The sequence below is a fragment of the Apium graveolens genome, chromosome 7, assembly GCF_009905375.1.
Source record: "Apium graveolens cultivar Ventura chromosome 7, ASM990537v1, whole genome shotgun sequence".
NCBI classification, from domain to species: domain Eukaryota; kingdom Viridiplantae; phylum Streptophyta; class Magnoliopsida; order Apiales; family Apiaceae; genus Apium; species Apium graveolens.
The window spans coordinates 253,328,574-253,400,662 of record NC_133653.1 but is presented as its reverse complement, the minus strand read 5'-3'; the positions used below and the strand labels follow the sequence as shown (position 1 = coordinate 253,400,662).

At 34.9% G+C, this 72,089-nt stretch overlaps 2 protein-coding genes, 1 long non-coding RNA gene and 1 other non-coding gene across 6 annotated transcripts; 2 read left to right on the top strand and 2 right to left on the bottom strand.

Moving 5' to 3' along the window:
• The first annotated feature begins 1,811 nt into the window (after window positions 1-1,811).
• On the top strand, window positions 1,812-2,722 carry LOC141674669 (uncharacterized). Its single transcript, XM_074481375.1, has 2 exons — window positions 1,812-2,289; window positions 2,373-2,722. The coding sequence occupies exons 1-2, from the start codon at window positions 1,812-1,814 to the stop codon at window positions 2,720-2,722; spliced, it is 828 nt and encodes a 275-aa protein (XP_074337476.1).
• Window positions 2,723-25,208: 22,486 nt separating this feature from the next.
• LOC141672925 (uncharacterized) lies at window positions 25,209-27,070 on the bottom strand. The gene is made up of 3 exons (XR_012555740.1): window positions 26,865-27,070; window positions 26,250-26,654; window positions 25,209-25,420 (listed from the first exon to the last, which is right to left on the bottom strand). It is a non-coding gene; the product is annotated as an uncharacterized LOC141672925 (long non-coding RNA).
• A 4,101-nt stretch (window positions 27,071-31,171) lies between these two features.
• On the bottom strand, window positions 31,172-31,278 carry LOC141675645 (small nucleolar RNA R71). The gene has a single exon (XR_012556288.1). It is a non-coding gene; the product is annotated as a small nucleolar RNA R71 (small nucleolar RNA).
• A 14,407-nt stretch (window positions 31,279-45,685) lies between these two features.
• Window positions 45,686-53,498, top strand: LOC141670735 (uncharacterized). Of its 3 annotated transcripts, none has more exons than XM_074476722.1 (15): window positions 45,686-45,756; window positions 45,919-46,364; window positions 46,511-46,827; window positions 46,925-47,469; window positions 47,577-48,584; window positions 48,875-48,966; window positions 49,124-49,529; window positions 49,604-49,711; window positions 50,023-50,111; window positions 50,273-51,419; window positions 51,719-51,810; window positions 51,979-52,384; window positions 52,461-52,583; window positions 52,880-52,968; window positions 53,124-53,498. In XM_074476722.1, exons 1-15 carry the CDS (start codon window positions 45,705-45,707, stop codon window positions 53,265-53,267), a joined length of 5,064 nt encoding a protein of 1,687 aa, XP_074332823.1. In that variant the 5' UTR covers window positions 45,686-45,704; the 3' UTR covers window positions 53,268-53,498. The 3 variants fall into 3 exon arrangements, with proteins under 3 accessions (XP_074332823.1, XP_074332822.1, XP_074332821.1); XM_074476721.1 differs by having other exon boundaries at window positions 49,604-49,726; window positions 52,461-52,568; XM_074476720.1 differs by having other exon boundaries at window positions 49,604-49,726.
• The last annotated feature ends 18,591 nt before the right edge of the window (window positions 53,499-72,089 follow it).

Genomic DNA, 72,089 nt, shown 5'->3' with positions numbered 1-72,089 from the left:
ATAATATTCTAACAGCTTAATACATATTATGTTTTATCAATCTGAATGATGCAAATGTACCAACCTTCAACAGTGCCAGTGGGCGGTACATTATCAAAATTGGGGGTGCCAAATGAACAAAGCCTCTATAGTTTTTTAGGGTGCGTGCCTGTATAAAATAAAAAAGTACTATAACTATGGGAGATTATATAAAACTAAAGTAACATTCAAATATTTGAATCTATAAATTTGTACATACAGCGTTCCGATTGAATTCTTATGAAGCTATCCAGATTAAGATGGTTATAGTTGTCCTGATCAAAGAAGAAGAAAATAATAAACAAAAAAAGACAAATCTGATTCTGCAAAGATATCGTATCTACAAAAAAGGGAAAGGTAATACCTCTTTCATCCTAGTAAATGGAGCAAAGCAATGAGTCCAAAATGGGGAGATCGGAACTAAAGCAACTGATGGAGAGAGAAGGAGTAGAATTCGTATAGAATTTAATTTTGAAATTTCTTGTAAAACTCAGTGTACAAACTTGTATGCATTGTTAAAATTGAGTACAAAAGCAACCTTGGCCGTATGAAGGTATTAACTCGTATGCATATATGAGAAAGTGAAACACACGAGTACATATGGGTCACAACTGTTATTGGGTGATTTACACGCACAAATTGCATATAGTGTAAAGATGGGGTCCAGAAATAACTTTATTTACTTTAAACCAACATCACGTGGAAATGCAGCACTCTCAGGGGTAATTCGATGACATTTATTATAAATATGTGGGAAGTCCATGTGCAATGGATGTAAATTATATACCATTTCAAGGATGCAGGATTTATTATATTTATAGATGTTGCACCACCGTCTGATACACCTGTATCTGATATCTCCATTACAAAGGAATCAAACGTATTTATTATTTATCACTACTACTAACGCATCAGGTATGTTACTATAAAACCAGAGTACTGTAAGAAGTTTTCTTCTTGCTGAAACAAATCTTTTCTTGACTTTTACATGTCATTTTTGCTAATATAAATATCAGGAGAATATTGAACTTGCTCCGATACTTCGTATAAGAGCATCTCCAAGGGTAGTAGCTAAAATGGTTAGCTAAAATAATATATAATAACTGTTAGGTAAAATTTGCTGAATCTGTAAGGGGTTGTGCTCTAATGGTGTTAGCTATAATGGTTAGCTATAATTCAAATATAGTATTTTAGTATTATTTCAAATTCCAACAGCTATATTTGCAACGGCTATATTTCAACGGCTATATTTGCAACGACTATATTCCAACGGCTATATTTCAACGACTATATTTTATAACGGTCATATTTTAGATGTTATAAATAGATAACAAAACTGAAAGTTAGCCAGAACATAATTTCCAGACACAACACAAATTTAATCCCACTTCTAAACCATTCATTTGTAAATGGACAACACCGCACGAATGATTCTTGACATTATGTAGACCGAAGAAGAAGAACATGAAGCAAGAATGAGAATGAGTGCTGCTTACCTTCATTATCGACGACAAAGATCGAATTCTGTCTCGCATCAAGGTGGTTCCACTATGAATCATCGTGTACTTGATCGAAATAGAGAAGAAGGTCATGATAGACTATATCGTGATTATTTTTCTACTACACCTACATACACAGAAACACAGTTTCGTCGACGATTTCAGATGCGATGATCACTATTTTTTCGAATTGAAGAAGCAGTTACAGCTCACGATAATTATTTTACGCAATGAGTTGATGTTATGGGAGTTCGTGGATTATCATCTCTTTAAAAAGTGACAGCTGCACTAAGGATGCTTGCATACAGAACCGCAGCTGATGCTATCGATGATTACGTTCGAATTGGTGAGAGTACAACAATAGAGATTCTAAGAAGATTTGTTAAAGCAATCATTGAAGTGTTTGGAGATGAATATTTGAGAAGACCAAATCCTGAAGATGTGTCTCGAATATTAAATGAAAATGAACGACGAGGTTTTCCTGGGATGCTTGGTAGTATTGATCGTATGCACTGGAAGTGGAAAAATTGTCCAACTGCTTGGCAAGGTATGTATACAAGTCATGTTCATGAACCAACTATTATATTAGAGGCAATAGCTTCAAAAGATTTATGGATTTGGCATGCTTTTTTTGGACTACCGGGATCGTTAAATGATATTAATGTGTTAGATAGATCTCATCTGTTTGAAGATTTGGCAGAAGGTCGTGGACCAGAAGTGAGGTATACCATCAATGGTCATGAATATAATATGGGATATTATCTTGCTGATGGTATATATCCTTCTTGGCCAACATTTGTCAAAACTATTTCAAAACCTCTAGGTAACAAAAAAAATATTTTACAACCGCGCAAGAATCTGTAAGAAAAGATGTTGAGCGAGCATTTGGAGTTTTGCAATCTCGGTTTGCAATGGTACGTGGACCATCACAATTTTGGGATGTGCACACAATGAAATATATTATGACTGCTTGTATCATCTTGCACAACATGATCATTGAAGATGAAAGGGAATTATATATGGAGGAAGAACACTTTGATACAGATGTTGCAATACCAATTATTACTCCAAATTGTAGTCGTTCAAGTACCCTCAGGGAATTCATACAAGTGCATAAACAAATTCGAGACAAACAAATCCATTTTCAGTTACAGAATGACCTTGTAGAACTTCTTTGGCAGATGCATGGCAGTGACAGGAACTAAATATTTATTTGTTATGTAATTTATTTTATGTAATTTCTGTTTAACTGTTTTATGTAATTTCTATTTAAATTTTTAATGTAATGCATTTTTAAATTTTTATGGATCTCCCCCATTTGCAAAAAAGAGTCAAAATAAGTATAACACATAAACTTCACATATAAAACAAATTAAAGTTTAATACATAACAGTTACATATAAAACAAATTAAAGTTTAATACATAACAGTTACAAAATAGAGTCAAGTACACATAATTATTATAATATGTTTCTCATGATCCTAGCTTTGAGCGCATCGTAATATTTTACTTGATATGGTAGCATCTTACTAGTGTCTACTGTCATGATAGATGCTTCGTAAACCTGTCTTTCTCGTTCCTCTTTCTGTCTTTCCCTCTCCTCCTTCGCTAAGCGGAGCTGTAACTTTTCTTTCTACAACTGCATAATTTCCTTTTTCCTTTCTTGCTCCTCCTTCTGTAACTGCATCATCTCCTGTTGCAACTGCAAGCTCCTGTTAACCGATTCACTCCTTGAAGAAGCAATGGCCAGTGCATCTTTTTGCATTATTTTGAGAAGTTCCAAGCTCTCCTCGTCCGTTGCTTCATTTCCTGCTCTTTTTAACTTTTTTGCAGCTTTCCTTCCTATTGGACGTTCCATCATTTCATCGGATTCTAGACTGTCAACAGATTGTGAAGAAGCATCTTTGTCCTTAGCTGACTTATTTTTCTTTTTGAAACAAGATTGAAATTTTGGAGCAAATCGCAGTACATTCCAGTGACACATGAACATAAATTTTTCAGTCATTACACTCTCGTAATGCTCCAATGCTTGGTCTATCTGCATTACACATATGGAAGTCAGTGAGTTATACTACTACAGATACCAAAATAATTGTTATGTATATGTTGTGTACTTGATGATTTCATGAACAAAACACCTTAGTAGATTTTACTTAGTGAAATAATGTAGCACTCGACGGATAAGATTTATAGTCCCGACGGATGACTCATTATAGTCCCGACGGATGATAATTTATTATCCATCGAGTGAGTAGCTTATGTAACAATAAGTCTGTAGCACATTTCTGCATTCATCATTGTATAGATTCTGTAAGTAGTATTCAAGTCATGTTGACTTTAACTAGATATGTAGAATAGGTTGATTAATTGTACATAAATGATGTCTTGTAATTCTGTATAAATGAAATGAAGTCAAGTTCCAGTTTGCTACCCGACGGATAACCTACAATGAAGTTGACGGATGATCAAATAGACAACCCGACGGATGATCAATAACTCGACGGATGATCATGAACCTGACGGATAAAGAATTCAAATATCTGTTGACAGTGACAACACAGTCACATGCGTCGAGTGGATGCAAATGGAATGTGGTAGCCTATTAAACTGGGTTTTCGAGAACAAAGAAGCATTGCCATTTTCATGCTATTATGAAGATATTCAAAGATGCTGGAATAGAGTAATGAAGTAGCATTGTAATAGACTAGATAGTTTTTGTTTTATTATCTTGTCTTATTACTTTGTAATCTCGGTGATATATAAACCAAGTAGTAGCAACTAAGACACTATCGATCTAAGCAAGAAAGCAGAGAAATATTTGTAAGCAGGATTCTTAGCATTTCTCTGAAGTCTTAGAAGTTCAATTGTTGTAAGCAGCTGTGAGCATTTCTGCACACAGGGTTCTCTCGATATATAATATATATCTCTGGTGGAATCATTCAAATCCACCAGAAAGTTTTTAAAGACTCTTGTTTTTAATTACTTGTGTTTTGATTCACTTAAGTTTTTATTCCGCATTGTGCTAATCAATACACTTATATTTATATTTGAGTTAGAACATTTTATTTCAAGAAAAAGTTTCAAGAATTCCATTCAACCCCCCTTCTGTAATTCTTGTCATATTGTCAAGGGACTAACAATTGGTATCAGAGCAAGCTCTTAACTTACAAAGAGTTTAAAGATCAAAAAAATACATCAAGATGAACAAGAAGGATGTGGGAGTCAAGATCCCTTTTCTGGATAAAGATAATTACCATCATTGGAAGGTAAAGATGCATATTTATTTGCTTTCTCAAGATGAGGCCTATGTTGACTGCGTAGAAAGAGGCCCTCATGTTCCAATGAGAGCAGCAACAGGAAACGAGCCATCAGTCCCCAAGCCAAGGCATGAATGGTCTGATCCTGACATTGAACAAGTCAGGAAGGATAAAAAGGCCATGAACATCCTATTTAATGGAGTTGATGGAGATATGTTTGACAACATTATCAACTGCAAAACTGCCAAGGATGTTTGGGATACAATACAGATAATCTGTGATGGCACTGAGCAAGTTAGAGAAAACAAGATGCAGCTCTTGATTCAGCAATATGAGCATTTTTACAATGAAGAAAGTGAGTCTCTCACTGACATTTTTAGCAGGTTTCAGAAAATACTAAATGCTCTAAAGTTGCATGGAAGGATCTATCAGACAAAAGACTCCAATCTGAAATTCCTTAGATCTCTTCCAAAGGAATGGAAACCAATGACAGTCTCATTAAGAAACTCACAAGATAATAAGGAGTTTACTTTGGAGAGACTGTATGGCATCCTGAAAACCTATGAGCTTGAAATAGAGCAGGATGAAAGGATGGAGAGAGGAAAGAAGAAAGGAGGATCCATTGCACTAGTTGCTGAGTTGGAAAAGGAGAAGGAAGTGAAGATGGAAGTTGTTGAATCAACTTCAAGGGTCTGTGAGAACAAGGGCAAGGGGTTTACAGTAGAAAGTGAAGATTCTTTGAGCCAAGATGACATGGAAGACATTGATGAACACCTAGCATTTCTTTCCAGGAGATTTGCCAAGCTCAAGTTCAAGAAGAACTTTGGAGCAGCCAAGCCAAATAGAAACATGGTGGATAAATCAAAATTCAAATGTTTCAAATGTGGCTTGGCAGGGCATTTTGCCAGTGAGTGTAGGAAGTCAGATTCCAGTAAGAAAAAGTTTGAGCCAGTGGATTATAAGCAAAAATACTTTGAGCTGCTCAAACAAAAGGAAAGGGCTTTCATAATACAAGAAAATGACTGGGCAACAGATGGTCTGGATGAAGATGAAGATGTCAGCTATGTCAATCTAGCCCTAATGGCCAAGTCTGATGAGACAAAAACAAGTTCTTCAAGTAATCAGGTAATTACTACAAACCTTGCACATTTATCTAAAGCTGAGTGTAATGATGCCATAAATGACATGTCTATAGAGTTATATCATTTGCGTGTTACACTTAAGTCTCTTACTAAAGAAAATGCTAAAATCAAAGAAAACAATTTGTTTTTGAGTGAGAGAAATAATGTGCTTGAGTCTCAGTTTATTGATTTTGAAAAATTAAGAATTGAGTGTAAAATTGCCAAGAAAGAATTAACTGAGTCCTCGAAGAAAGAGGAAATTTTAAAGAAGCAGCTCAAGCGTGAACAAGAGGTGATTAAAGTATGGAAAACATCCAGGGATGTCCATGCTCAAATCACCAAAGTTTAAGGAATTGAGTCTTTCTGTGATGCAGCCTGGAAAAAGAACAAAGAGAATCTAGAACCAAATTTGGAAGATGGAGTGCTTACAGATGTAGACTCGATGGATGATGAGGATCATCCGTCGGATAACAAAAAGGGTTATCCGTCGAATGATGAAAATCCTCATCCGTCGGCTGTGAGCAAGCCTATCAATAAAGCCAAACTTGTTAAGCTGAATGAGAAGTATGGGTCTGTTTCCAAGAACTTTGTTTCAGGAGAATCGAGTCAAGTTAAGAAAGGGAAAAAGGCTAATGTTGGTCACATGACTATCAAACAGTTAAGTGACAGACTTGAAAAGATTGAGGTAAAAACAAAGACCAAAAAGAAAAACAATAGAAATGGTAAAGTAGGGATTAACAAACACAATAACTACACACCTGATAAATATGCTCCTAGAAAAATATGTGTCAAGTGTGGTAGTGTAAATCATTTGTCTGTTAATTGCAAATCTGCCATGCCTACTTCCATGTTTGTGCCACCTCAATTTCCTAACATGAATGCCATGCCTCCCATGCCTGTTAATGTTATGTCTACACAGAACATGAATGCACAGTTTGTTAATATGCCATTTGCACCTAATCCTTATTATGTTGCATATAGTATGCCACAAATGCCATTTAGCATGCCTTACTGGAATAACATGTTTACACATAGCATGCCATTTTATGTTAGTCATAATATGCATGATAATTCTGTTGCAATGAATGGTTTCAAAGGCCCAACTCAAATGACAAAGGATGAATCTGAAATTCCTAAGTCAAATGAGATAAAGCCTAAGAAACAGAAAAAGAAAGCTAACAAGGCAGGACCCAAGGAAATTTGGGTACCAAAATCAACTTGATTTGATTTTGATGTGTGCAGGGAAACAGAAAGAATCTTTGGTACTTGGATAGTGGTTGTTCAAGACACATGATTGGTGATTCTACCCTGCTCACAAAGTTTAAGGAGAGAGCTGGCCCAAGTATTACTTTTGGAGATGACAACAAGGGTTATACTGTGGGATATGGCTTGATTTCAAAGGACAATGTCATTATTGAGGAGGTTGCCTTAGTGGATGGTCTCAAACACAACTGTTGAGTATCAGCCAGCTTTGTGATAAAGGCAACTCAGTATCCTTCAATTCAGAAGCCTGTGTTGTAACTAATAAAAGAAGCAACAAAGTGGTTCTCACTGGTGTGAGAAAAGGAAATGTATACCTAGCTGATTTCAACTCATCTAATGCAGAATCTGTAACTTATCTTCTCAGTAAAGCAAGTCAGGATGAAAGTTGGCTATGACACAAGAAGATATCCCACTTAAACTTCAAGACCATGAATGAGCTAGTAAAGAAAGAACTGGTCAGAGGCATTCCTCTAGTGGAGTTTTCTAAGGATGAACTGTGTGATGCCTGCCAAAAGGGGAAGCAGATTAAAGCATCATTCAGGAAGAAACTTGATTTAACAATTGAAAAGCCTTTGCAACTGCTTCACATGGATTTGTTTGGACCAGTCAATGTGTTGTCCATCTCAAGGAAAAGATTTTGCCTAGTAATTGTAGATGATTTCTCAAAGTTCTCTTGGACATATTTCCTAAATTCTAAAGATGAGGCTAGTGAAATCATCATCAATCACATAAGGCAAGTCAATAATCATCCTGATTTCAAGGTTAGAAGAATCAGGAGTGACAATGGAACTAAGTTTAAGAATTCTATCATGAGAGCATTTTGTGAGGAAAATAGGATTCTGCATGAGTTTTCAGCAGCAAGGACTCCACAACAGAATGGAGTAGTGGAAAGGAAGAACATATCACTTATTGAAGCTGCAAGGATAATGCTTGAAGAATCTAAACTGCCAACATACTTCTGGGCTGAAGTTGTAAATACTGCATGCTACACTCAGAATATTTCTCTGGTTAATCAAGCTAGATGCATGACTCCCTATCAATTGTTCAAGAACAAGAAGCCAACTCTAAATTTTCTTCATGTTTTTGGCTGTAAGTGCTATATTCTGAGAAATCAAACTGATCAAAATGGGAAGTTTGATGCTAAAACAGATGAAGGAATTTTTGTTGGGTATGCTATTGGTAAAGCATATAGAGTCTACAATCTAAGAACCAACTTTGTTGTGGAATCAATACATGTTGTGTTTGACGATAAAAAGATTAAAGGACTGAAAGATGGAGATTACCATGAGAGCCTCAAATTCGACAATGTGGAGATGGTTAGTGATGACAGCGATGATGAAATTGATCAAGAAATAGTATCTAAAGATAATATAGATAAATATACTACCAATGAAGCATAACACTCAACACCTGTCGAGTTGCATAATGCTTCATCCGTCGGGAGGCAATCTGTGTTATCCGTCGGGAGACAACCAGCTTCATCCGTCAGTACTCAAAATTCACCATCCGTCGGGTTATCAAAAGGAGCAGGAAGTCAAGATAGATCACATATAGAAAGTTCCCCTTTCTCAAATCAAAGATCAACAAACTCAGGGGGAGTTTCTAACAATCAAAACTCAATCACACATCAAGACAACAAGGAGGTTTCTTCATCTAGAGGTTATCTACCTCAACAAAGGAAATGGACAAAAGATCACCCCTTTGAGCTTATCATTGGTGATGTTTCTTCTAGAGTTCAAACAAGAAGAGCAACTTAGGAAGAATGTCTATACAGCAGCTTTCTTTCCAAGGAAGAACCAAAGAAGGTAGAAGAAGCTTTGTTGGATTCTGATTGGATTTTAGCTATGCAGGAGGAGCTAAACCAATTTGAAAGGAATAATGTATGGAAGCTGGTGCCCAAGCCTAAAGGAAAGAATCTAATAGATACTAAATGGGTATTCAGAAACAAGATGGATGAAAATGGAATAGTAGTCAGGAACAAAGCTAGATTGGTTGCTAAGGGCTATTGTCAGCAAGAAGGAATAGATTTTGATGAAACATTTGCTCCTGTTGCAAGATTTGAAGACATCAGAATCTTCTTAGCCTATGCAGCCCATGCCAATTTTAAGGTCTATCAAATGGATGTCAAAATTGCCTTTCTGAATGGAGATTTGGTGGAAGAAGTCTATGTCAGTCAACCTCCTGGCTTTGAAGATCCAAATTTTCCAGAACATGTCTATTATCTTTTGAAAGCACTTTATGGACTGAAGCAAGCACCTAGAGACTGATATGACACTTTATCAAAGTTCCTTTTGGAAAATTACTTCACAAGAGGTACTGTAGATAAAACTTTATTTTTCAGAAATGTTAATGGCTCTAGTATACTTGTTCAGAATTTATGTAGATGATATAATCTTTGGCTCTACAGATGAGAAACTTTGTAAAAAGTTTGCCAAATTGATGCAAAGTAAGTATGAAATGAGTATGATGGGAGAACTAACTTACTTTCTTGGCTTACAAGTTAAGCAAGTTAGTGATGGAATATTCATTAGTCAAACTAAATATATTTTTGATCTTTTAAAGAAGTTTGATATAATGGATTGCACATCTGCAAAAACTCCCATGGCCACTGCAACTAAGCTTGAATTAAACACTATTGAAAAGACTGTGGATATTTCAAGTTATAGAGGCATGGCTGGCTCACTTCTGTACTTAACAACTAGTAGGCCAGATATAATGTTTGCTACATGTTTATGTGCTAGATTTCAGGCTGATCCTAGAGAATCTCACTTAATAGCTATTAAGAGAATTTTCAGATATCTCAAGGGAACACCAAATCTTGGCATTTGGTACCCTAGAGATTCTGGTTTTGATCTAACCGGTTATTCAGATGCAGATTATGCAGGTTGTAGAATTGATAGAAAAAGTACAACAAGAACCTGTCAATTTCTAGGAAACAAGCTTGTGTCCTGGTTTAGTAAAAAGCAAAATTCAGTTTCTACTTCTACAGCTGAAGCTGAATATATTGCTGCTGGTAGTTGCTGTGCACAGATGTTATGGATGAAAAATCAATTGCTAGACTATGGTTTGCAAGTTGAAAGGATTCCTATTTTCTGTGATAACACAAGTGCAATTGCCATCACTGAAAATCCAGTACAACATTCAAGGACAAAGCACATAGATATCAAGTACCATTTCATAAGGGAACATGCAATGAATGGTACTGTGGAACTATATTTTATTCCAAGTGAAAAGCAGCTTGCAAATATCTTTACCAAGCCACTGGATGAATCCACCTTTTCAAGGTTGGTAAGTGAGTTAGGTATGCTTAATTACTCTTAAATCTATATGAGTTAATTTGCAAGTTGAAATGCAGCCAGAAATTTAATTGATTTTTCAGTCATAGATGAGATTTTGGCTAAGTCAAAATTTACATCTCGACGGATGATCTTTATCCATCAAGTTTGATCATCCGTCGATATATTATCTGCTAACAATAATCAATTATGTTTCTGGAATATTTTATGTCTCGACGGATAACAGTTTATCCTCATCCATCGAATTGTCTTAATCTCAGCCATTAATTCCCTGTACATTATCCATCGAGTATACTTACAGTTTGTAAGCATAACATGACGGATAATGGATGGAATTTTTACAGCTTATTTTTAAACGGCTATTTTAGGCAATTTCTATTGGTTACTTTATTTTACTTTATTATTTTTATCAGTTATTTTTGAGATAGTATAAAAGGTTATTTCATTGCAATTGCTTTTCTTTTATCATTCTCAATTCAACTGCTCTAATTCATTCTCTCTCAAAGCACTTACTCTCTTTCTCTTCAAGCTCTTATTCTCTAACAATGGCACCTGTTGTAAAGATTATGTCTCAAACTGGGTTCATTTATGAGAAGAACAATTTCACCGCACTAGTGAACAAGGGTATTCAGCAATCTGGAGACTATCACAAGATTATGGATTTTGTGAAGAGTTACAAGCTCAACTATGCCATGCTGGAATCACCCACAATCCTCTGTGAAGTTGTTGAAGAGATTTGGACCACTGCTACCTACAACTCTACAGATAAAACTATCACTCTAACCATTAAAGGTAAAGAATTATGTATCAATAGTGATGTGATAAAAGCATGTTTCAAAATTCCTGATAACAATGTGACTTCACCACACACTGACACTGATATAATCAATATGCTTAATTCCATGCACTATACACTTCCTACTTCTAAACTGAGTGATATTAGGAGAATGGGTTTTAGGAAAGAGTGGAGTTTCTTGTGTGATGTAGTTACAAAAGTTTTCTCTGGAAAGGTCAGTAATTTTGATTCAGTGAATATTTCCATGCTTAACATGCTCTACATGCTAGTTACAGATAAATTCTACAATTTTTGTGACCTTGTCTTGTTTGAGTTGGGTTTTAAATTAGGAGAGTTAAATAAAAGAGGTAAGAATGTGTATTATGCTAGATTTCTTATGTTATTAGCTAACCACCTCTGTGAAGAGATTGTGCTTGAGAACCCTAACAACAAACTAGATTGTTGGGTTCAAGAGAGAAGGCTCATTGCAGATTTTAACAGGGTCAATCATCATAAGAATGTGCCAATGTTCTATTTTCCTGTAATGCAAGCACCTCAGGTAAGTGAGGTAAGTTCACCTATCCCTACAACTATTCCAACCTCCACAATTTCTTTGAGTTCAAGTGTGGCTATGACAACTGTGTCAATGACCAAACAGTTGCCTACCAAAGCTGCCAAACCTACAATTATTTCAAAATCCAAATCAAAGAAAGCCCCCTCTGGTATCTCCCAAAAGATGCCAGTTGAAAAATCCACTAAAGCCAAAGAGGGGAGTGTAAAGGAGGGTAAGTTAGGTGAGGGAAGGGGTGAACATAAAAAAAACCCCAAGAATAAGGTTTGAGAGTTGAGTGAATCCCAGCCTAGCCACACTGCAGTTTCCCAACAAACTGCAGTGCTTAAAAATGACAAAAGCTCATTTCTAGCTGCATCCTCCCAAAATGATGTAGCTATTGAACAAAGATCTCAACCAAGAGCACATGCCAAGAGGGTTAGGGACACAAGCTCACCCCAAACATATGCCAGAAAGAAGAAATCTAAAACCTTTGGGGATGCACAGGGTACACACACTGTGCAAACTGGTGCTAAAGACACAGTCACTGCACCTTCACAAATTCAGTTTGATGTGGCTCCAATAAATATGGAGTCACAGCCAAAATTTCTAGTTATAGAAGCACCTCTAACTCCAAACTCACCAACAAATTCTCTGGATGTGGATATGATAAACACATCAATTCCTGATTCCCCTTCTGTAACTCTGTTGGGGAAGCCAAAATCTAGTGCAAGTGAGCATCATCTTTTAGATGATTTGTTGGCTCACTTGCCAATTCTTTCAGGAACTGTTGTGTCATCTGTGCCTAAAATATCTTCAATCAGCACAGAGTCAACAATAGTTTCTATTCCCATCTCATTCATTTCTACTCTCTCGACGGATATTGCTCATATGTCGAGTAGTGATTGTATCCCGACGGATAAGCCTAACAGCAGTTATCCGTCGGATAGCTAAACCACTCACTCGATGGATATTACTCATCCATCGAGTATCTCTGCACAACTTCAAACTTCAATTATTTCAAGTGCAGAAGATTTAGTGGTTGTATAGTCACTCTTAGGATTGAGAGAGAAGAGTGTTTTGAGTGAGATTCTGGGTTGCTCCCAGGAAAAAGGAGAGGAAATGAGTGAAAATCTGGAATCCATTTCTTCAAGATTGGCAAAAAAGAGTGAGAGGAGTCCCACCTTAGTAGGTGAAGGTGAGGGTGTGAGGGTGGGGAGCCAGGGTGAGACCCTGATGCAACAAAAGAGAGAAAATGAGAGAAATACAGGTACTGGAGCAATAAGGATGGATGTCATTACTAGTGAGTCAATGAATGTCCAGGATGCAGACAGGGAAGGACTATCTCAGCATCCTAAAGCTGTTATAGATTCCACTTCCCTTGATGCTGAGGCATTTACTCACCCTGTTCCAGCTTATCAACTTCTAGCTGAACAGGGCAATGACAATGCAGAAAGGATGCTGAATTTGGTGCATACCACACAGTCTATAATGAGAGCTAAGGATGCCATCACAACTTTGCCTTCTACAGCTGGTGATGTGGACTATGAGACTGGTGGTTCAGCTGATTTCTTTGGAGATGGGAGTGGGGATAGTGAAGATGAAGCAATGGACATAGGGGGAGAAGTAGGCTCAAGTTCAAGGTCAGGTATGCCATCATGGGCATTCTCAAAGCACTGTGATGAGCATTACTTCAAGATAACCCTGATCCAGTTAATCAATCAGACAAATACTGCTCTTCAAACCACTACCAAAGCCAGCACCAAGAAGCTCCTTCAGGCACATCTAGCCTCCCTGCAACTTCAACAAATCCAAGGCTTCCAGCATGCTAGGGATGTGAACACCATGAAGGGTGATATTGAGGAGATGAAGAAGGCACTTTCAGACAGGATAGATTCCAAACTTCCAGAAGCTACAATGCTTGACATCAAGAGGCAATTAAGGAAAAATTTTGATCTGTCAACCAAGATAGATGCCTTGGACACAAGAATGTCAGCCATGGAAGTATCTTTAACTGCCATTCATCTCCATCAAGCCCAACAGACTGATCTACTTCAAAAAATGGTGGCTGCTCAAACTCCCTCCTCTACTCAACTTGATGATAACAAAAAGGGGGAGAAAGGATCAAGTGAGGGGGAGAGGCTTCAAATTTAAATCAGTAAAGTAATTGTACCTTCAATTACTATCTCAAAGCCATCAGTTACAGATAGCATAGATCTGATCAATGTAGCAGCAGCCAACTTAAGAGCAGCTGATAAGGAAAAGTTGAGTTTAGTCAACTGGGAGAAGATTGATGAGGAAATACAGAAGAAGTTTGAACTTGTCAAGGAGCCAGTTAAGTCAGCCATCCATCACTCTCAAGTCAAGCAAATTAGTGTAAATGAGATGAGCATAAACTATCTGGAAAGAGGACAATCTTCCTGCATCAAATCCCCAAAGGCTGAAATAATTATTAAACCAAGGGCAAACTACTCAAAATCATCATTGAAGAACCCTTTGGACACTGTGTCTGAGACACCTAAGCCTGATGAGAAGAATCTTCTGTCAAGGTCAATTGCTTTATACAAAGATCCAGCTGATTTAGCTTCCAAAAGGAGAATTGCCAAGATTTTCAAAAATGAGAAACAAATTTGTGTGGTGGCTGGACATCCTCAATTTGCTCAAGCAAAGAGAGAAGAAAAGGCTAGATTGAAGAAGGAAAAAAAGCAAGTTGCTCTAGATGCTAAAAAGACTAAACAAAAGAAAGAGCAGATTGCTATCTTGGCCAAGCTACATGCTGTAAATGAAGGGTTTTTAGCACATAAACGCAGCGAAAACGTAAATTTAAATCTTAAAAAAACCGAAACCCTCCGCAGGATCCATGCGAAAAATAATATTTAATTCGTAGTTCAGTATGTTTACCTTAAGAAGCTTTACGTTAATGGAAAGATGGAGGTCTTTAATGGCGATCCAAAAATGATGAACGGAGATCCTTAGCAGCTGCTCCTTAAGTGTGAAGCACTCCACTGATATCCACCAAGAAAACGATGTAATGAAGGAGGAGGAGGAGATGGAGAGAATTAGGGTTTTGTAAATCTTTTTGGTTGAGGCAAAAATAGGGTCTATAATAGTATATTTATAGGCAAAATTTTCAGCTGAAAAGTTTCCCATAAAATATTATTATTATTAACCCTTTATTATTCTCATTAATAATTAAAACACCTTTTAATTATTAATCCTTTTTCTAAACACTTTAGAAATAATTCTCTCTCTTGATTTAATTTCCAAAAATTAAATTCTTAATTAATAATATTAAGAACCTTTTCTTAATTAATTTATAATCAATTAAATCTCATTTAATCAATTATTAAATTTTCCAATTAATTATTTATTTCATAAATAAATAATTATCAACCATTATTAATTAATTCACCCACCATTAAATCATTCTCTTTTATGGTGTGACCCTGTAGGTTCAATATTAAGCCGGTAGTAGAAATAAATAATAATAAAACTATTTTATCATTATTTATATAAATTCTCTAATTCATTAAATATGATTAATTAATTAATCATATTTATTCTTCATCGTGAGGGATACTTCTCAGCATATCGCGACTATCCGGATAATACGAATTCACTGCTTAGAATACCAAGAACCTATTTAGTGAGAAGTTACCGTAAAATTAATTCCTTCTACCCTGCACTGTCACGATTAAATATAAGGCATGAAACTTGTGTAAAGCCTATCTTATTTAATCACTTGCTTTTCCATTCACTATGCTAAGTTCTATTTAATGTAAATTAGAAACTCCTTTCTAATTTCATTCACTCTGGCCGGAGATTCCTGAACTAACATAAGTGGATCAGCATTGAACATTCTCTTCCTACACTGGAAGGAGTAGATCCTTTATTGATCATACACTATCTTCGTGTACAAATTCCTAAACCCACTAGAGCCCTTATAATTGTCCCTTGAGACTAAGAACTAAACCAAAGCATAGTTCAGTGTACACAAGATGATGATGACCTCAAGTCTAAAGATACTTGTACAACTATCACTATGTGAACAACTGCTGACACGTGAGTGAACTCCATCAGTTATTCAACCGTGTGAGTCATGTTCAGTGAACTTATTCTATAATAAGCACCTACATACTAGCTATAGTGTCACCACACAAATGTCTATGAGAACAGACATCCTTCATAATGAAGCAAGCATAGTATGTACCGATCTTTACGGATTATTAATTACCAGTTAGTAATCCTACGACCAGGAACTATTTAAATTTAGAGTTATCATCTTTTAGGTCTCATTATTATGATCTCATCACAATCCATAAAAAGCTTTACTCTAAACTGTGGTATATCTTATTTAAACATTTAAATAGATAGAGCCCGCAATAAAAAACAAACAAGTCTTTTATTAATATCAATGAAATCAAAACAGATTACATAAAAGTTATTCCTAAATCCTCATACATGATTGGACTTAGGACATATCTCTTTCAATCTCCCACTTGTACTAAAGCCAATCACTCTGGTATCTAATACCCATCTTGTCTTTATGACGATCAAAGTGACTCTGAGAAAGTGGCTTTGTGAGTGGGTCTGCTACGTTGTTATGTGTGTCAACTCTCTCGACGTTGACATCTCCTCTATTTTCAACTCAAATTCACCACCAAGAACAAGAAAAATGTCCTGAGTCCTTCGCAAGTACTTAAGGATGTTTTTCACTGCTTTCCAGTGGTCTTCACCTGGATTGGACTGATATCTGCTCGTCACACTAATTGAATAAGCAACATCAGGCCTTGTACACAACATCGCGTACATGATTGATCCTATTGCTGAAGCATAAGGAATCTTACTCATACGCTCTCTTTCCTCAAGTGTCTTAGGAGACATTTTTTCGGAAAGGGACACTCCATGGCTCATCGGTATGAGACCTCTTTTGGAGTTTTCCATACTAAACCTTTTAAGCACTTTCTGGATGTATGTACCCTGGGTAAGACCTATCATTCTTCTAGATCTATCTCTATAGATCTTCATACCGAGAATGTAGGATGCTTCTCTTAAGTCCTTCATGGTGAAGTTCTTTGATAGTCATACTTTGACTGATTGTAGCATCGGTATATCATTTCCTATAAGATGTATGTCATCCACATACAATATAAGAAATGTTACCGCACTCCCACTAACCTTCTTGTAGACACATGGTTCATCTATGTTTTTGATAAAACCAAACTCTTTGATTGTCTCATCAAAATGGATGTTCCGTCTACGAGAAGCTTTCCTTAAACCATATATGGTTCGCAACAGCTTATACACTAGGTATTGATTTCTCTTGGAAATAAAACCCTCTGGCTGTGTCATATACACTTCCTCCTCAAGTTCCCATTGAGGAAGGCTGTTTTCACATCCATTTTCCAGATCTCATAGTCGTAGTAAGCATCAATCGCAAGCAAAATCCGAATTGATTTTAACAGGGCTACAGGAAAAAAAAATTCATCAAAGTCAATCCCTTGCCTTTGTTTGAATCTTTTTGCCACGAGCCTGGCCTTATATGTCTCCACCTGGCCATCTGCTCCAATCTTTTTTTTGTATACCCACTTGCACCCAATAGGCTTAACACCTTCAGGCGCCTCAACCAGAGTCCATACTTGGTTGGTATACATAGATTCCATTTCGGATTTCATGGCACTATGCTATTTCTCTGAGTCAACACTACTCATAGCCTCGTTATAGGTCACAGGATCGTCATCATCAATGATTGACAACTCATTTCCATTCTCAATGAAAAGGCTATAATACCTCTCAGGTTGGTGAGACACTCTCCCTGTCCTACGAATGGGTTGTTCCACAGAAGGTTGTTCAGCCTGAACAGGTGTTTCCACTTGATCCGTAGTAGTTTGTGCTTCTTGAACTTCATCAAGTTCAATTTTGCTCCCACTGTTTCCTTCAAGGATAAACTCCTTTTCCAAGAAGGCAGCATGTCTGGAGACAAACACCCGATGATCGGTGTAAAAGTAATACCCCAAAGTCTCTTTAGGATATCCCACAAAATTATATTTTACGGATCGAGATTCCAGCTTATCTGGGTCAACTTTCTTGACATAAGCTGGACATCCCCAAATCTTAACGTCTTTAAGACTCAGTTTCCTTTCTTTCCATATCTCATATGGTGTTTAAGGAACAGATTTGGAAGGCACCTTATTCAGTAAATATGCTGAGGTTTCCAATGCATAACCCCATAGGAATACTGGAAGATTCGCATAGCTCATCATGGACCGAACCATGTCTAACAAAGTTCGATTTCTCCTTTCAGATACCCCATTTAACTGTGGAGTATATGGAGGAGTCCACTGGGAGACTATACCATTTTCTTTGAGATAATCTAGAAACTCTCCATTCAAGTATTCACCACCTCGATCTGATCGAAGAGTTATAATACTGTGTTTGGTTTGTTTCTCCACTTCATGTTTATATTCTTTGAACTTTTCAAAGGCTTCAGACTTGTGTTTCATCAAATACACATATCCGAATCTAGATCTATCATCTATGAAAGTAATGAAGTACGAAAATCCACCCATGGCTTGCGTAGACATTGGTCCACATACATCTGTGTGTACCAATCCTAGCAAATATGCAGCCCTCTCTCCATGTCCACTAAATGGAGATTTGGTCATTTTACCCAATAGACAAGACTCGCATGTAGGATATGATTCAAAATCAAAGGGGTCAAGTAACCCTTCCTTATGCAATATCCGCAGTCTATTTTCACTAATATGACCTAGCCTACAGTGCCATAAATATGTCAGATTTTCATCATCTCGTTTTCTTTTATTAGTTTGTTCAATCTGAAGTAAATCATGCTCTACGTCACATACATACAGACCATTATTTATAATACCACGTCCATAAAGAACATTATCTCTAAGGATAGAACATTCATTATTCTTAATAATAAATGAAAAACCATCCAAATCCAATATAGGGATAGAAACACTATTCCTCACAATAGAGGGAACGTAATAACAATTATTCTGAATAATAGTCTTTCCCGTAGGCATATATAAACTAAATGATCCTACAGATATGGCCGCAACCCTTGCTCCATTGCCCATACGTAGAATCACCTCATCTTTTTCAAGAGTCCTACTTCCCTTTAGTCCTTGCAACGAATTGCAAATATGAGAACCACATGTGGTATTTAATACCCAAGTAGAAATTTGACCTAGTGACATATTAACTTCGATCATGAACATGCCTGAATCAGAAGCGGTAGTCTCACTACCCTCCTTCTTTAATTCTGCAAGGTAAACCTTGCAGTTCCTCTTCCAGTGCCCCAACTTGTTACAGTGAAAACAAATAGCTAAATTAGGACCAGTCAACTTGTGAGCATCTAGTATGCTCCGGAGTGACAGTGCAGAAGACATGACGAATATAGTAAATCTGTAAATGATAAACACATAACAACACTTAGAAAATATTCAATTTCATTTCAAAACACTATATGAATCGGGTCTTTATTCATAAGTGTCTCCCCCTAGTTTATCTAATTTATTCAACCCCCTAAGTGAAAATTAAGCATTCATAATGCTAGTGGGAATAGGGATCCTACATTCCATCACACAACCTCGGCTGTAGCTCGAAACATCATGTGATGTTCAATAGGCAGACAACTCTTGTCAATTACATCTTATGTTATTCCCTAATATAACTTTAGCCTCTTTAATAATTGAGTCACGGCTGTGGTACGAAAAACTCAATATTCTAAGTCAAGTCTAACCCAATATTTTGTACAATTGAATCAGTCTCCAACGGCCCACGGCTATAGCACGTACCGACCTTTAGATTGTAATTCAATGTACACATCTCTATGTAATAGACAAGTATTTTTTATTTCGAAATCAAAGCCCTCGGCTGTAGCACAAAACGACAATGATTTAAAAATAAGAACCACTTTCTACCATGTTGGAAGGCTATGACCGACACAAGCCCGTTGTGTCATTGGCCAATTACTACTTGATATTATTTAATTTTAGAGGGATTATATTATGTTACAATAATAATCATATTATAAAGAGATTCTTCCTTTTAAATTAAATATTTCAAATCAATAATCGATAATCAGATGATTCCCAAATCAGGTGGAGCATTGTCAAGAGGCGTCACTTAATAACCCTTTCTTACAGATAGAAATCTGTTGTTGACAAAATCATCCTTTCTCTCAATATTGAAAATTCATATTCAATTACGTGTTTCATAAACACAAGAATCTCATGATCGTATTCATAATATTTATTGTTAAGGCAAGAAATAATTTATATTCTAGATTTTCTAGAGCACGCCTTATATTGATTTAAGTTCACCTAAATCTATCATCGCATGGTAAACATAGGCATATATCTCATATATAAAATTAAATAAACAAGTAAATGTAAAGTGCAATAAAGTAAATGTGTTTGGTTATGGCCCCATCCTATGTGATCTTTATCAAGCTCATGATAAAGATCAAGGTCAATCTAATATGGTGATGGAAATAAATACAACTACTTATTACATAAGTCTTCTTGTATGCCTCGTCTTCTTCTTTGTATCACCTCCATTGGATAGCCTTCTTGAGTCTTCAATTATATTACATGATTGAAAGTAAAACTAATCTAATGAAATTACAAGAATAACTCGAGTTACATTCGAGATTTATGATTACAAAGATTGACGACATGTAGGTCGTATTTAAAACCAAAACCAAAACCATTGCACTAAGGTCGAAAGGCCATAACCACCCACCATGCTCATAGAACACATAAAAGCATGTTAAAACACATAATCTGATCTTAACATATCATATTATCCATGATCTAATCATAAAAAGAAAATATGACAAAAATCAGAAAAATCAGAATCAAATCAGAAAAACAAGAATCACTGTTTACGGGCAGTAAACGACGTCAAACGCCTTACAAACGAGTCGTTGATAGTTTTACTATCAGTTTTGTTTAGACGCTCGTTTATCTATGGAATAGGGTATTCGTTTGCGTAAATCGGACACCAGACCCAGATTTAAGCAAATCTGCAGCAGCCAATTCAGAATCCCTATCTAATATGATTCTCATAATTAGAATAAATATAAATCATGTATATATCAGTATATATACAGATTACATAATCATCTTATGATTATACAACTCACATGAATATCATATATTCAAAACCATACATATATAAGCATATTATATCAACATCAAATCATGGCGAATCACGTACATGCTCATATATCGAAAATAGTTAAACACATAACAAATTAAAAACTTTTCGCAAGTAGCTCTGATGCCATTGAAGGGTTTTAGCACATAAACGCAGCGAAAACGTAAATTTAAATCTTAAAAAAACCGAAACCCTCCGCAGGATGCGAAAAATAATATTTAATTCGTAGTTCAGTATGTTTACCTTAAGAAGCTTTACGTTAATGGAAAGATGGAGGTCTTTAATGGCGATCCAAAAATGATGAACGGAGATCCTTAGCAGCTGCTCCTCAAGTGTGAAGCACTCCACCGGTATCCACCAAGAAAATGATGTAATGAAGGAGGAGGAGGAGATGGAGAGAATTAGGGTTTTGTAAATCTTTTTGGTTGAGGCAAAAATAGGGTCTATAATAGTATATTTATAGGCAAAATTTTCAGCTGAAATTTTTTCCATAAAATATTATTATTATTATTAACCCTTTATTATTCTCATTAATAATTAAAATACCTTTTAATTATTAACCCTTTTTCTAAACACTTTAGAAATAATTCTCTCTCTTGATTTAATTTCCAAAAATTAAATTCTTAATTAATAATATTAAGAACCTTTTCTTAATTAATTTATAATCAATTAAATCTCATTTAATCAATTATTAAATTTACCAATTAATTAATTATTTCATAAATAAATAATTATCAGCCATTATTAATTAATTCCTCCACTATTAAATCATTCTCTTTTATGGTGTGACCCTGTAGGTTCAATATTAAGCCGGTAGTAGAAATAAATAATAATAAAACTATTTTATCATTATTTATATAAATTCTCTAATTCATTAAATATGATTAATTAATTAATCATATTTATTCTACATCGTGAGGGATACTTCTCAGCATATCGCGACTATCCGGATAATACGAATTCACTGCTTGGAATACCAAGAACCTATTCAGTGAGTAGTTACCGTACAATTAATTCCTTCTACCCTGCAATGTCATGATTAAATACAAGGCATGGAACTTGTGTCAAGCCTATCTTATTTAATCACTTGCTTTCCCATTCACTATGCTAAGTTCTATTTAATGTAAATTAGAAACTCCTTTCTAATTTCATTCACTCTGGCCATAGATTCCTGAACTAACATAAGTGGATCAGCATTGAACATTCTCTTCCTACACTGGAAGGGGTAGATCCTTTATTGATCATACACTATCTTCGTGTACAAATTCCTATATCCAGTAGAGCCATTATAATTATCCCTTGAGACTAAGAACTAAACCAAAGCATAGTTCAGTGTACACAAGATGACTATGATGACCTCAAGTCTAAGGATACTTGTACAACTATCACTATGTGAACAACTGCTGACACGTGAGTGAACTCCATCAGTTGTTCAACTGTGTGAGTCATGTTCAGTGAACTTATTCTATAATAAGCACCTACATACTAGCTATAGTGTCACCACACAAATGTCTATGAGAACAGACATCCTTCATAATGAAGCAAGCATAGTATGTACCGATCTTTGCGGATTATTAATTACCAGTTAGTAATCCTACGACCAGGAACTATTTAAGTTTAGAGTTATCATCTTTTAGGTCTCATTATTATGATCTCATCACAATCCATAAAAAGCTTTACTCTAAACTGTGGTATATCTTATTTAAACATTTAAATAGATAGAGCCCGCAATATAAAACAAACAAGTCTTTTATTAATATCAATGAAATCAAAACATATTACATAAAAGTTATTTCTAAATCCTCATACATGATTGGACTTATGACATATTTCTTTCAGTAAATTCATCACAACATATTCCTTCTCAACCATCTGAAGCTATTGAATCAAAGAAGCAAGTTGAACAACAGAAGAAATCTCCAAGAAAGAAGGAATTGGCTAAAAGAACTAAAAGGAAACTGGATATTGTTGACAAGGAATTGGAAGATCAATTTCCTAAGGAATCCACACCATCTACAACTCAAGCATCAAAGCCCTCTGTGGTATTTGAAGATATCAGGGTGGTGGATCCCTACAGAAATATTCATGGTGAACCTATTATGCCCAAGGATGAGCCAATAGAATGGGAGAACATACCAATTCCTGACTTCAATCTACCAATCCTTAGCAATCCAAAAAGAACAAAGTCAAGAGCAGTCAAGAAAGTGAAGCTGTCACCTCTCAAATCCAAGTCTCAAGTCAAAGCTCAATCTAAAGTCAGTAAGGGAGACTATCTGTACTTGTGTGACATCAAAGAATTTTCTGATCTAAACCTTTATCTGGATGAACTAGATGAAGTGAGAGGAATTGATGCATACAGAAACCTACCTGAAAGGTTAGTGTTCAAGTACAAAGGAGGAAAGGAGATTCAGTGGCCTCTTCACGGGATCCTTCAAGAAAGCCAAGCTGTACTGATTAAAGTTTATTCATCCTTCAAGAAGAACTTTGGGTTCAACATTACTGCAAGAAGATTGGTAAAATTGAAAAACTAAGGAGTGTTAGAGCTAAAGATGCCCTCCCAAAGACTCTAATCATCCCTTACACAGGGAGAATAGTGCATCTAAGGCCCTACTGGATAATGGAGTTCATAGATGACAATGGTGTGAGAAGATTCATCAGATTAAGACCAATTGAGCATCTCTAGCAATGAGACTCTTTTGGAAATACAAGGAAAGCTAAATCTCTCAGAGTCTGATGAACTAGAATTCCACAGGCAGCTCCAAAATCAGATTGAGGAAAACAACAGAAAGCTTGGAAAGAGATCCAGACCTTCAAGAAACTAGACAAATCTGCTCAGGCTAGAGGAGCATCTTGAAAAATGACTGTGAGCAAAACTTTGTACATTTCTGTTAATTGAAGCACTTTTCAGTAATATCTACTTTCTCTTAAAGTCATATGTTTAGGGTGTTTTGTTATCATCAAGTATCTCTTAATTTATGGCTACAATTCCAGTAGACATAAATTGGGGGAGATTGTAGTGTATATGTTGTGTACTTGATGATTTCATGAACACAACACCTTAGTAGATTTTACTTAGTGAAATAATGTAGCACTCGACGGATAAGATTTATAGTCCTGACGGATGACTCATTATAGTCCCGATGGATGATGATTTATTATCCATCGAGTGAGTAGCTTATGTAACAATAAGTTTGTAGCACATTTCTGCATTCACCATTGTATAGATTCTGTAAGTAGTATTCAAGTCATGTTGACTTTAACTAGATATGCAGAATAGGTTGATTAATTGTACATAAATGATGTCTTGTAATTCTGCATAAATAAAATGAAGTCAAGTGCCAGTTTGCTACCCGACGGATAACCTACAATGAAGTCGACGGATGATCAAATAGACAACCCGACGGATGATCAATAACTCGACGGATGATCATGAACCCGAAGGATAAAGAATTCAAATATCTGTTGACAGTGATAACACAGTCACATGCGTCGAGTGGATGCAAATGGAATGTGGTAGCCTATCCAACTGGGTTTTCGAGAACAAAGAAGCATTGTCATTTACATGCTATTATGAAGATATTCAAAGATGCCGGAATAAAGTAATGAAGTAGCATTGTAATAGACTAGATAGTTTTTGTTTTATTATCTTGTCTTATTACTTTATAATCTCGGTGATATATAAACCAAGTAGTAGCAACTAAGACACTATCGATCTAAGCAAAAAAGCAGAGAAACATTTGTAAGCAGGATTCTTAGCATTTCTCTGAAGTCTTAGACGTTCAATTGTTGTAAGCAGTTGTGAGCATTTCTGCACATAGGGTTCTCTCGATATATAATATATATCTCTGGTGGAATCATTCAAATCCACCAGAAAGTTTTTAAAGACTCTTGTTTTTAATTACTTGTGTTTTGATTCACTTAAGTTTTTATTCCGCATTGTGCTAATCAATATACTTATATTTATATTTGAGTTAGAACATTTTATTTCAAGAAAAAGTTTCAAGAATTCCATTCAACCCCTCTCATGTAATTCTTGTCATATTGTCAAGGGACTAACAATAATGAACACAGGGGAATAGTGCTGCTGCTACTTCTCATTTCTCTGTTCATTTTCAGGATGTTGTGTTAACAAAAAATTCATCAAACTATATGAAAAGTAGAAGCAGTAGGGAAGCATTGTTATAATTCTAAGAACTGCTCTATGAAAAAAGGAAGAAATACCAATTATTAAAAAAATTCATCACAGGTTGCAGAAATTTGTAAGACAGGCACAAATATACAATTCTGTAGATAAATTTACTTAGCCAACTGTCAAAGGTCATCTTTAAAAATGAGTCTATTCAAAGAAACATGGTGCGGCGGCTGTAGACTATTAACTAAAGAGCTGAACTTAATTGTGCAACCAGTTAAATGAATAACTTCTTTAGTCGGAAAGCAACTGTACCTATGAACTAGAAAACAAAGAAAGGGTCAGAGTTGCACAAAAAGATTAAAGGGGCATAAACCATCTGGTATCTTAATTTTATCTCGAGCAAATACCATTATTAATTGGAAAATCGTTAATGCTGAAAGCTGCAGGTTAATCTATCACGTTATTCTGATCTATATTTAAGTTCATGTCATTGATTATTTTCTTCTGTTGCAACTTCCATTATACGGCAGAAATTGGTATTGCAAATTCTTTCAAAGCTAAGACTAACACACTCAGAACTCAGCAGGAAAGTAAAAGATAGAGTCTAAGCAACAACAAATAGCAGACAATGGTGCAATAATCATATAGGCAACAACATATATTAGAGACGAAAATGCAAAAAAAAACACTATCATACATATTTCAAAGTACTAGTCTGCTACACTTTCTTTCCACCACTACACAAAATTACTTATGTACTACTATTTCATACTCTCTGTTGTTCTTTGTACACTAATTTAAAAACTAACACAAAAACTATATGCCTACCAAAGATATGCCATATGAATCTGGAGAGGATTTCCTTACACAGCATCAAGTACACAAATTTCGGAGTCAAAAGAATGATCAGAATCTGCTTTTCACACAAACATGATAGACTAACAAGAAGAGACAGAGCAGTAAATCTATTGAAATTATATGCCTAACTAAGTAGAGTTTAATAGCATATAACCCGCATAAACTACAAACAAACAAGTACCCTCGAGTACAATCAACCCAAATAATTCCACCGATACATTTCAGAGGCACATACATCATTCATCACATAATTCATTAAAGTAAAACATAAATCAAATTAAACACAATACCTTATTTTGCTCAGTTAAGCCACTTTGATTTTTTGAAAGAACCTGATTATAGAAATCAATAAATTTGGCCACTTTTCATTGATTGTACACCAGCGATTACACAACGAATTTGTCGTCCGATTACTTGAAAGTCCTGCTTTATTTTCATTATAATAGTTCCAAATCCTATCCCAATAACATGAATGAGTTTGATTATTGCCTTGAATCGGATCCATACTAATATTTAACCAAGCAGAAATCAGCAACATATCTTCTTCAATCAAGAAATTCTTCGATCTCCTTCCCTTTTTTTAATTTTGCAGTTTCTTGTTGGTTTTGGCTTTGAGTTTGTGGGGGTGGCTGAGGAAATATGAATTCTTCAAATGAACCATCATTCAATAAGGATGTGAATGAACCTTCCATATTCTATCAATAAAACACAAGATGCTGAAGAACTGTAAATTTGCTAAAAAATCCCCAAATTTCTAAGAACTAGAACCCTAATTATATATGTGTGTGTGTTCTATCAATGACAAATATTTGAAAATTAACATATAATGATAAAATCAAATGGAATAGATTAGAAATCAGTAACCCTAATTGAACCAAAATTAACAAATTAGATTTTAGACATACCTCTGCAGGAGAAAATAGAGTGGCGGGAGAAAAAGATGAAGATGCGGGAGATGAGGTGGATGCATATAGAGAATGGATAGATAATCAATTGATATAGAAGAAGACTAGAGAATCTGTATAATTTTAGCTACTAAGAAAACAGCGTTGGAGTTGATAAAATTGTAGAGAATAGGTAAAAAACTGCCACATCAGCAATTATAGCTAAGAGCTCTCCCGCGTTGGAGATGCTCTAAGAGCAGTAGAATTTATAAAATTGAGGATTACGATGTACGTGGTGTATCACGACTATATGTTATACAATTAATTTATTTTAGGGAATTTATCAAAAATACTATTTTTTATAAAATTATTTGTGATTTTACTAATTTTTGATTTTTTTTGTAAAAATACTATTTTATTTTGAAATTATTTGTCAAAATACGATGTTGCATATAGGTTGCATTTAAGTTTAATTGTGCAACTGTTTTATATTGCATTTCGGATTGCATTATATGTAAATTACAAATTATGTTGCAAATATGGTTACAAATTTACATAACGTATTTTCACAAATATTAAAATTCAAGTTGTAAATGTGGCCCGCAAAGGTTGGCTCAGTTGGTTAAAGAGGGGATAACTATCCTCTTGGTCACATGTTCGATCCCACGGGAGGAGAATTTATGATTATACCTCCTGAGCTAGAGCATGTCGCTTAAATACGGTTTACCTTAGTTGACGTGGTTTGTAGGCTATTGCGTGAGCCTGTGGGGTTTACCAAGTGCGCACCCAAATGGTAGCGGCTGCGGGTTCCCTACGATAAAAAAAGTTGTAAATGTGGTTGAGAAATGGTTCCAAAGTTGCAGAACGTATATTTGCAATTATGGTACAAATATGGTTATAAATTTGCAGAACCTATTTTCGTAAATATTTTTTAAAATTCAAGTTGCAAATGTGGTTAAAAAATGGTTCCAAAATTGCATAACGTATTTTACAAATATTTTAAAAAAATGATAGTATATTTACAAAAATTTTGTAAAACTTGGATATTTAAGAAAAATCCCCAAAATTTTTATACATGTATTATTGTTAGTGTAATTCGAGATTGGTATCTGTTAACTGGTTAAGTGCTTTAATTCCTAACAAACATATGCCTCAATTATTTTCGAACGATTTGACTTTAATTAGAGACATCTTAACGATATATTTCAAATTATATCCATAGCTCAAAATTTCTTCGACCAACATATGCCTGAAATGAGATTATTGGAACGATTACTTTGAACTCATCCTGTTTTTTTTATGTATTTTTTGTTTAATTTTTCTGCACGCAGTTTAGTGCATTTCACCCGGACAGTAAAAATAATTTTTTTTTCTTCTGAAATTTGGGATAAGTTATATACTTTTTAGTATTAAATATAAAAATTTCATTATATTAAAATACTCATGAATATGAATCCAACAAAATCACTCATGACTATGTTTGATATTATAGATTAGACGTAAATTAATAGTCAATCGTTTAATCGTTTACCTGAACAATAAAAAGTCAAAAGGAAAAACGTTTAACGGGAGTAAAATACAAGTAGAACCGTACTACACAAAATCTTAAAATTTCAAGGAGTGTATTATAAAGAATAGAACGGGGAACGTGTATATGAAACACTATATATCTTATCTTATTATATATAGAAGTACATCCTATTTATAAAAATTATATCCTTCACGTTTTTGGGTTATAAAAATATCAGACCACAATATCAGGGTCGGTAAGGTGTGAAAAATGGAACGCGGAGGGTTTACTAACTTTAGTATGACTAATTAAAACGGGAAAGAGCTCAAGTGATAAAGAGTTATCCTCTGTCGTCCCAGATCCTGGGTTCGATCCTCGCTCATCCCGAGAATTTCTGAGAACAAATACTCATTTGTAAGTATATAAGCCATATTTGTCAAAAAAAAATTAAAACCGGAAAGAAAATACATAACTTGAGTTGTTGGATTTCTAGAAACAAAATTGACTGTCAGTTGGATCTGTTAACCTAATGACGTGTTGTTTGTGACGCTGATTTTAAGGTATTATTATTTAAACTGTTGGCGGAAATCATGCATGACATGGGGCGATCATGCATGACATTTACTTGAATGATTTTTTTGACTGTATGAAGAAAATTTATTTTTATTTTTATTTTTTATTTAGGCATAATTATGTTTGTTTGAGACTATGGCCTCATTTGGTATTGCTGTTGCAGACAGTTACAGCAGTTTTTTGCTGAAAACCTGTCAAAGAGGTGTTTGGTAAATTCTAAAAATTGATGTCTGGAAAAGGGTTTGTGGTCTAAAAGTTGTTGTTAGCAAAAACATGTCCCCCGTGCTTTTTCAGCTTTTGCAGAAAGTATCTATCAGTTTCACCATCAAACCTTATCAAAAATATTATTTTTATATATTATTGATAGGATATATATTTATATATTTTTATATGATTTTATTCCTCATATTTGTTATATTTTGCATTGATTTGGATTTTTATTAATTAGATTTTAATGTTTTAATGTAGGAAGTAAGAAAATCCTAAACTTGGATGGATTGGAGAATTAGAGTTTAATTGGAGATTTATTAGAAGAAAAATCGGATTTGTTGGACTGCATGCGCGCACAATTCACTGTTTGGGTCATATCTTGAGTTCTAGAAGTCAGAATTGGACGATTTAACAGCCCACATGAAGCTAGAGGGATTATCTTTCATTCTACAGAGGTCCAAGTGTCAAATTACAACTGGAGCGGCCCAGAATTATTGAAGAAAAGTCAGCTGCGAATTTTCCCTTAGACACTAAATCAGTTTAGGAAACGTACTTGTATTTTCCTAGAAGCATTAAAACACTTCTATTATATACATATACATACAGATACAGAGGTAGGATTACTTTTCTTCTTGTAAAAAAAGATTGCAGGTATTCTTCTCTATTATCATTAATATTAATTATGTGTTCTTATTATATTATGTGTTTTGTTAATCTAATTATGTGTTAGTAGATTTTTAAATCTAGGATTAAGTTGAACCATAGTTATGATTGATGCATGATTTTCCCAATCCCCCAATTTAGTTATATTACATGCAATTGGTTATTGAGTTGTTCTTAATTAACAATTACATGTCAGACGTGATTATGTGTATTGTTTGAACCCAATATCTATTTATCAGCGAAAGTTGTATTTAGGTGGTTGTGATTTAACCAATAAGGACATGAACTTCTCCATGAAAATAGGTAGAACGGATTGTTAGGAAGTTAGGATGCTGTGTTTAATGTCTCTAAATTGCATGATACCATGAAAATAGGCTTGATTGTATTTTAGAGAAGCCATTAATACTCGAGAGAGGTTATTGGTATTTTATAGGGCGCATCTTTCCTCTTGCGTAGTATATGATTGATTTGGGGTGGGAAATCATAATTGCATTGATTCATGCTAGTGGGGATACTTAACTCTGGATGCTTTTAGTTATTTGATTAATACAACGTATTTACTTTAGTATAATTTTAGTTAATCAATCTCTCAATTTTAATTGTGTTACTTGCTTAGTTAAGTCGAGTCAAGAATTACTAGTGATTGGTATCTTTGTCTCTGTGGGATCGACTCTGACTTACCCTACTACATAGTTAGAAGGATTTGTTAGGAATTATTATTTGATAGGCACGCGACAGCCTTGTCAAATTTTTGGCGCCGCTACCAGGGACAAAGCGGTATTAGATTAGTAAATTTTTGAGTTAGTTTAGCTAAGTCTTTTAGTTGTGTGCTTCGGCTATTACTCTCTTATTATTTGATACTGGTTTCTAGTTTTCTTGTTGCATGCAAACCCGAAGTTCAGGTACAGAAAACTCGATTGCTTTTGATTCTGAAATTGAAGCTACAACAAGAAGACAAGCGGGTGCACGAAGAAAATAGAAAGACAAGGAAGTTATGGGTGAACCAGCTAAAGCTCTCAATGAGTAGGGTATGCCAAATACTAAAGACGTACTCTCCAGTATTCTCAGACCAACAGTCACTGCTACCCACCTTGAAATCAAGCCTCAATTCATCCAATTCATCTCCAATGATTCTTTCGCAGGATTGTCCACTGAAAATCCTGTTGATCATCTTGAGATTTTTCTGGAGAAGTGTGATACAATAAAGTTGACTAATGTTAGTGATGATACGATAAAGCTGCGATTATTTCCATTCTCTCTTCGAGATGCAGCAAAAGATTGGTTGAAAGATGAAGTGCCAAACAAGTTCACTACTTGGGATGGTTTAGCAAAGGCCTTTCCACTCAAATTTTTCAGTCAGAAAAAGACTGCAAAGCTCAGGAACGATATATCTAACTTTCATCATGATGATGAGGAGTCTCTTCATGATGCATGGAAAAGATATAAAAGGCTCCAGAGACAATGTCCTCACCATGACATTCCTGACTGGTTGTTGATCCAGACATTCTATAATAGGTTAACACAAGAATTCCGAATTTTTGTTGATGCTGCTTCTGGTGGATCTATTATGAAGAAGAACACTGAGGATGTGAAAATTTTGTTAGACGATATGGCGTCCAATGATAACTATCCGTACAGTGACAGAAATCATCCTAGAAAGGGAGGTAAGTATGATGTTGATGCTCTAACCATGTTGAATACTACTATGCGGGCAATGGTTAAGAAGATTGAGTAATTGGATTCTAGAACTTCATCTACAGTTGCCTCATGCGAGATTTGTGGTGTAGTTGGACACACTCAAAATATTTGTCAGTTCAATCCCTCTGGATTATCAATGGAACAAGCAAATGTCCTTTACAACCAAAATCAAAGGCAACAGTATAATCCTTGCTCTAACACGTACAATCCAGGTTGGAGAGATCATCATAATTTATCCTACAGAAATACTCAGGCTCAAGCTCAACTTCCACCAACTCAGCCACAAAAATCTAACTTGGAAAATCTTTTGGAAGGATTTATCTCTACACAGTTGAAAAATAATGAAGAATTTGATGCAAGTATCAATGAGATGAAGGCTCACAATAAATTGATGGAGAATTCAATTACTCAAATTGCTCAGCAGTTGAGCCAACTTAATAAGCCTTCAGGCCAACTTCCTGGCCAAACTGAGCAACAACCAATGGGCCATATCAATGCTATAACTACTAGGAGCGGAAGAGAATTGCAAGATCCGAATTTCACGTTGATCACAAGTATTGTGAATGTTGAAAATCATGAAGATGACATTACAGCTGAAAAAGTGATCGAAGAAGAGGCAGTGGAAGAAGAGAAGAAGGAACCTATTGTTGCTCCTATTAAACCATACGTGCCACCTGTTTCTTTTCCACAAAGGTTGGCGCAAGCTACGCTAGAGAAGAAGTATGGTAAATTTCTTGGAATTTTGCAAAAGCTATATATCTATATTCCATTCTTGGACGTTATATCGGAGATGCCTTCATACGCAAAATTTCTCAAAGATATATTGTCAAGGTAGAGAAAGATTGAAGACAGTTCTACTATCTCAATAACGGCAGAGTGCAGTTCCCTCTTGCAAAATCATCTTCCTAAAAAGTTAGCAGATCCAGGTAGCTATTCTATTCCTGTCAAATTAGGGGATGTTTAAATCAAAAGAGTTTTGTGTGATCTTCGAGCAAATGTCAGTCTAATGCCATTATCAATCTATAAAAAGCTTCATATGGGTGAACTGAAACCCACACATATCTCTCTACAACTGGTAGACAGAACCGTAAAATATCCTCTTGGTGTACTTGAAGATGTTCCCGTTAAGGTAGGGAAATTTTATATTCCATGTGATTTTGTTGTCATGGAGATGGAAGAAGATGCAAATATTCCTATCATTTTTGGGAGACCTTTCTTAGCTACAGCTGGAGTTACAATTGATATGAAGAATGGAAGAATTTCTTTTCAAGTGGGAGAGGAGAAGATGGAATTTAAGCTGAAAAACACAATAGGATATCCATATATGGATGAGACAATCAACAGAGTGGATGCACTAGAAGAAGTGATTGATATCAAGGCCAGCAATTTATCATGTGAAGATCCACTTCAAACCGTTTTAAAGGGTAACTTGGATGAAGAGAATAAGGACTGTACGAGGAATAAGAAACTTCTGGATATAATTCATGTAGATATGCATGATCATTCCAATGTGCTACATCATAAGAAATTTAAAGAGAAAGCCAAAATCTCTCTTGAGAAAGAATTTCCACCATATTTGAAGTATGTACTTTTGAATGATGAACTAGTTCTCTTTAAAGTTTGTCATGACAATGTGTTAAGAAGATGGATTACCGATGATGAAGTAGAAAAGTGTGACTTTAAATCTACTAAGAGATATAAACACCTTGTAAGCGTTAAGAAGAAAAGAAAAAATACAAAGTCTACGAGTGCAAGAATTGATGGGAAAAATATTCTGAAAGCGAGTAAACTTGATCTCAAGTATCATTTGAATGGTTCTTCTGATAAAAACTATCCTAATTTTCTCTTGAAACCGCCATGAATTTGATTTAGAAACGCCTGGCTAAACGACGTTAACGACAGCGCTTTTTGGGAGGCAACCCATGATTTTGTAAGTCTAATATATTATTATTATTATTATTATTATGTACTATTACTGTTATTTAATATTTTTGTATTTTTTAGGAGATTAGTTTATTTTTGTATTTATTTTAACTCCCACAGGGTACCTTAATAATTTTGTGTGAAGTGTTTCAGGAATAATTTGCGTAAAAATGTGTATTTTTGAAAAATGATAGATGAAAAAAAAGAGAAACAGGGTGCAATTTTATTTTGCTGCGACGCATTGCGCTGGTACACTACCCATGGTGTGAATTATTCTTGTTTCTCTATTCACGCGGTGCAAGAACCTACCCCGCGGTGCGTCAAACTTCTGTTTGTTAAGCTGGGTGCGCACCAGACTACGTGTCATGTGTTTCTTCTATTATTATACATACATACATAACAGACCTACTTATTTCATTCAAGGCCTGGTCACAGGCCCATCGAGCCTGAAGTCCATCTCCACAAGCCCATCACTGTCACCTGCCACATGGTTAGCTGTTGCCACGCGGTCCGCCTTGTCAGCAACTTGGTCACAGCCTCGTCAGTGTACACTTCATCACATAGTCATCATCCAAGTCAGCGCCTCATCAACGTCCACGTCATCGCCTCATCAGCAGCCTTGTCATTGCCAAATCAGCCACCATCTATATTCCATATCAGCATCAGTGCCTAGTCAGACCCACAGTCAACATTGCCACGTCAGATGATCTCTTAGATGCTGCTACAAAAATTTTAAGAAATGTTGAAGGATGGATTTGAACCCCCGACCTCACACTTGAGGAGAGGAGAATTTCTATGTGCCACATAAATGGGCTCAATTTTATATATCCTTATGGTAGGCCTGAAGCTAAAGCATGGAAAACCCATCCTTCTCAATTATTCTTGGACCGAGACTTCGTGCTTATGCATCAGGGGAGTATTTCTAACTTTTCTTTATATTTTTTTTTATTATATATTCTTTTTGTATTTTTTTTAGGATTGTATTAATTAATTAAATATTATATTATAATATATATTTTATTCATTGAGGACAATGAACCATTTAAGTGTGGGGATGTGTTCTTAATATTTAAAAAAATCCAAAAAATAAAAATTGAAAAAAATTGTATATAATTGTTTTGTCTCAAGAGTATGTTAACATGATTAAATACACATTGTGTAGATTTATTTTGCATGATTAATTCCTAGTTTTATATTCATAAAAATCATTTGATGCATGATAATTCCTTGTGTGTGCTTGCAAAAATTTTAAAACTTGAGATGCTTCTTAGTCAATTTTAGTGAGTCGAGCATGATTTCACCTTGTGAGGATTTGAGCCTAATTTATGATTTGTACACTATATATCAATCCATTTTTTGTTGTGTGATGTTCATCATTAGGCATGTTGCTCTAGAACTTGCTTTAAACCATTTTTAGACTACATGATATGTGTATGCATGAATATGATAAATGCACTAGAATTAACCTTATTATACCTAAACAGTACCCATGATAAATAATCCTTAGTGAACCTCCTTGAGCTTATATCTGTTTCTTTCGTATATCACCGATCTAAAATTTTTGAGCCTACTTGTTCTTTCTTGTCTTGATTTACTAGTAGAGCATATTGATTCAACTTCATGGTTGGTGAATATTTAGTGTGGGGATTTCTTTTGTTAAAGAGTTACAATTTGGTGGGAATTAATATGATGGAGCAACTTATCTTAGAAAAAAAATTAAAGTATCAAGTCCTCCTTTGAGATCAATGGGTGGCAAATGCAATGTCATATGAAAAGGACGATCCATGTACATGTGCTGGTATTAAGCGTAATCTTGGTGACTTTTCACTGCCCTTGATTACTGGAGAATGACTTGACTTTGAAAAAAAAATTGAAAAAAATGAAAAAAGAAGATCAAGTAGGATTTGTGTTCATTGATTATTTCAATGTGAAATGGGGGAAGTACCTGGTTATATATACTTAACTTTTACATGATTTGCTTTTCATGTTAGGTGCTTAAATTAAAAGTGAACACTATGCTCTATTGGTTTATCAAGTTTAGCCACTTGTTAACCTATATCTTTGATTCCCTACCCTTTACCTAAGCCTCGTTACAACCTTTGACAAATAACTTTTGATTCATGTATGCATATATACGAAATAGTGGAGATTTGGTGGACAACCAAACATATGGTAGCACATGTTAATTGAATGAACTTGAGTGAAACACTTACACCTATACACTTGTATGAGTTGAGAGTCATGTGAGATTTCTGTCTATAGCGTGCTTACTTACTTAATGCGGTTTTGATGTCTATTGCATGATATTTTTGTCTACCTAGACATTTTGTGCATACATGAATTATTATGTGTTAATGATGCCTAAAGTGAGAGTACTTGTACTTTCAGACAGTTTCAGGATGTTATGTGAATGAGATTTACAATGTGTGGAATACTATGATATGTTTCGTGTTTGAGAGATTTGGCGATTGAAAATATTTGATTTTGTGGGTATCTTCTATAAATCCTCACGAGACAAAACTCGTCCTACTGGGGTTGCCTAGGGGTTTAACGACTTGTTGCATGTGCTCAATGCAATCGTGTCATCTATGAAAGTGAAGTTAGTTAATTAGTTAGTTAATATTAGTTTTTTATTTCTTCTTTGCCCGAGGACGTGCAAAATAATAAATGTGGGGATGTTTGATAGGATATATATTTTTATATTTTTATATAATTTTATTCCTCATATTTGTTATATTTTGCATTGATTTGGATTTTTATTAATTAGGTTTTAATGTTTTATTGTAGGAAATAAGGAAATCCTAAACTTGGATGGATTGGAGAATTAAAGTTTAATTTGGAGATTTATTAGAAGGAAATTCGGATTTGTTGGACTGCATGCGCGCAATTCACTGTTTGGGTCATATCTTGAGTTCTAGAAGTCAGAATTGGACGATTTAACAGCCCACGCGAAGCTAGAGGAATTATTATATTTCATTCTACAGAGGTCCAATTATCAAATTACAACTGGAGCGGCCCAGAATTATTGAAGAAAAGTCAGCTGCGGATTTTCCCTTAGAAACCCAATCAGTTTAGGAAACGTACTTGTATTTTCCTAGAAGCATTAAAAGAATTCTATTATATACATATGAATACATATACAGTGGTAGGATTACTTTTCTTCTTGTAAAAAAAGGATTGAAGGTTTTCTTCTCTATTCTCATTAATATTAATTATGTGTTCTTATTATTTTATGTGTTTTGCTAATCTAGTTATGTGTGAGTAGATTTTTAAATCTAGGGTTAAGTTGAACCCTAATTATGATTGATGCATGATTTTCCCAATCACCCCAATTTAGTTATATTACATGCTCTTGCTTATTGAGTTGTGCTTAATTAACAATTACATGTCAAACGTGATTATGTGTATTGTTTGAACCCAATATTTATTTATCAGCGAAAGTTGTATTTAGGTGGTTGTGATTTAACCAATAAGGACATGAACTTCTCCATGAAAATAGATAGAACGGATTGTTAGGAAGTTAGGATGTTGTGTTTAATGTCTCTAAATTGCATGATACCATGAAAATAGGCTTGATTGTATATTAGAGAAGCCATTAATACTCGAGAGAGGTTATTGGTATTTTATAGGGCGCGTCTTTCCTCTTGAGTAGTATATGATTGATTTGGGGTGGGAAATCATAATTGCATTGATTCATTCTAGTGGGGATACTTAACTCTGGATGCTTTTAGTTATTTGATTAATACAACGTATTTGCTTTATTATAATTTTAGTTAATCAATCTCTCAATTTTAATTGTGTTACTTGCTTAGTTAAGTCGAGTCAAGAATTACTAGTGATTGGTACCTTTGTCTCTGTGGGATCGACTCAGACTTACCCTACTACATAGTTACAAGAATTTGTTAGGAATTATTATTTGATAGGCACGCGACAGCCTTGTCAATTATATCTCAAACTATGTATAAAGTAAAAAAAATTACCAAACAGTCATCTCATTATTATGACAGCACTTTTTTTCACCAACACTTTTTTTCACAACACAACAGTTTTCAAAAGTACTCCCAAACAGAGCTATATCTCTATGATAAAAAATGGTATGTTAAAAAATTAGTTAACATTTTTTCAAATTATTATATGTACAATTTATTAAGGTATTATTTTATCAAATCCGTATCAAACTATATTCATCATTTCTTTTTAAGAGAGATATCTTAGAACTAAGAAAAACTATCAATTTATAAAAATTAACATATGAGAAAAGCTAAGGTTATACTTTTCAATTTTAAAATAATAAATATTATTTTATACACAGCTATATATAATGTACAAAGTTTTTTTCAGTTACATGGTACATACTTAAATTCTGCAAGTTAACGGTTTTACATATTAGAGCTACTTATAAATCTAATAACATTATTTCTTTCGATTAACATCTTCCAAAATAAGAAAATAGCAACTATCAATTAAAGTAAAAAATATCATAAATAGTTTAAAATTTATTAAATTAGAAAATATGTCATAAATATGTATCAAAAGATATTTTAAATAAACATAAAGTATATAAAAATGTGTATTTAATTAAAAATATAATTTTAAGCAAAAATCAAACCCCATATTTAAACTACAATTTTTTACAAATTTATCAATTATGATAATAAATGTATTAGTAAATTTTGATATTAGGACATATTTTTTTTATCATTTTAAAGAAATTATCACTCTAAAGAGTATTAATTTAGAGTATGTAATGCCGATTACATGGAAACAGATGTTTTCTAAGTTTATTTTAATTCTTGCTGCCAGCTCGATTTCGAGATGTTTCCGGGAAGAAAGAGCTCGCGAGAAAGCTTATCAGTGGAAATTGTAAAAAATCTCGATTGCGAGGAAGGTGTAGTAGGGGTCGACCACAATTTTCCAAGTTTTTCATGTAGTTGAGATCAAAAGAATACATGAAGGCAAGTGATATTATGATACAATATATACACCATCTCTCCCGCTCATATATGTATATATATATATATATATATATATATATTTGAATGTCTTATTTAATTTTAAACGTTTTAAAAGTAATAAAAAAAATTTGATTATATAACTTTATAATATTTTTTATAACAACTTTTTTTGGTGAATTTTAGAGTAAAAGTTTAATATTATAAAAATTAACTACATCAATTATTTTCTTCCACTACACACTCTACAATCACTTTATATATTAAATATTAAATATTAATTTACCCCACTACTTTATCCAACTTTTATACTTTTTCTCAATAAATTATATTTTTTCTTTCTCTCCTTCTCACTCCTTACTGAAAGTATTGTGTTTTTAATATGTTTCTTGTTTTCCGTACTCAAACCATTTGTATGCAAATGGCTAGGGCGGGGAAGTATATATATGTCTCATTCATTTCTATATATATATTTTTATATCTCGATCAATTTTATACATTTTTAGATTTATCAAAAATTAGTAAAAAAATTATAATATAAAATTAAAATTATATACATCTACTACTTTTCAACCATACTCATTTTATACATTAAATATTAAATATTGATTAATCCCACAATTTTATCATTTTCTTTTTTTTCTCATAGCACTATAACTTTTCTTAATCTATATGCCCAAATTATCTGATGACAGAGGGAGTATATATTATAAAGTAATTAATATGTATGTACAATTGTGATTTTGGTGCGAGTACATGGCTCATCATTTAACATAGGACTAAATAACAAAGTAGTATGGTATGCCGTATAGTGTTAACAGTTATTTACCCTAGCCATGTGATTTAGTTTCATTATTAACAGGTGGATGGGGTTCATATTTATTTGTAACATGAACTTGAGATCACATGCACGGAACGGAACTAGGGTTCATATTCAACTTGGCATTAATATTGGAAGGTTCCGTCAAGAAGGTTGTTAGAACTTAGAAGGATGATCTGAATGTAGTAAATGTGTATATCAAATAAACCGCTATCCGATACATCTGTATCACTATTACAAATAAATGATACGTACTAATGCAGCAGCCAGCAGATTTGGAACTATAAAATATTTAGACTGTAAGAAGTCTTCTTCTGGCTGGATAAAACTTGTTGCGACTTTTACAAGTCATATTTTTATAGGGACTATTTGACATTTAAGAACTGATCAGACGTGGGCTAGCACGACAATGTGTCCCGAGTCGTCAATATACTTATGTTGTCCATGTCAAATTGTCTCATTTTATCTCATTTTCTTAATTTTTTTTAATTATTTAATATCAAAAATTATTATTATTTTATCTTGTCCTAAATATACTATCACCATTAATAATATTTTCCTAAAATATCTACAAAATCCTTAATTTAGATTTTTGAAATCAACTTATTATCATAATATTGTCCTATAACTTCTATTTTCTATTTAAATCAACTTGTCTATACTCCTAAATTTCCTTTTAATAGCAACTCTCCAAATATTACATTAACTAGTTTAAAACCCGTGTGATGCACGGATCGCACCGTTTTTTTTAATATTATATAATTTTATAAAAAAAATTTGATATCAAACTAATTATTTTTAGTTTATTTTTTAAAAATCTAGATCAATAAGATAATTTTGTTTTAGACTGAATAATTAGCATATATGATTTTATTTTTCTTGGTCAAATTGTATTTTTATTTTAGTTTTGTGTTAGTCTGAATCAATTATATAATGTATTTTTTCATCCTGGATAAATAAAATAAATTATTTTATTTATCCAAGTACATTAGTATAATTATTTTAGGAGGATTGATAGTATTATTATTTTATCTTAGCCCGATTCATATGATATATCAACTAAATCTTGATAATTATATTTAGTTTGTTTAAATTTAATTTAGCTGAATTAACAAATTAGAATAATATAGAATTCGATATGAATTAAAATATAAATTGGTAGAAGAAGTTAAATTTAATATAAATTATAATGATATAGAGTCCGATATAAAATAGAATTGAAATTGGTAAAACAATCGAAGAAGTTGACTTTAATATCAATTTGAATTAGAACTGATCGACCTAATAATTAGAATTAGAATAATTAAGTAAGGATAATTAAGTAATTTCAGCAAGTACCGACCGACTACCAAACTTTTAATGTTTCGTCTATTATAATATAGTATAGATTATTAACTAATACATAATATAATTTTATGATAATTTGTGAATAATGAGAGAGATACTCATTAGAATTAAAATGTTTAAAGAGAAACCGTTTTTTTAACTTTTAAATTTATTATATTTATTTATTATTCGTAATTTTCAAATTATCAAGATTTAACAAAAAATACAAAAAAGTAAAAAAAACAGAGAATTATTTTAGAAGACCGTTGCGAAGCGCGGCTCAGTAAACTAGTTACATTTATAGTATATTTCCTCCAAAAGCCGGTTCTGTAAATTACTAAAATTGACAAGATCTTGGAAATATCCATTCAGTTGATTTAATAATACATATAATTTTCTGTGTCAATTCCTAACAAACATAATATGAAATTAAAAATGTTATCTCTTTGGTGCCTCAATTATTTTGGAATGTTTATATGACTTTACCCCAATCCTAGATTAGATGTATTTCTTTTTCTATTTGTATCTTACTATAATTTCTTGGACAAACATCAACTGATTATTGTCAAAAAATCATCACTTCAATTTAAAGTTCTAATAAAATTTATAATTTGTATCATTGCATCTGTCTCTATGTATAAAGGGTTGACTAATAATTATAACTTAGGAGATATATATGTTCAAGTTTGTTTTTCGAGAATTTATAAATCTAGCTAGCATAGTCTCATTATCAAGTAATAGTTGGCTTTCCCTAACAGGTAGAACAATTTTTAGCAAGTAATTAAGGTCACAATAACCATATAAATTTTTGTACTCTTGTTTCATTTGTGTAAACAATGCACAAATAAATTTGGGTAATGCAGAATTTCAAATTAATTATATGAAGAGTATACAGTGTATACTAGGCCGATCGGAATGTGGATCGAATATTAGATGGAAAATTACGATTATAGAAATATGGAGTGTACATCCTATATTCCTATGTATGTAATATATTTTATCGTTCACTTTTTTGGTTATAAAATTGAGACAAAAAATGGGTTGTTAGGTCTGATGTAATAACCTAAAACTGACTTGTTAGGTTTCATGAAGTAATAAGCTAGTGACGTATTATATGTGACGTTTGAACTATACAGGTTCTATTGCACTGAGATCGATCGACTTAGAGTGGGTTGTTAGAAGTGTGGTAAATTTTTTATTACAGTAGTGCTGATGTTCTGTCGCTATAAAATTTGTAGAAACTAAGATGTAAACAGAAGTAGCTTTATACCATTTGTATAACCTGCTTAAAGCAGGGCTTAAGTATGGTAAAATGTATACACCCTATTATGAAAGAGTGAAAATGTTATTTTTATGAATACTTTGACAAAATGTACAACAAATAAAATGTTGTGTAATAATAGTATGATATTGATATAATGTGCCCGTTTAGGAAATCTTAAAATAAGTAACTTATGACTTAAAATTAATAAGTGGTTTAAAAGTGATAAGTAGATAATACTTATAAGTTAGTTAAGTGTTTGGTTAATTTACTTATAAGTCAGAATTTTTTTTTAACTTAAATGAACTAAAAAAATATTTTTTAAATATAATTATCTTAATTCATGATTTTTAAATTAACTTAACCTTTAAAAACATAAATTTCAAAACTAAAATTAATAAAAAATTAAAAAATCATAATAAGTTGAGAAAAAGTACGTCGTTACTAACATTCAACTTATCAGCTTATAAGTTGTAAATTCAACTTATAAGTTGGGTCGACAAACATTCATCAATAAGTACTTACGGGCTTATAAGCCAATAAGCCACTTATTTAGTGGTTGCCAAACAGGCCCAATACCTAGTCCTGAGAATTTATCAAGAATAGTCATATTTTCCTGCAATTTCAATATCTAACATCCGTCAAAATCCTTGTGCAGATTGTATAAGAATTTGTTGATAATTACAATGTCCGAAACAATCCACACATTTATTTGTCGAAGCCGTTGAATCCATAACATGCATGTATGCATTTTTTCATAAAAAGTACGCCTTTCCTTAAAAAACATATTTATACTATTATAAGAAAAACATAGGATAATTTTGTTGGTTGGTTAACACCTTCCATAAAAAGTACGCCTTTCCTTAAAAAACAAAACACAAATTACCTACACATTAAAAACATATATACACGTTTCCAAGTTACCCACAGACATGACTCACTATTCATTCAATACATATCAAAAGCCCTTTTTTAATTTCACCCTAATATACTCAAACTCTAACCCTCAGTGTAACAACTAACAAATAACTAAGTCCCGAACAAAAGAAGTATTAATTTTCTCTGTCTATTAAAGTTTTACATGGATAATAAAAAATTGTACATGATATTATTTTGTTATCAAATAAATCTTTTGCTCATTAAAATATATTATACTATTATAAGCAAAACATATGATAATTTGGTTGGTTGGTTCACACTTTCCTAAAAAGTCTGTTAACACCTTCCAAAATAAAGTTTAAACAATTATAATTTAATTAAAAAAATAAATCATGTATCTAATATAACTACATACTCTTATGAATTATTATCCAACTTAATTTCTAATCATACTCAAATTCTATCTTATCTCTTTTATATGGAACCAAACACTTTCAAGATTAATTTTAGTAATTCAAATAATAAAATAATTAATAAGTCAAGAAAAAATTACCACTTTCATATAGGCACTGCATCCGCACAGTAAAGCGGAGGTCGTAGTAGAAAGATTTATTAAGATTTTAACTATTTAAATTTTGAATCATTCAATAATATAATATATACAAAATAATATGTAAATATTTTAAGTTCGTTAATCTCAATAATACATACTTATTATTTTTCTTAAATTATTTTGATATAAAATAATAAAATTATAAATGTTATAATCAGTCCGTGTATCGCACGGATTATAGGTTAGTTACGTATTATTTGTAAATTCCATCAACACAGCATGCTTCTATATGTAAACGAAGTCAACGGATCCACAGGGTTATTTTAAAAAATGGAGTCAGGAGACATGTGAAAGACCCAGATCAGATGCAATTGTGATTTTAAGTTCTAACTTGACCCGACAATACCGATATACGAAACGTGAACACGGTACGAAACGATACGAATAATTAGTGTTTGTGTTCGAAAATTTGGTACACGAACACAGAAAAACACGAATATAATTTATGTTGGGTTTGAGTTTCCAATATGCAGGTACACGACACGGAATGAAAGCACACGAAATAAATAAATAATTAAAATTTTGAAAATATATAATAAACATATATGTATATACTAAATATCAAATGTGAATTTAACCTATTCTAAATAAAATATATATAATTGTAAATACTAAAATATATTTGATTGTTTTTTGACTACGTGATTGAGCACTTCACCATTTAATTACTTATTGCATTTTTTAACAATTAATTTTTTTCGTATATAATTCGTGTACTTTAGTGTACTAAAACGAGTAAACACGAATCCGAGTTAGTGTCATCAAATTGGTACACAAATACAAATCCAGGTCGGGTTCAGGTTTAAGATTTGGTACACGAAAACATGAAAGTACACGGAACGTTTATACACGACACGGAACGTTGTCGGGCCTCAGCCAGCTAGGTAAAGGCTATGTTACTCTGTGTTATTAATTTTTATTAAAATATTTCATATTTCCGATACTTTCGAAAAAAACAGTTTTTCGCGTTTATCAAAACTTAGGTATGTGTTTATGGATGGTGTCTATTCCCCATTCATGGTAACAAGGGCTGTAATCGTAATTCGGACCGTACAAGCCAAATTTTGAGCTGTACATAATTCAAATTGAGGTTAATCGAGTCGAACCGAACTGGCTTATTTAACTAGTTGAGCCTAAATCCCTTCCCAAACTCGACTCTTTTAATCTTTCGAGTCGAGTCGAGCCAGGTCGTTTATCTCAACGAGCCGGTTTTAACAAGTCGGGTGAGTCGACTCGTTTAACTTTACACTTAATCGAGTTTAAATCTCTACTCGAACTCGATTTATTTAATTTTAGGAATGAAATCGTGCCGGTTCGTTTAATCTGGAACATCTGTCCAAACTCGACATATGAACCGAATCAAGTCCACTTAGACGAGTTCGAGTCGGGCGACACGAGCTCGCCCGAATCGGATTACAGCCTAGTATAGACAAATATATAAGTCTAAAGCATATATGCGGTAGCTATTAGTTGACAAATGGTATGGTCTGTTGACGCATAAAATTAAATTTATATGTCGCTTATTGTCAAACAACTATAGGCGTCGCTTATTGTCAAATGGACGCATAAGAGCTTGGGTTGACGCAGACATTTTGCATCTTTCTTAAGGCATACACAAATTTTCTGAAATATAAGAGTATTCAGTTGATTTATACTCATATTATACATAGAAATTACAGTTAGTAAACTATCAAATTTTGGTTAATACCAAATAATTTAATGTACTGAGCTAATTTGAATTGAAACTACATAATTATACAAAATATGTTTATTTTATTTAATGTTAAATGATACATATAACTTGCTCGACAGAATTGCTATACAAAATATTCAACACAATGAAGAACATATACACTTCGAAATCATTGGTATTTATAATACCTAGCAATACAATCTTTGAAAGTGTATCGTTTCTTGCATACCATCCGATCTAACTACGAAAAATTCAATTTTTTTCTGCATAAGAGAAGATAACGAGAAGGGCACATATTCTGCAAGTGTCGTTAATTAGTTTTAGCGAATTTTAATGGACATCCCTGCAAACCGAATATAATTAAAATCATCCACCAGATAATTTCTTGTAACATTAAAAATGTCATTAAACATCTCACGAACAATAAATTACTCATGTTAATGTAAATATATATATAATCATTGTTCAATAAATCAATATACAAAGAGAGAATCGAGTATCATGAAATGAGATATATGTAATATTATTTGTTTTCTCCGTAATAATTTTTTTTAAAAAAATAAATAAAATGCACAGTCCAAGTCAAAGCCTATTATATATCTAAATATCGAACGAGTAAATAAAATTAAGAAAAAATTATGTAAGTTTGGTACGCGTTGCAATATTTTCTTCTATAAGTACATTCGAGAAATGCAAGTGCTCAGATGCAACCAACTTTAGTTTTAAATTTCTCGGCAAACATGACGTTCAACGATGATGAGCAAATACATAGCATCCAAAATGGCGCTGCAGGTTTATATTTTTTTTTTTCAACTTTTAAGATTTCATCTATATGTATAATGTTTATCTAGAATAGTATGTATAATGTTCTTCTATAAGCATTCTTTTATGAACTGCATGGTGTAGTACTAGCTAGAAGTGAGATAATGTCTAATTTTTGATGCTGGTTGACAGGAAAAGGAAAGCCCAAAGAAAGAGACGGGCTCGATCTGGTCATCGTTTTGGATATCAGTGAAAACATGAAGAGGAAAGATCGGCTAGACAAGCAGAAAAAAGCAACCGAATTCTTGATCAAGAAACTTGGCCCTACTGATCGTGTTTCCGTTGTAACTTTCAGTGGCGTTGCAAACAGATTGTGCGCTCTGCGAACTCTTAATAAAGAATCCAAGAAGGATATCCTCGATCTGCTCAATGGTATTACTTGTGCTGATGGAGCAAATATCTCCCAAGGCTTAAAGATGGCCTTGCAAGTTCTCAATGGCCGAAAATTTGTACAAGGTTGTCGTTCGGTTGGCATCATTCTGATATCTAGTGCTGAGCAGGATGGGAGTACGAAGATTGACGATATTTCCGTTTACACTTTTGGTTTCGGTACCGGAAACTCTCTCACAATGCCACATGTATGTAAAAGCAGCTCTCTATAAGTGCATGATTTCCTTTATTTCTTTATTTGTTTCGTGTCTGTTATTACCCTGTTTGGACTCAACAATTAGGATCAGTACCGATTGTTTCTGAAGTTTTTGAATATATTTTATTGGATTAACAGGTGCCCGATGCAATGTCAAGAAAAAGCGGTACTAGAGGAATCGCAGATGTTGAATATACTAATGACTTAAAAGTTGCATTTGCCAACTGTTTTTCGGGGCTTTTGACAGTGGTAATCCAGGATTTAAAGCTCATGATGTCAACCGGAAGTATGTCAATGACTGAGAATGTTTATGCAGACACTTATGACTCCACCGTCTCTGTGATGCTTGGCAATTTATACAACATGGAAACACGCAAAGTTATTGATCCCGTTCTTCCTCCTATTACAAGTCTGGATGGCCTGCAAGTTCTTAAAGTTGCTTACAAATACTTCAGGTCAGATTAATTTTAATTTTAAATCACTTAATCTAATAAAAATGTGAATTCAGGTGTTAGAAATTGTGAATTGAATATGTCATATATATTAATGCAGTGAAGACAAGAAAGAAAGAATTAAAAAGCAAGTAAACAGTTTCACACAAGAAGAGAGAAAGGACCGGATGCTTGAACTGCCCTTACATTTCACTTCACGCATGGACACATGCCAGAAAGAAGAGGAAACATTTAACAAGATTTTTTCGAATCTATTATCAACAGGAGAGGACAGTGTAATGGATGATGTTAATATACAATCTTCTTCTGAGATTGAACCAAGAGCCTGTGGTGATATGGAAAAACTGCATACAGTTCTCATTCCATGTATAAGCAAAAACCAGAAGGAATCAAAATCGTTAAATAAAGATCAAAGCAATTCATCGCACACAAATGAGGAATATGGAATGAAAGAAAACAATACAGTCTCATCTCAGAACTCAGCTCGAGAAGATGTAGAAAAATTGCCTTTGCTTATCAGCCCGTGTATGGGCACCTATCATAAGCAAGCAGAGTCATCCAACATGGATCATATAAATTCATGTTCTAAAGAGGAGGACAAGTCAGAGCATGAAACTGTTACACCTTCGGAGGTGGCAGCCAGAGGTGATTTTCAACATGTTCCCTTTATTTATTTTTTCTTCTTATATGGATAATTACCAGAAGAAAGCAATGTTTCTTGACAATAATAGGACATAATTTATTGACCGCAGATAAGGACAACGCGAAAAAGGAAGAGGAAAAGAAAACTATTACAGCATCTCCTGGTGTTGCAGTTAGAGGCAGTGTAAACAAAACGCCCTGTTTTTCCACTTCATCTGTAGGCACATACCAGATGCATACAGAATCGTTCCATAAGGGTGATATGAGGACATTAGCTACAGATGAATACAATGGGAAGGGACAAACAAATTCACTGTCTACCGAAGTCGCTGCTGAAGTTGATGTAGAAAAACTTGCTTCCAGTTCACACATGAACACATGTAAGAAGCAAACAGAGGCGCTTCACAAGGCCTGTGACAGGTCACTGCTTTCAGACGAGGAAAATGTGAATGAAGAAACTACTGTACCCTCTTCCAAGGTTGCAGCAAAAGTTGATGTTGAGAAAGTGCCCCTAATTTCCGCTTCCCGAATGGACGCATGTGAGAAACAACAAATGTCATTATACAGTGATCATACTAAATCAGGGTCTACAGATGAGATGAATGTAAAAGCAAAAGTTACAACCCCGTCTTCCAATTCATTGCGTACAGATGAGGACAACTTGAAGAAAGAATCTATTGTAGCCTGTTCCGAGGTTGCACCACCCATGGGCGGTATGGAAAAAATTTCCTTACCGGAGTCTTCAGCTAACAGGGATCCTGCCAATTCGTCTGCTCTAAATGAGGATACTGTGAAAGAAGAACCTACTGCAAAGTCTTTCGAGATCTCTCAAGAAAGCAAACATTTGGCAACCAGAGGTCATAAAGAAACATTGCTCTTACCTTTTTATCTTCCTCAATTGATCAATTCCAACACTCTACATGTGAAGAAAAACGTTCTTGCACCTGCTTCTGAGGTTGTAGCCTTGGGTAATCTGGAAATACCTTCGTCACCAGGGTCCTCTAGTAGAGGAGAGGACAATCTGGAGAAAATAGTTATTGTACACTCTTCCGAGGAGAATTTGAACAAAGGATTGACTGTATACTCCGTTAAGGTCTTTCTACAAATTGCAGCGACAGGTACATAGATTGATTGATCCTTTTTTTTCTCCTTAAATTGTTATCATCTTGCACTCTGAAAATGAGCACACACAAAAAAAAACATTTTATGACGATTGTAGTAATTTTTAGTCCTTAAATGAGAATAATGGTGTGAAAATTATTCACTCGCATATGAACTAATATTTAAAACCTGTAACGATTGTCCAAAGTAAACTCTTTGTAACAAAATAACTTTCTTTTGTTGTACATCTGCCTGAGAACATTTTGAACACTATGTGATTCTAACCTTTCATATTTTAAATGATCAGAAATTCAGAAATTCAGAGGAGGACTTGCTAGTTTAAGCACGGTTGGTGTTGCCAAAACACAAAAGAAATGGAGGATCTTGCAAGAACTTGGAGTAATAGACACTGCCTACTTTAATTCTCTCATTCTTATTAAAATATTGGCAACTTGAATTACCTGTATCTTGGCCAAACATTATTTCATAAATTTTTACTTATATTTTTTTCTGGTGAACTAATTTGAATTAACATGTGTGTTATAAAAATGAACAGAAAAAGGTCAGATCCGTGCCTTCAGAATCCAAGATAGTGAAGAAAGCAACACTATTAAGTATTGTAGCGGCAACAATTTATTACATGCTTCATTTCTGGTTTGGCAATGTAATATTTGAATACCCAGCCCCAGGAAAGCTCCTAACCGGAATTGGATTTTACAATCCCTTTTGGCTTCTTAGCATCGTCATCATATCCATATTAGCCCTCCTTGTTGGTGCATACATGGTTACTGTAACCTCTTCCGAGGTCATAGCCACGGGCGATACGGCAAAGTCCCCAGTACCAAAGTCGGTTAAAAAGGAAGATACAAATTTATTAGCTCAGAATGAGGAGGATGTGACAGAAGAAATTACTGGGCACTCTTCCACTGTCTCCGAGAAACGCCAACATTTTGTACCCACAGGTTATATAAAAAACTTACTCTTACTTTTTTTCATAAATTGTTATTATCTAATATGGAAAAATTTCCCTTATCAGAGTCGTCTAACGAGGATCATACCAGTTCATCGGCATCAAATGAGCAAAATGAGAATGTGAAGGAAGAAATTAGTGCACACCCTTACACTCCCTCTCAGAAACACCCAGGTTCTGTACCCACAGGTTATATAGCAAATTTACTCTTACTTCCCTTTTCTTCATAAATTGTAATCATCTTTCTCTCTGCATATGAACACACACCAAAAACAAGTTTTACGATAATTATAATTTTTTTGGTCCACAAATGTGAATAATGGTGTGAAAGACACTATTTCCCCTCACCGTTGAGGTAATATTGAAAAACTGTGCTCATTATCCGAAGTTATTTGTACTAAAATAACTTTTTTTCTTGTACATCTGTTCGAGAACATTATGAACACTATTATGATTCTAACCATTTTATCTTGTTGAATTGTCAGAAATTAAGACATTCAGAGCAAGACTCGCTGGTTTTAGCACGTGTATTGCTATAACTCAAAATATATGGCGGAGCTTGCAAGAACATGGAGTAATAGCTATTGCCTACTCTTACTCTCTCATTTTAAAATAAAATTATAGCTACTTGAATCAATTTTATTTTGGTGAAATATTATTTCATTTATTATCTATTATGCGGATTTTATTTTTCTGGTGAACTAATTACATTTAACGTACATGTTCAATATACAGAATACAATCAGAAATCTCCCTCTGAAATCCAAAACCATGAAAGATAAAATCACAATACCCACTTCTGAGGAGGTCTCACCTAGACATAATACGAAAGAATTTTCCTCAGCGGAGTCATTTAGCATAGATCACTTTGAATCGGAACATAGTGATAAGGAGAATGTGATGGAAGAACCTATTACAACCTCCTCCGAGGTAATAGCCAAGGGTGATCATACCGATTCATCGACTCCAAATGAGGATAGTGTGAAGGAAGAACCTATTGCAAACTCTTCCAAGGTCTCTCACCAAAGCAAATGTTTGTCAACCAGAATTTATATTAAAACATTGGCCTTACCTTGTTATCTTTCTAAATTGATCTTTTCTATCACTTCACATGTGATAAAAAACGTTTCACCGGAGTCCTCTAACAAGGATCATCACAGTTCATTGGGTTCAAAGGAGGAAGTACCCCCACCAGTAGAGTTGTCTGACAAGAATCACATTGCTTCATTGCGTACAAATGAGATCAATGTGAAGAGAGATGCTAGCGTATCCTCTTCTGAGGCTGTAACCACGAGTAATTCGGACAATGGGAAGAAAGAAGCTTATGTACCCTCTTCCAAGGTTGTAACCACGAGTAATTCGGAAGTACGTTCCTCAGAGGAGTCATCTGACAAGGTTCATACCGATTCATCATCTCCAAATAATCATAATGGGAATGAAGGTACTACTGCACCTTATCCCAAGGTCTCTGACGAACGCCAACATTTCGCAGTCGGCGATTATTTCAAAAAGTTGCTCCTAATATTTCATCTTCCTAAGTTATCTTTATCTTTGACTATGAGTGTGATGAAAAAAGCCACCGCATACTCTTCTAAGGTTTTTGCAATGGGTGATATGAAAAAATTCTCCTTGCCAGATTCATCTAAGAAGAATCATAAAAATTCATTGGTTTCGAATTCGGAGAATGTGATGCAGGAAATCAATACTCTGGAGGACAATCTGGAGAAAGAAGCTAGTGTACACGCTTCCAGGGTTGTTGCCACGGGTAATATGAAAATACTTTTCTTGCGGCCATCATCTCCAAACGAGGAGAATGTAAAGAAAGGACTTACCGTAGACTCTTCTCAGGTCCTTCAAGAAGGCGAACATTTTGCAGCCACAGGTTACATATAAAAATTGATATTTTTTCTTCTCCTTAAATTGTAATCATCTTGCACTCTGAATATGAACACACACAAGAAAAACATGTTACGATAATTGCAGTAATTTTTAGTCCACAAATGAGAAAAATGGCGTGAAGGAAACTATTTCACCCGCGTCTGAACTTATATTGAAAATCTGTGCTCATCGTCCAAAGTAAACAAACTCTTAATAACAAAATAACTTTGTTTTATTGTATATCTGTCCGAGAACGTTATGAACACTACATTAATTCTAACCGTTCATCTTTTAAATGATCAGAAAATCAGAAATTCAGAAGAGGACTTACTGGTTTAATCAGGGGTGTTGTTGCTATAACACAAAAGCTCTGGAGGAGCTTGCAAGATTTTGGAGTAATAGATACTTCCAACTTTGCCAACTTTTACTTTTTCATTCTTATTGAAATTTAGGCAACTTTAAATAATTTTTCTTTGGCCAACATTATTTCATATAATATTTTAGTTATATTTATTTTCTGGTGAATTAATTTAAATTAACATGTGTGTAACATAAACAAACAGAAAACGGTCAGATCTATGCCTTCAGAATCCCAGACAGTGAAGAAAGCAACACTATTAAGTATTGTCGCGGTAACAATTTATTACATGCTTTGTGTATGCTTTGGGAAAGTAATATTTGAATACCCAGCCCCAGGAAAGGTCCTAACCGGAACTGGATTTTACAACCCCTTTTGGCTTCTTAGCATTGTCATCATATCCATATTAGCTCTCCTTGTTGGCGCATACAAGGTTACTGTAACTTATTCCGAGGTCATAGCCACCAGCGATACGGCAAAATGCCCTGTACCAAAGTCGTTTAACAAGGATGATACAAATTTATTAGCTCCGAATGATAAGGATGTGACAGAAGAAATTACTGGACCCTCTTCCACTGTCTCCCAGAAACGCCAACCTTTTGTACCCACAGGTTATATAAAAAACTTACTCTTACTTTTTTTTTCATAAATTGTTATTATCTAATATGGAAAAATTTCCCTTATCAGAGTCGTCTAACGAGAATCATACCAGTTCATCGGCATCAAATGAGCAAAATGAGAATGTGAAGGAAGAGATTAGTGCACACCCTTCGACTCCCTCTCAGAAACACCCAGGTTCTGTACCCACAGGTTATATAGAAAATTTACTCTTGCTTTCCTTTTCTTCATAAATTGTTATCATCTTTCTCTCGGCATATGAACACGCACCAGAAACAAGTTTTACGATAATTATAGTTTTTTTGGTCCACAAATGTGAATAATGGTGTGAAAGACACTATTTCCCTCACCGTTGAGGTAATATTGAAAAACTGTGCTCATTTTTCGAAGTTATTTGTACTAAAATAACTTTTTTTGTTTGTGCATCTGTTTGAGAACACTATGAACACTATTATAATTCTAACCATTTTATCTTGTTGAATTATCAGAAATTAAGATATTCAGAGCAAGACTCGCTGGTTTTAGCACGTGTGTTGCTATAACTCAAAATATATGGCGGAGCATGCAAGAACATGGAGTAATAGCTATTCTCTTACTCTCTCATTCTAAAATAAAATTCTAGCTACTTGAATCAATTTTGTTTTAGTCAAATACTGTTTCATTTATTATCTATTATGCGGATTTATTTTTCTGGTGAACTAATTACACTTAACGTGAATGTTGAATATACAGAATACAATCAGAAATCTCCTTCTGAAATCCAAGACCATGAAGAAAGCAGCATTATTAAGTGTTGGACTGGCAATGCTTACTTACATAGTTTCTGGCTGCTTTGGCAATGCAACATTGAGAGACCTGGCCCCAGGAAACTGTTGAAATTGTAATATCAAACATGCTTTTATTTTTCGTACTTGTTTTTGCAACGTCTAGTTTGTGCTAGAATTGGTCAGCTGGTTGTGGTCGTTTTTTTGGAGAAGTTAATAAATCAAAGTAGTGTTAGCATTTGGATAGGAAGTAGTTGGGTCGTGTCCTATTTTTCAGGATCTGTTTGTGGCTTGTAGTTCTTTTATTTGTTCTGTTTTCTGGGAATAAAAACTAAGTCTTTTTGCAGGCATATTAGTGAATGCTTTCTCTGTCTCTTAAACAATTGATAGGTAGTATTATATAGTATACACCCTACACTTGGTATCAGAGCAGGGAAGTTCTGGGCGGACGTGAAAGACAACCGAAGATGGAAGCTAACAAGGAAGTCGTCAAAGGGAAGAGTGGATCCATAGGATTGAGTTACCCAATGCTTACCAGGAGCAATTACACGGCTTGGGCTCTCAAGATGAAGGTGTTTATCAAAGCACAAGGGGTATGGTGTGCCATCGAACAGAAGGACACCAAAACTCCGGTGGACGACAAGACGGACAAGGTGGCGTTGGCCATGATTTATCAGGGAATCCCTGAAGAAACCCTGCTGTCACTTGCAGAAAAAGAGACGGCAAAGGATGCCTAGGAGGCAATCAAGACGCTCTATCAGGGTGCTGATCGAGCAAAGCAGGCCAAGATACAGACTTTGAAATCAGAGTTTGAGGCCATGAGTATGAAAGAGGATGAGTCGATTGACGAGTTTCACATGAAAATGAACGGAGTCATTACAAACATCAGAGCACTTGGAGAGACGATGTCTGAATCTTACACGGTGAAAAAATTGTTACGAGCTGTTCCATCGAAATTCTTGCAGATAACATCCGCCATAGAGCAGTTTGGAGATCTTGAGAATATGACCATGGAGGAGGCGGTTGGCTCGTTGAAAGCTCATGAGGAACGCGTGAATGGAAAAACCGTGACAAAGGAGAGTCGTTTGTTGCTAACAGCGGAGGAATGGACAAAACGAGAGAGGGGTGAAAGGAAACTACTATTGACTCGTGAAGAATGGGCAAAACGATCGAGCAATGAAGGTTCTTCAAACCTCAGAAATCGGGGGGGGTATGATAAAAGTACTCTAAAATGCTACAACTGCAACAATTTCGGACATTTTGCCAGGGACTGTCGAAAACCCAAGAAGAACAGAGATGTCAAACAGGAAGCATATATGGCACAGGTAGATGATGATGAACCGGCCTTACTTTTGGCTAAATGTACAAAAGAAGAGCAGATGGTGACGCTCACAGACGAAAGCAAGGTGATTCAATCTCTGTTGTCAAAGAGAGATAAGAAGGTAGAAGAAACCAACTTGTGGTACCTTGACAACGGAGCAAGTAACCATATGACGGGCTTTAAAGAAAAATTCACAGAACTGGATGAGACGGCTACGGGCATGGTTCGTTTTGGTGATGGTTCGACTGTTAAGATCGAAGGAAAGGGGACTGTCACGATGCTGTGTAAGAATGGGGAGGAGAGAAGACTGGTGGACGTATACTATATACCAAGTCTATGCAACAATATAATAAGCTTGGGACAAATGTCTGAAAGGGGAAACAAGGTGGTAATCAATGGAGAATTTCTGTGGATCTACGAGGAAAATGAACGCTTGTTGATGAAAGTGAGACGCTCAACAAATCGCTTGTACAAAATTATTATAGAGACAGGAACGCAAGGATGCTTGATGGCAGAAGTGGACGAGGTGTCTCGACTGTGGCACGTACGCCTTGGTCATGTAAACTACCAGGCAATGCACTTGATGTTTAAGGAACGAATGGTGATAGGAATGCCGAAAATAAGTCCCCCTAGGAATGTGTGTGACGGGTGTCTTATGTCGAAACAAGCAAGAAAGAAAATTCCGAGTAAGGCAAACTACGAAGCTGGGAAGGTGCTTGAGTTGATTCATGGTGACCTGTGTGGCCCAATTTCTCCGGCAACTGCATCAGGCTACAGGTATTTCTTTCTTTTAGTTGATGACTACAGTCGTTTCATGTGGGTCTATTTCTTAAAGAGCAAAGATGAGGCATTGAAGACAATCAAAAGGTTTCATGCACAAGTTGAAAGGGGACAAGAGAAACAGATTAAGGTGTTCAGGACTGACAGGGGGGGAGAATTTACCTCGAACGAGTTCAAAGAATATTGTGAGGGAGCTGGCATTGAACGACACTACACAACTCCTTATACACCGCAGCAAAATGGTGTAGTGGAGCGTCGTAACAGGACGGTGGTGGAAATGACTAGAAGTTGTTTGAAAGAGATGAACTTGCCGAGCAAGATGTGGGGAGAAGCTGTGAGAAATTCAGTGTACATTCTCAATAGGGTCCCAACACGGGCTCTCACTGGACAAACCCCATATGAAGCATGGTATGAAAGGAAGCCAAACCACCTGACTTACGTTCGTATTTTTGGATGCTTAGCATATATGAGGACAGCTGGGAGGAACGTTCAAAAGCTGGAGGATCGAAGTAAAAGAGTCATTAATCTTGGAAAAGAGCCGGGCACAAAAGGGTATCGTCTCTATGATCCCTTAGAAGATCGTATCTATGTAAGTCGTGATGTAACTTTCGAAGAAACAGAGCCCTGGCCATGGAATGGGGAAGATAAAGAAGGAGAAGCATCAATGCAATTTACAGTGATGGGCACAAACGGAGTTATAGACAATGAGCAGTACGAATTCGGAGAGGGAAATGAAGGAAGTGAGTTCCAGGGAACTACGCCCATTCGTTCAACAGCGGTTACTCATCTTAATTCAGATGATTATGATGATAGCGTAGAACCAAGAAAAGTCAGACATATTCGTGACATATACGATGAGACAGCAGAGATGGAAGCTGATGAAGAATTGAACCTGATGGGAGTTGATGAACCAGGAAACTTTAAACAAGCAGTTCAGGACAACAACTGGAAGCAGGCCATGGAATTGGAAATGACTTCCATCGAAGAAAATGAGACCTGGGATTTAACAACGCTGCCACCCGGCGAGAAAGTTATTGGTTTAAAGTGGGTCTTTAAACTCAAGAAAGATGCAGATGGGAAGATCGTTAAGCATAAGGCACGTCTTGTGGCAAAGGGGTATGTACAGAAAAAGGGTGTCGATTATGACGAAGTATATGCACCAGTCACAAGGCTGGAAACTATGAGACTATTGCTAGCACTGTCAGCTAAGAAAAATTGGGAAGTTCATCACCTGGACGTGAAGACGGCTTTCTTAAACGGGGAAATAAAGGAAGATGTTTTTGTGTCTCAACCCGAAGGCTTTGAGAAGACTGGAAAAGTGCATCTCGTGTATAAATTAAAGAAGGCGTTGTATGGTCTTCGCCAAGCTCCCCGTGCCTGGTATGCGAAGCTAAATTCTTGTCTTGAAAATTTTGGTTTTTTGCGTTGTCCTTATGAACCAGCAGTGTACACTAGAATGGAACAAGGAGAAGTGTTGATTATAGCCGTATATGTGGACGATCTGCTAGTCACAGGTTCTTGTATTGATGTGATTGAGAAGTTCAAACGGGAAATGAATCAAAAATTTCAGATGAGTGACATGGGAAAGTTAAGCTACTACTTGGGTATCGAAGTGGAGCAAAGGGATAACTGCATCGTCTTGAAACAATCTGGGTATGCTCGGAAAATCCTTGAGAAGGCAGGTATGTTGGAATGCAATCCAACAACGTACCCTATGGACCCAAAGGTACTGATCACACGTGATGAGAAAGGGGAAGAAATAGATGCTACTATGTTTCAGAGTTTAATTGGTGGTCTTCGCTATTTGGTGCATACGAGGCCGGATATAGCTTATTGTGTGGGAATTGTTAGTCGATACATGGAAAGACCAACAAAACTTCACTTGGAAGCTGTGAAACGAATCATGAGGTATGTGAAGGGAACGATTCACTTTGGTTTAGTGTACTCCGAAGACAGCAGAAATAATGTTCTTAATGGGTATTCAGACAGCGATTTGGCTGGTCTCCTAGATGACAGAAGGAGTACTAGTGGAATGGTGTTTTACTTGAACGAAAGTGTTGTAACCTGGGTGTCACAGAAACAACATTGTGTGGCCTTGTCTTCATGCGAAGCGGAGTTTATGGCGGCTACAGCAGCGGCATGTCAAGCCATTTGGTTACGAAATGTTCTTGGTCAGATTACATCTGAGTTCGTAGGTCCAGTGGTACTTTGTATTGACAACAGGTCTGCCATAGATCTAGCGAAGAATCCAATGTTTCATGGGAGAAGCAAGCACATTGATGCACGATTTCATTTTATTAGAGAATGCGTGGAGCGTGGTGAAGTGGTTTTGAAGCATGTGACTAGTAACGAACAGCGAGCAGACATATTAACGAAGGCTTTGGTTAAATCCAAGTTTGAGAGTATGAGAAAGCTTCTGGGAGTTAAGAATCTGAATGGATATGTTTGATATTAAAGGGGGGATTGTTGAAATTGTAATATCAAACATGCTTTTATTTTTCGTACTTGTTTTTGCAACGTCTAGTTTGTGCTAGAATTGGTCAGCTGGTTGTGGTCGTTTTTTTGGAGAAGTTAATAAATCAAAGTAGTGTTAGCATTTGGATAGGAAGTAGTTGGGTCGTGTCCTATTTTTCAGGATCTGTTTGTGGCTTGTAGTTCTTTTATTTGTTCTGTTTTCTGGGAATAAAAACTAAGTCTTTTTGCAGGCATATTAGTGAATGCTTTCTCTGTCTCTTAAACAATTGATAGGTAGTATTATATAGTATACACCCTACAGAAACCTCTTGACCGGATTTGGATTTTACAACCCCTTTTGGCTTCTTGACATTGTCATCATATATACAGAAGTCCTCCTTGTTGCTGCATACCAAGTTTACCACCAACCATTATTTGAATTTGTTGATAAACACGGGGCAAGAATTTTTGCAAACAGCAATTTCATAAACAAAGAATACCACATTTCACTGCCCACAGGATTCAAACCTTTCAAGCTCAATCTTTTACGCTTGATTTGGAGAACAGTATTCTTGATCGTTACCACAACCATATTAATGCTCATACCATTTATCAACATTATAGTTTACATTCTTGGAGCATTTGGGTTTTGGCCACTCGCTGTATATTTCCCAGTTGAAATCTATGTAGTTCAAAAGAAGATACCAGAGTGGAGTAGTAGATGGATTTCTTTACAGATTTTATCCGTTGCATGCCTGATTATCTCAACCGCTGCGGCAACCGGTTCATTTTGTGAAGTGGTTAGTAATCTCAAGGTCTATAGGCCATTCCAGACCAGTTACTAGTCTTAATGTTGTAACCAGAGACCAAGACACTTAAAACGGAATCTCATGATTGGTACCATTCTTGCTCATGTATCGTTGAGTCAGTTTATTCATTGTATCGTTGCTCTTTACATAAGTCTTTCTGTAACAAGAAATTTAAATGTACTTGTACTTTTTTAACTTTGTGCAAATAATCTCTAATAAGCATCTATATCCCCAAGCTGCAACTTACAATTTACTTTGGCATAGTTGTTGAAATACTCTGATGGATAAACAAATGAAAAGAACATAAACTTCATACATAAAGAGATGTGTAATACTGTAATTTTATTGAAATACAGATATATGCAAAATTAGCTAGATACAGATATTTTAATGAAACTGAAAAAAATGTTTAATGGTTACTGTTAGATTTCTAATTCTCAAAGTAGTGAGGGATTAAGGTAAGCATCGCTGGAATTTTGTTACAGGATGATTAATATTTCTCAATATTAAACTGAAAATATTAGTTTTACTTTTAATTTCTATTTTTCAGTTTTAAAAAGAATTTGGCGGGAGAATTAGTTAAATAGTTCAAATGTGATTTAGAGATAACAACTTGTTAACATGTATTAATAGTAATCATTTCAGAAAATCAAGTACTCGGATTTTATATGAAATAGATTTATTATCTCATCTCTCTCGGTTCTATTATCTCATCTCTTTCTCTTTTCTTTCATTGTTCTTAACTTCAATCTGTATTAATTACATTAGATCATAACTAAATCTTAAGGGAATCATTGATCCCTTAACATTGGTATTAGAGCATTTCATCACAAGAAAAATTACAGCTATGGAGGATCAATTCAAGAGCTTGATTGATAACCACTCAAAGAAACAAGAAGCCCAGATCAAGCGCCTAGAAGAAAACATGTTCAAGATGATGCAAGCGATCACAGATATGAAAGATCAGATCAAGAACAATGAAAGTTCGTCAAGAATTCAAGAAGAAACATAGTCATTGTTGGAACAAGGTAATCATACTGTTCATCCTCGATCGCTTAGTTTCATGCCTAAACTTGAGTTTCCGAAGTTTGATGGATCTAATCCTAGTAGGGGTGAGCAGAAAACCGCACAAACCGCACAAACCGCCCGCACCACACCAATTCGCACCGCAAAACGCGGTTTTTAATTTTCGTGGTGCGGTTGCGGTTTGAATTTTTAATAAACTGCGTGGTGCGGTGCGGGTTGTGGTTTTAAATTTCTGAAATGCGGTTCAAACCGCACCGCACCGCAATATTTAATATGTTATATATATATAATTTACTTATATTTCATGATTTTATTTAATAAGTCTGATTTCATTTAACATACTGGCAGTGCTTGCTTAGCGATAATCTTATTTCTGCAAGACCAATTGTTGCGTGGTGATCATCTTGTTTGTGTTTCTTCACAAACAATGAGACACCGGATACAAAGCCAACTATTTAATAGTGAACTCATTTAACTGTCGAGCCCAACTTCTATGTTAAACTTTACAGTGTGTAATTTCTAATTTGTATTATTGAAGAATATTGGCGACTTTGTTATATTATTCGGAAATTTAATTAAATCTAAGTTTTGTATTTATTTGAATTCTTCGAACTTATAAAGTATAAACCGCAGTGAACTGCACCACACCGCACCGCATTTTCGTGGTGTGGTTTATGCGGTTTTTGAGGGTACGCGGTGCGGATGCGGTTTGAAAATTTGATCAAACCGCATGTCCGGTTTGATTTGTGGTTTGAGGAAAAAATCGCACCGCCCGCACCGCCCGCACCGCCCGCACCGCCCGCACCGCGCTTACCCCTAAATCCTAGGGTGTGGATCAAGAAAGCTAGTAAATACTTTGAGTTGTGTAAAATTCAAGATGATCAGAGGGTAGACTTAGCTTCTTTAGATATGGTTGATAAGGATGAAAATTGGATTGCAAGTTATTTAGCTGCGAGGAAAAGTGTAGAATGGGGGGTGTTCACAGCTGATTTATCAGCAAGATTTCAAGATGATAATTGGGCAAACATTGTAGAGCAATTTAGAAAAATACATTGATGCTTTTGAAGATTTAAGGGATGTAATGATATATATCAACCATGTGCTTCCTGATAACTATATTCTTGATAGTTGTATAGGAGGACTTAAACCATCCGTGAAAACATTTGTAAGAGCTTTCAAACCAACAACCATTTCTCAGGCTATAGAGTATGCTAGGTTGCAGGAAGAGTCTTTCAGTTTGGTGACTCAAAAGTTTTTCAAATTGCCCTTTAAAGCTTTTAAGTCATCACATTCATCATCTGTTCCAATGTTGGCTAACAATAAACCACCACTGTTACCTACTCCTCAAATTGCAAGTGAGACTTCTTATATACCAAGGATTGGTCAGAAACAGTCAAGAAATAAATGGTTTGTGCCAGCAGATGTCAAGGCTGAAATGATTGCAAAGGGGCTCTGTTATTTTTGTGATGATAAGTATGAAAGATGGCATAAATGTAAGTTCAAGGAGCCTCAATTGCTCACTGTGGAAGTTCCAGGAGAAAGTGATCAAACAACTGAGGAAGGAGAATTGTTTTCAGAAGCGGATTCTATTGACCCTTGCATTTCTGTGAATGCATTATCAGGAAGCCAGAATTATCAAACAATGAGGGTTAAAGGAATACTGCAAGGTAAATCGGTTTCAAGTCTAATAGATTCTGGGAGTACCCATAATTTTCTTGATCTGAAATTAGCTGAGTCTTTGGGATGTGATATAGAGATGATTAGCCCTCAAGCTATCACTTTGGCGGATGGGAATCACATTCCATGTGATAAAGTTTGTAAGAGTTTCAGATGGACAATGGCTACAATAACATTTGTTGCAGATGCTTTGTTAATTCCTCTTGGAGGTTGTGATATGGTTTTAGGTGTTCAGTGGTTAAGCACTTTGGGGTCTGTCAACTGGGATTTTAAGAATTTAAGAATGTAATTCTTCACTCAAGGAGTTAAAGTTGTATTAAAAGGGACTCTAATGCATAAATTGAAGGTGATTGAAAAACAACCATCTTTGAGAATGTTGACTAAGGCAGATCAACTGTGTTTCATTCAAGTCATGAAGTGTTTACATCAAAAGTCTCTATTGTCTGCATGTTCACAATCTGCATCATAGGTCTCACAAGTTGGGCTTGCTCTAGAAGATTTAAAGAAGAAGTATGTTGTCATATTTGAAGAACCTATTGATCTCCCTCCTCACAGAGGAGTACATGATCATAGGATTTCTTTGGAACCTAATACTAGACCTGTTAATATCAGGCCTTACAGAATATCCACTCAAATAAAGGGATATAATTGAACAACTAGTGCAGGAAATGCTAGACAGTGGAATTATCCAAGATAGGTGCAGTCGTTCTGCATCTCCAGTTGTGTTGGTAGGCAAAAAAGATGAAACTTGGAGGCTTTGTATAGATTACAAAGATTTGAATAGAAAAAAAAATTAAAGATAAGTTTCCAATACCTGTTATTGAAGAACTTATTGATGAATTGGTTGGAGCTCAATGTTTTACCGAACTGGATTTAAGAGCTGGATATCACCAACTTAGGTTGCATCCAGATGAGGTATTTAAAACTGCTTTTAAAACTCATACTGGGAATTATGAATTTTTGGTTATGCCATTTGGGTTGACCAATGCACCTGCGCCATTCCAGAGTTGGATGAATACTGTTTTTAGGCCTTTGTTAAGAAAGTGTGTACTTGTTTTCTTTGATGACATTTTGGTCTATAGTCAAAATATATCTGATCATTCGGTTCATTTAGAAGCAGTTTTTTAATTGATGAAGGATAATCATATGTATGCTAAGCAAAACAAATGTATTTTTGCTGTTAATAAAGTTGAATATCTTGGCCATTTTATTTCTGCAAGAGGTGTTGAGACTGATCCTGGAAAAGTTGCCGCTGTAGATAGCTGGCCTGTGCCTAAATCAGTTAAAGAATTAAAGAGTTTTTTAGGTTTAACTGGATATTACAGGAAATTTATGAAGGGTTATGCTGTTATTAGTAAATCTTTAACTGATTTGCTTAAAAAGGGGAGTTTCCAATGGTCTGAACAAGCTAAAACTGCTTTTGGGACTTTAGAGAAAGCCTTGGTTAGTGCACCTGTTTTAGCTATACCTGATTTTTCTAAGTAATTTATTGTGGAGACTGATGCTTCTAAGAGTGGTATAGGTGTTGTTTTAATGCAAGATTCCCATCCTTTAGCCTATATTAGTAGGTCTTTAGATCCAAAATGGCAAAGGTTATTTGTGTATGAGAAGGAACTTCTTGCTATTGTGTTTGCTGTTCAGAAGTGGGAACAATATTTGACGGGAAACCATTTTATTATTAAGACTGATCAGAAATCTCTTAAGTGTTTACTGCAGCAAAAGATTTCGACCCCATTTCAGCAGTTTTGGTTGTCCAAATTATTAGGTTTTGATTATGAGATATATAAGCAAGGCAAAGAAAATTTGGTTGCAGATGCTCTCTCCAGGGTCACAAATGTTGAAGTATTGTGTCTAGCTTTATCTGTTGTCTTTTCTGATATAGAATCCTTAATTACTAAGAGCTACCAGACTGATGTGGTGTTATCTGATCTGTGGCAAAGGTTAACTACAACTCGAGGTCCAGTGGGGGAATATAGTTTGGTTGGAGGCTTGATTAAAAAGACTAATAAGATTTTAGCGGGGGCTGATCCTCTGTTGAAATAAAAGATTTTACATTGGCACCATACTACTAATCCTGGGGGAGGTCATTATGGAAGAGATTGAAGGAATTTACGGATGAGCGGAAGCGTGATATAACAATTATTCCGTAAAAACCATGTATCGCACATATAGAAAAACGTATAAATCAGAAAAACGGAGGAATCGTAACCATACCTTAAAAAAATATGAAATTTTATAATATGGTTGCTAGCAGTTGCTCCTAAGTGTGTGAAGCACTCTACCGATATCCACCAAGAATGATCTTCTTCGATGAAGCTTTTTATAAAACCAAGCTTTTATAAAACCAAGCTTTTATAAAATGGAGTTTTTGGGGGAGAGAGAGAGAGAGAGAGAGGAAGAAGATGGAGGCTAGGGTTTTCACAAAACCAAGTATGTGTTTAGAATGAGCCATCTCATTCTATTTATAGGGCTCTCCTAGGGTTTTCATAATATATCAATATATGTATATATATTAGCCCCACATTTTATCTTAATAAAATGCTTTAATAATAATTAAAACTATTTTAATCATTATTTTTTTTCTAAACTATTTAGAAAATAATTATCTCTAGCTCATTATTTCATCAAAGAAAATATTCTTTTATGGTGTGACCCTGTAGGTTCAATATTATGCCGGTAGTAGAAATAAATAATAATAAATTTTTATTAATTATTTATATGAATACTAAAATTCACTAAATATAATTAACTGATTAATTATATTTTTTCTATATCATGAGTGATGCTTCTCAACATATCGCGACTATCCGAATAATATGAATTCACTGCTTAGAATACCAAGAACCTGTCAGTGACTAGTTACCGTACAATGAATTCCTTCTACCCTTACAATATCCTGATTAAATACAAGGCATGGATCTCATGTCAGGCCTATCAAATTTAATCATATGATTTCTTATTCATAATGCAAAGTTCATATTAATGCAAATTAGAAACTCCTTTCTAATTTCATACACTCTGGCCAGAGATTCCAGAACTCGCATACTAAGAATAACATAGGATATTCTCTTCCTATACTGGAAGGGGTAGATCCTCTATTGACGTTAACTATCTCTATATATAAATCCCTATGCCCAGAATAGACCTAATGGATGTCCTTGAGACTAAGGACTAAACCAAAGCACAGTTCATTATATATAAGATAACTTTAACGATCTCAAGTCTGAGGACACTTGTACAACTATCACTCAGTGAATAACTATTGACACGTGAGTAATCTCCATTAGTTGTTCAACTTATCGAGTCATGTTCAGTAAACTTATTCCCTAATAAGCACCTACATAATAGCTATAGTGTCACCACACAAATGCCTATGAGAACAGACATCCTCCTGAAGGGAGCAAGCATAGTATGTACCAATCTTTGCGGATCCACTAACATCCGATTAGTTATCCTATGATCAGGAACTGTTTAAGTCTAGAGTTATCGTCTTCTAGATCTCACTATTATAATCTCATTATAATTGTAGAAGCTTTACTTTAAACTAATGAGCATCTTATTTAAAACACTTTAAATAGATAAAGCCCATAATAAAACCAAAACAAGTCTTTTATTAATTTTAATGAAATCAAATAGGAATACAAGAAAGTTCTTCCTAACTCATCACACATGATTGGATTTAGGACAAACAATTTCAATCTCCCACTTGAACCAAAGCCAATCACCCTGATATCTAATACACATCTTCTCTTTATGACGATCAAAGTGAATCTGAGATAATGACTTTGTGAGTGGGTCTGCTACGTTGTTATGTGTGTCAACTCTCTCAATCTTGACATCTCTTCTTTCAATGATTTCTCTAATCAAATGAAAGCGTCGCAAAACATGTTTAGAATTTTTATGAGACCTAGGTTCCTTGGCTTGTGCTATTGCTGTGTTGTTATCACAATACAACACAATAGGCTCTTCAATGCTAGGAACGACTCCCAACTCAGAAACAAATTTCCTCATCCAAACGGCTTCTTTTGTAGCCTCACTTGCAGCTATATATTCTTCTTCCGCTGTGGAGTCAGCCGTTGTAGACTATTTGGAACTCTTCCAACTAATCGCACCACCATTCAGAGTAAACACGTACCCTGACACGGATTTGCTATCATCACTTTCTGATTAAAAACTAGAGTCAGTATAACCCTCTATTTTCAACTCAGATCCACCACCAAAAACAAGAAAAATATCTGTAGTCCTTCGCAAGTACTTAAGGATGTTCTTCACTGCTTTTCAGTGGTCTTCACCTGGATCAGACTGATATTTGCTCGTCACACTAATTGAATAAGCAACATCAGGCCTAGTACATAACATCGCGTACATGATAGATCCTATTGTTGAAGCATAAGGAATCTTACTCATACGCTCTCTTTCCTCAGGTGTCTTAGGAGACATCTTTCCGGAAAGGGACACTCCATGGCTCATCGGTATGAGACCTCTTTTGGAGTTTTCCATGCTAAACCTTTTAAGCACTTTCTGGATGTATGTACCCTGGGTAAGACCTATCATTCTTCTAGATCTATCTCTATAGATCTTCATACCGAGAATGTAGGATGCTTCTCCCAAGTCCTTCATAGTGAAGTTCTTCGATAGCCACACTTTGACTGATTGCAGCATCGGTATATCATTTCCTATAAAAAGTATGTCATCCACATACAATACAAGAAATATTACCGCGCTCCCACTAACCTTCTTGTAGACACATGGTTCATCTATATTTTTGATAAAACCAAACTCTTTGATTGTCTCATCAAAACGGATGTTCCATCTACGAGAAGCTTGCTTTAAACCATATACGGTTCGTAGCAGCTTACACACTAGGTGTTCATTTCCCTTAGAAAAAAAATCCTCTAGCTGTGTCATATACACTTCCTCTTCAAGTTTCCCATTAAAAAATGCCGTTTTTACGTCCATTTGTCGGATCTCATAGTCTTAGTAAGCAGCAATCGCAAGCAAAATCCGAATTGATTTTAACAGGGCTACAGGCGAAAAAATTTCATCAAAGTCAATCCATTGCCTTTGTCTGAATCCTTTTGCCACGAGCCTGGCCTTATAGGTCTCCACCTGGCCATCTGCTTCAATATTTCTCTTGTATACCCATTTGCACTCAATAAGCTTCACACCCTCAGGTTCTTCAACCAAAGTCCATACTTGGTTGGTATACATAGATTCCATTTCGGATTTTATGGCACTTTGCCATTTCTCTGAGTCAACACTACTCATAGCCTCATTATAGGTCATAGGGTCATCATCATCAATGATTGATAACTCATTATCATTCTCAATGACAAGGCCATAATACCTCTCAGGTTGGCGAGACACTCTCCCTGACCTACGAATGGGCTGTTCCACAGAAGGTTGTTCAGTCTAAACAGGTGTTTCCACTTGAACCGTAGTAGTTTGTGCTTCTTGAACTTCATCAAGTTCAATTTTGCTCCCATTGTTTCCTTCAAGGATAAACTACTTTTCCAAGAAGGTAGCATGTCTGGAGACAAACACCCTATGATCGGTGTAAAAGTAATACCCTAAAGTCTCTTTAGGATATCCCACAAAACTACATTTTACGGATCGAGATTCCAGCTTATCTGGGTCAACTTTCTTGACATAAGCTGGACATCCCCAAGTCTTAACGTGTTTAAGACTCAGTTTCCTTTCTTTCCATATCTCATATGGAGTTTGAGGAACAGATTTAGAAGGCAACTTATTCAGTAAATATGTTGAGGTTTCCAATGCATAACACCACAGGAATACTGAAAGATTCGCATAGCTCATCATGGACCGAACCATGTCTAACAAAGTTCGATTTCTCCTTTCAGATACCCCATTCAACTATGGAGTATATGGAGGAGTCCACTGGGAGACTATACCATTTTTTTTGAGATAATATGGAAACTCTCCATTCAAGTATTCACCACCTCGATCTGATCGAAGAGTTATAATACTATGTTTGGTTTGTTTCTCCACTTCATGCTTATATTTTTTGAACTTTTCAAAGGCTTCAGACTTGTGTTTCATCAAATACACATATCCGAATCTAGATCAATCATCTATGAAAGTAATGAAGTATGAAAATCCACCCATGGCTTGCGTAGACATTGGTCCACATACATCTGTGTGTACCAATCCTAGAAAATCTGCAGCCCTCTCTCCATGTCCACTAAATGGAGATTTGGTCATTTTATCCAATAGACAAGACTCGCATGTAGGATATGATTCAAAATCAAATAGGTCAAGTAACCCTTCCTAATGCAATGTCCGCAGTCTATTTTCACTAATATGACCAAGTCTGCAGTGCCACAAAAAGGTGAGATTTTCATCATCCCTTTTTCTTTTATTAGTATGTTCAATTTGTAGTAAATTATGCTCTACGTCACATACATACAGACCATTATTTAAAATACCACTTCCATAAAGAACGTTATCTCTATGAATTGAATATTTATTATTCTGAATAACAAACGAAAATCCAGCCAAGTCTAACATGGGAATAGAAATAATATTCCTCACAATCGAGGGAACAAATAAAAATTATTTAAAACAATAGCCTTCCCCGTAGGCATATGTAAATGAAATGATCCTATAACTTCAGCAGCAACTCTTGCTCCATTTCCCATCCGTAGAATCACCTCCTCTTCCTCAAGAGTCCTACTTCTCCATAGTCCCTGCAACGAATTGCAAATGTGAGAACCACAGGCGGTATCTAATACCCAAGTAGAAATTTAATTTAATGACATATTCACTTCAATCATGAACATACCTGAAACAGAAGCGGTAGTCTCACTACCCTTCTTCTTCTTCAATTCTACAAGGTAAACCTTGCAGTTCCTCTTCCAGTGCCCCACCTTATTACAGTGGAAGCAAACAGCTTTGCTCTTGGGGTCTTCAGCTTTTGGTGGAACAGGCTTTTTCTCACCTACTTTCTTCTTTTTGGAAGAGTTCTTCTTCCTTTTCTTTGGATTGGAACCTTCACCAATTAGAAGAACTGAGCTCTTCTTAGAGGGAAAATTCGATTCTGCAGTCTTCAACATGTTGTGGAGTTCAGCCAGGCTGACATCCAACTTATGCATGTGAAATTTCACAACAAACTGCGAAAACGAACCCGGAAGTGATTGCAAAACCAAGTCTTGGCTCAGCTCCCCATCCATGGCAAAACCAAGTTGTCCAAGACGTTCAATCAAATAGATCTTCTTAAGTACATGGTCATTCACAGATGATCCCTCAGATATCCTACAACCGAATAGCTCCTTTGATATCTCATATCGAGCTGTCCTCCCTTCCACATCATACAACTCTTGTAGATGCACTAGGATAGTGTGAGCATCCATATGCTCATGCTGCTTCTGTAGCTCAATGTTCATGGAAGCTAGCATGATGCATTGAGCAACATTTGTATCATCTATCCACTTACGATACACAATATGTTCATCATTATGTGCATCGTTAGCAGGTTCAATAGGCTTAGGTGAGTCAAGCACATATTCCAGCTTCTCAACCCTAAGAACAATTCTCAAGTTTCGAAACCAGTCAGCAAAATTAGGACCAGTCAACTTGTGAGCATCTAGTATACTCCGGAGTGACAGTGCAGAAGACATAACGTATATAGTAAATCTGTAAATGATGAACACATAACAACACTTAGAAAATATTCAATTTCATTTCAAAACACTATATGAATCGGGTCTTTATTCATAAGTGGCTCCCACTAGTTTATCAAATTTATACAACCCCCTTAAGTGAAAAATTAAGCATTCATAATGCTAGTGGGAATAGGGATCCTACATTCCATCACACAACCTCGGCTGTAACACGGAACGTCATGTGATGTTCAATAGGCAGACAACTTTTGTCAATTATATCTCATGTTATTCCCTAATAAAACTTTAGCCTCTTGAATAATTGAGTCACGGCTGTAGCACGACAGACTCAATATTCTAATTCAAGTCTAACCCAATATTTCGTACAATTGAATCAGTCTCCAACGGCCCACGGCTGCAGCACGTAACGACCTTTAGATTCTAATTCAATGTACACATCTCTATGTAATAGGCAAGTATTTCTTATTTCGAAATCAAAACCCTCGGTTGTAGCACGAAACGACAATGATTTAAAAATAAGAACTACTTTCTACCATGTTGGAAGGCTATGACCGACACAAGCTCATTGTGTCATTGGCCAATTACTACTTGATATTATTTAATTTTAGAGGGATTATATTATGTTACAATCATAATCATATTATAAAGAGATTCTTCCTTTTAAATTAAATATTTCAAATCAATAATCGATAATCAGATGATTCCCAGATCGGGGGGAGCATTGTCAAGAGGCGTCACTTAATACCCCTTTCTTACAGATCGAAATCTGCTTTTGACAGAATCATCCTTTCTCTCAAATTGAAAATTCATATTTAATTACGTGTTTCATAAACACAAGAATCTCATGATTGTATTCATAATATTATTGTTAAGGCAAGAAACGATTCTTATTCTAGATTTTCTAGAGCACGCCTTATATTGATTTAAGTTCACCTAAATCTATCATCGCATGGTAAACATAGGCATATATCTCATATATAAAAATAAATAAATAAGTAAGCATGCAAGTAATATCATGTCACACATTGATATAATGATGTATGGATTTATTATAGCATTTAAAAGTAATTAAAACATGCTTTAAAACACTTTCGGGAATATAAACAGTTCAAAACTTCTATATAATAAATATTTGACCACTCCATTAGATCCTTCTCGGAAAAACAAATTCAACGATATATTGCACGCCCAAAACGGAGTTACGAAACTCCCAAAAAATCAAATTTAATGTGGACAGTCGGCTGTAACGTATTACAGGATTGCGTTACAAGGGCTGTAATGCATTCCGGTAATGCGTTACAACATTATTGAGTCTTTTAAGTGTGTAACGCATTCCGTAAATACGCAATAGTGTGTAACGCATTCACGGAATGCGAGAATCCCCCCCCCCCCCCGCGCGTGCGCTACACGCGCCTGTCACCTGACCGTTGCAGAATTTTTTTTTGTTTCTTTCTCTACGATCCAGCCGCTTGTCTGCTTGGTCAGTTTTCTGCCGTTAGCTTACTGCTGTTACAAAAAGAAAAGAGGAGTAACCCCCTTTCCTTTACTCCCTCACTTAATAACCTTTATTAATATGTTATTATTTTAATTTTATTATTAATAAATTAATTAATATTTAATTAATAAATTAATAAAAATCAAAATAATATAATTTCTTAAATCAGGCAGTAGCAGAAAATTATCAAATCAGCCATGGGTCCTTGTGCAAATTTTAATCATAATTTTTCACATGCATAATTATTTCATGAATTTTAATTAAAACAATTTAAAAAATTTCATAACAAATAATCTACACATCACAAAATTATGAAAAAAATACTTAGATGATCTACAACACTTGTAGAATCCAGATCAGTAGTCAAAATCTAATGCAAAAATTATTTTGAATTAATTCATAATTAAATCTAAATAAACTTGCAAAAATCATAACAAATCCATACATGAATAAAAAAATCTGATTTTTTTATATGAATCTCTATATGCAAAACCTAGCTCTGATGCCAATGAAGGAATTTACGGATGAGTGGAAGTGTGATATAACAATTATTCCGTAAAAACCATGTATCGCACATATAGAAAAACGTATAAATCAGAAAAACGGAGGAATCGTAACCATACCTTAAAAAAATCTGAAATTTTATAATATGGTTGCTAGCAGTTGCTCCTCAGTGTGTGAAGCACTCTACCGGTATCCACCAAGAATGATCTTCTTCGATGACGCTTTTTATAAAACCAAACTTTTATAAAATGGAGTTTTTGGGAGAGAGAGAGGAAGAAAATGGAGGCTAGGGTTTTCACAAAACCAAGTATGTGTTTAGAATGAGCCATCTCATTCTATTTATAGGGCTCTCCTAGGGTTTTCATAATATATCAATATATATATATATATATATATATATATTAGCCCCACATTTTATCTTAATAAAATGCTTTAATAATAATTAAAACTATTTTAATCATTATTTCTTTTTCTAAACTATTTAGAAAATAATTATCTCTCTCTCATTATTTCATCAAAGAAAATATTCTTTTATGGTGTGACCCTGTAGGTTCAATATTATGCCGGTAGGAAATAAATAATAATAAACTTTTATTAATTATTTACATGAATACTAAAATTCACTAAATATAATTAACTGATTAATTATATTTATTCTACATCGTGAGTGACGCTTTTCAACATATCGCGACTATCCGGATAATATGAATTCACTGCTTAGAATACCAAGAACCTGTCAGTGACTAGTTACCGTAAAATGAATTCCTTCTACCCTTACAATATCCCGATTAAATACAAGGCATGGATCTCGTGTCAGGCCTATCAAATTTAATCATATGATTTCTTATTCATAATGCAAAGTTCATATTAATGCAAATTAGAAACTCCTTTCTAATTTCATACACTTTGTCCAGAGATTCCAGAACTCGCATACTAAGAATAACATAGGATATTCTCTTCCTATACTGGAAGGGGTAGATCCTCTATTAACGTTAACTATCTCTATACATAAATCCTTATGCCCATAATAGACCTAATGGATGTCCTTGAGACTAAGGACTAAACCAAAGCACAGTTCATTATATATATAAGATAACTTTAACGATCTCAAGTCTAAGGACACTTGTACAACTATCACTCAGTGAATAACTATTGACACATGAGTAATCTCCATTAGTTGTTCAACTTATCGAGTCATGTTCAGTGAACTTATTCCCTAATAAGCACC

What these genes read in the sequence shown, in the direction of transcription:
- LOC141670735 (XM_074476720.1), top strand. Translation starts at nt 45,705, where the DNA reads ATGACGTTCAACGATGATGAGCAAATACATAGCATCCAAAATGGCGCT. An exon ending in CCCAGGTTCTGTACCCACAG is followed by an intron (nt 49,727 to 50,022) that starts GTTATATAGCAA and finishes TTGAATTGTCAG; the next exon opens with AAATTAAGACATTCAGAGCA. An exon ending in GGAGCTTGCAAGAACATGGA is followed by an intron (nt 50,112 to 50,272) that starts GTAATAGCTATT and finishes TTCAATATACAG; the next exon opens with AATACAATCAGAAATCTCCC.
- LOC141674669 (XM_074481375.1), top strand. Translation starts at nt 1,812, where the DNA reads ATGCTTGCATACAGAACCGCAGCTGATGCTATCGATGATTACGTTCGA. An exon ending in GGGATATTATCTTGCTGATG is followed by an intron (nt 2,290 to 2,372) that starts GTATATATCCTT and finishes CAACCGCGCAAG; the next exon opens with AATCTGTAAGAAAAGATGTT.